Raw genomic sequence first — 72,089 nt, forward strand, 5'->3', positions numbered from 1 at the left:
AAAGTCCTGGTTTGAGTCTCAGCAACACGTTGACTCACAACCACCTGTGACATCAGTTTGAGAGATCAGATGTGCTCTTCAAGACTCCTGGCAACACTCATTGCACATAAACCTCATATAAGCATACACACACGTACACATGTGCACGCACGCACATGTGCACACACACAAACACACACACACATGGACACAACTAAATGTAAAAATGTAAATAGTATGTACTTTTACTAATACAGTAATGATGAGTGTTTGTAAAAATAACATGTGAAGGGTTGGGTATCTTTTCACATGTAGAGACATTTACGTGACAGAGTTTGATAGTAAATGATGACAATAGGTCAAGGATTCTTTTTTATATAAATGAAGGACATGGAAACAAGGCTTACTTAGGCTAATGCTTTAATGGTGTTACTAGCAATATCAGAGTTTCTTTTTCTTGATGTTTTAGTTAAATGAATAAAATAATATTGTAAAACTCTTGAATGAAGCTCTTGAACATTTTTTCAAGTATTGAGAGAAAACCATGACAGGCTAGTAGCAACCGTTAGGAGCTGCCAACACAACGGAATGAAGAGGAAAAAGGAAGCCATTCCTGTCACAGTGGAGGTCACCAGGCAGTCATGTAGGCAGTCTATGTAAGGCTAAAGATAACGTGTGGAAAAGGCCAGACAACACAAAAATGCATTCATAATCTTTGGTTGGTAGCAGAAAGATAGAAAGAGGAAGAGAAGGAAGAGGAGGATGAGGAAGAAGAGGAGGAAGAAGACAAAAATTACATTTGTAAAATAGGATTGTGGTGGTTTGAGTGAAAACGCCCCCCATACACTCACAGAGATTGGCACGATTAAGTAGTGTGACTTTGCTGGAGCACATAGGACATGTTGGAGGATGTATGTGACTGAGGGTGGGCCTCGAGGTTTCAAATGCTCAACCCAGGCTCAGGGTTCCTCTCTCTTCATTCTCCCTTCCAATCCAGATGTAGATTTCTCAGTTAACTCTGCAGTACCATGTCTGCCTGTATGCCACCATGTCTCCTGTCATAATAATAATGGTTGTATTTCACCTCTGAAAAACAACCCAGCCCCAATTCAGCATTCTCCATTTTAAGAGTTGCAGTGGTTATGGTTCCTCTTCACAGCAATCAAACACTAAGATGTAAACTGGTGCCATGGCCTGTGGTGTTGCCAAGATCGGGCGGACCATGCTTTCATCTGGAGGAATACAGAAGACTTTCAGACTTTGAACTAAAGTGCAGATGGACAATTCAAGCAGGGTTTATTGAGTTATAGTAGTAGGATCATGGAAGACAGTGATGCTTGGGGTTATTTAAACTGTGAGGGCTCAGTTAGAGAAGATTCAGGGGAGAATATTATTAGTATGGTGCCTAGAAAAATATTCTTGTGATATTTTGGCTAAGAGCATTGCTGCTTTCTACAATTATGTTAAGATCAATCTGAGGCTAGATTGAACATAATATGCATTAAAAGTTTTGACAGAGGACACTTAAAGCAGCCTAGCATTGACTATGTCATGTGGTTCTTTTTGGTCTGACTTATGCAGTTTTATAATGAAAAGGAACAATCTGAACTAGGAAATATACAAAATGTGCAGTGTGAAAAAGAGAGCACCAGGACATTTAAAGCAACTAAATCCTGTACTCAAGGACATTTTAAAAAATTTAAAGAAGGACCTGATGCTAGATGAAATACAAGGAATGGTTGGCATCAAGGTAAGACAAGACCCAGCCAAGCTTCCAACTCATGAAAAGGCCTGATACATACCTTAATACTAGCAGTAGGGAGGCAGAGACAAGTAGACTTCAGAGTTCAAGGCCACCATGTTTTTTCAGAGCAATTTCTAAGCCGTTCAACCTTAGGCACTGAAGAAAACCATTGAAAACAGAAAGCTGGTGAAAAATGTATTTGAAAAATAAGAATGTTTTAATAAGGGGGTTATTTTCCAGCCCAACAAGTAACAAAACAAAGCAGCCTTGGCCTTGTGGTCATGTCAGAGTCAAGGTTACAAGAAAGAGGTTGTGAAATTTCCCTCCATGTTGAACTGAATTCTCAGAGGTCAGACATGTTAGGGGTGTCCCTGCATAGAGGTCAAGAGAGGCCATTGCATGAATCTGTGAAGGTGAAGCCTGGATTGCCTTGGAGACCCCAAGATGTTAGAGATGCCAGAGCCCTGGGATATCTGCTGAGGAAAGCTGCTAACACAGGGCCAAATGACCCCAAGAATAATAGTGTGGTGCCTCAACAAGTGTGAAAGGTGTTGGAGATCTGAAGAGTGTTTTGACATCATACATGAAGATGCAGAGTTTGGAGTCTGTTCAGTTAGTTTTTAGTCTCCCTTGTCCCAGTATTTCCTCATTACATCCTCTTTATACCCTTTGGGAATGGTAATGCATATATCCCCTGCCATTATTTTTGAAAGTATGTGACTTGCGTCTTCATTGTGATTTTACAGGGGATTACAGTGAGATTGCATGAGACTCAGTGCTGTCAAACGAAGCTGTTCCTGTGATAGACAATGGGGACATTCTAAGTAAGACTAAATGATTTTTGCATGATGATGATGGACTATTGATGCAATGGAGTAGAATGTAGTAGTTTGAGTGAAAATGGCCCTAAAGTGGCACAGGGAGTGACACTTTTAGGAGGTGTGGCCTTGTTGGTGTAAGTGTGGCCCTGTTGGAGGAATTGTGTCACTGGGAATGGGCCTTAACTTTCCAAATGCTCAAGCCAGGTCCAAAGTCTCTTCCTCCTCAGGAGCTTGCCAACTCAGTTGTAGAACTCTTAGCTATCTCTTCAACATTATGTCTACCTGTATTCCACCATGCTTCCCAATATGATGATAATAGACTATAACACTGAACTATAAGCAAGCTCCAATTAAATATTTTTCTTTAGAAGACTTGTTGAGTTCTGGCTGCCTGCCCAGAGGTCATTTAAGTGGCAGGGACCCTATGTAAGACCACACCTAATGCCCACAATTTCCCTTTAAAGTAGGCCTAACAACACCAAAAGGCCCCCAATGCTCTGGGTTTTATATTTAGGTCCATGACTCTGGAAGCTTTCCCAGAGGCCATGTGGGCACTAGGGACCCAAGGTAAGACATGGTCCCCTGCATACTAGCTCCCCTTAAAGTATACCCAAAATCCATAAACTACACTCCATCTCCTGGGCAACCATATTAGACACTACAATGTTGCTAGAAGATCTTTACATTCCCAGAGGTCATGCCAGTTCTAGGGATCAAGAGGTGATGGTGGTTCCCCAAATCCAAATCCAAGAGGTTGTCCAGGTCAAAAAATCTTAGAAAAGAGACCACACTGGACCTGAAGTCTGACTGATCACCAGAACTGCAGGCAACCCAGGACAGAAGATCAGAACAGCAGCAACATTCAAGGAAAACAATACTCCTGTGGTTGAATTAGGGCTGAGGAGGAGGGCAAATCTGTATGAGGATCAGCAGTCTCAATTAACTTGGACCCCTGAACTCTCTCAAACACTGGACCACAAAACAGGCAGCATACATCAGTTGATATGAGGCTCCCAACATATGTACAGCAGAGGACTGCTGGATCTGTGTTCAGTCAGAGATGATGCACTTAACCCTCACGAGACTGGAGGCCCATGGAAGTTTAGAGGTCAGGTGGGGTGGGGTGGGAGTTGGAAAATCCTGTGGACAGAGGGGGTAGGGAGGAGGTGAGATGTGGAATAGTCGGGAGGGTTGATGGGGGGGGAATAAAATATGGAATGTAAATTTTTTTTAAAAAAAATTAAAAAGAAAGAAAAGACCAAACCTCAGAATAATAGCAATAGAAAAAATATTTCCAGGTCAAAGGATCAGGAAATAACTTCAATAAAATTATAGAGGAAAATTTCCCTAAACTAAAGAGATATCTATAAATGTACATATAGCTTACAAAACACCACATAGATTGAGCCAGAAAAGATCTTCCACCAAAAGATAATCAAATATATATGTATATGTATTTATGTATTTTATATTTAATATATTTAATATATTTAATATTTAATATTTATGTATATTTATATGTATTTATGTATATTATTTAAAAACTATATATAGGAAAAATATTTAAAGCAGAAAGGGAAAGAGGGAAAGTAACATATGAAGGCAAATGTGTTTAAATTTCACCAGAATTCTCAACAGATGCTCTAAAACCCAGAGAGACCTAGAACGCTGACTTACAGACTTTAAGACACCAGATATGTCATTCCAGACTATGATATCCAGCAAACCTCTCAATCAACAGAGATGGAGAAAATAAGATATTCTGTGAGAAAAGACACTAAATAACATCTACAAATCCAGCCCAAAGAAGATACTAGAAGGAAAAATCCATTCTGAGCAGGTTAACAACACCAAAGAAAACACAGCAAATAAAAAGTTGCACAGGAGAAAAACCAAAGGAAGGTACTCACACACACACACACACACACACACACAACATGTCTCCAGTACCTAAGAGGTCATCTTGCATACAGCTCCACAAGTGAGCCCAGTTCTCTGCTAAGTGGAAGCAAGGCCCAGATCTGAGTGCCTCATTATCATGCTGGTCTTGAGATGGTCTCAAGACCCAGATTTACTGTACGCTTGTACTAGGGCAAACCTAGTATTTAGGCCACGAAAGGCCACTCTAGGACAGACCCAAAACCTAGGCTGCAAGTAAATGCTACACACACTCAGATGCTTGGTATCTTAAACACTGAATGCGTACTGGACCTAAGATCAACTCAAGTTCCTTTGGTCAGCCAAAACTCATGGGGTAGAGGCCATATATTTATTGCACAAAGACTGGTCAAGTAGCCTCTAGAATCAAATAGTGACTGCTTTGTAATATTAGTAACCAGGAGGACACGCAATGACCTCTTAAGTGTCCAGTGTCGAGAGGACCCAGCCCATTTTTATTACAAGGCAGGGCTAGTGCGCAAGCAGCCACATACTGTTCCTCAAGGCAAAAGCAGTGACCAGGGATGGGACTGCAGAGTGACACCGTAACAGGACAGCACCTAGGGGAGGCAAAGAAAGGGCATGTTCCAGGAGGGAGCAATAGCCCCGGCCACCATATTGTACTTCCATGTCAGATAAAATATCCACAGCCTATCCCCTAAGTGGCTTCATAGAAGACACAATTCCATGGAGCTCGGTATTAGGCTGTGTACAAAGCAGATCAGTATCTATGGGGCACTATCATACTTTTTACTATTTTAAGCATTTGTACCTAGCAGATGCACACACTGATCCACCCCAAGACGGGTCTAGTATCCTAGGTGCCAAGTATATAATGAACAGGTGTCAGGCTTCTATCAAGAATGTCACCAATGAATCAATGATATCACATGACAATAGTAGTATTCCGGGAGCTCAAACTTCTTCCCTTTAGGGAAGGTTCAGTACCACTGGGCTATTGTCATGTATAGCAGGAACAGAGGTTCTCTAGAGCTTATTTTGGGAATAGGACACCCACTTGTTTCAGCAGCCCCTCCCATGACCCTATGGGGGACTATTTGTTCAAATAAAGTTTCAGCTTATTGTAGTACCACATATTCCCCTACGACAGGGGCCCACAATCCTCTGCCAGCAGCTTTTGAATTTTCTGCCTAGACCTATGGCTAGGACATAACATACAATTACTAGTCCATCCCATGGACATACTCCCTAGATGAACATACTATATCCACTGAAGAACCTTTTAACAGTCGTGTCATGAATGAACTTTCCATCCTACCACGCCCAGGTTGCACACCCTTAACTGGAGTACATAGAGGGGCCTCTGAATAAAAGTGCCTTGCTTGTTGAGATCACTCTGCAGGATGTGCTTGACAGGGCCCCCGCCTATTGTTCCAGAGGAAGAAACATATACTGGCTGTGCGACAGACACTGCCAGAAAGTTACTCCACATCAAAAACGGCTTCTGAGAACATCTTCAAGCCATCAACTCTTTAAGGGACTGAAGGCAATGTAAAAACAAGGACAGAAAAATTCTAGTCACAGTAAATATTTGTGAAGGTCTCAATACCTGGGTTTATGATAAGGGCTTGAAACCATGAAATTCTTGCTCAAGACACAAGTCAAGGAAGAAGAATGCCTAAAAATGCAATAGATACAAACCTGTCACCACAACACAAAGGACCTAGAAAAAAATGTGAGTTGATTAGCCTGCGCTTCACATTAGCAACCTGCTTCAGAGAAAGAAAGGGCCAAGAAATCCTGACATTTATGTCAAGATAGGTAAAATGAGAGTGTAATATTCTGAGAAAAGGAAGCTACAAAATGAGGAAAATATTGGATAGAGGGACCCAACAACTGATGCTAAAATGATGTTGGCTTAAGAATGGGAATGAGCCAGTGTGTAGCAGGAAGAATTCAGAGATGTACTTCAAGCCATGAATGTGGTAGATTGTCATCAATTACCCAGTGTCTGTTCACCAAGCCCAGTAGAATGGTGACTGGTGGCATTGGGCAGCTGAAATTTCTTTTGAAAAGAAAATAATCATCCTTCTTTTGCAGATACAGAGGTTTATTCAAGGTTGCCATGTGTGTGTGTGTGGGGGGGGGGGCTCTTCTTGGTAACACTTCTGTTGCTGGCACAGCATGGTACCAAGCTCTCTGTCCGCATCCTGGGTCTTCACCCAGACACACAATACTTAAAATCAACAACCATACAGATTCCACACTCTGGGTCCTTTGAAAATTGATCAGTTCTGCACACATGTGTTAATGTAGCTGCTGTGGGTAATGCCAACCCAAAGAGCACCCAGTTATCTCTCTTTGCCCCCATGCACACAAGAATGGAGGTGATGGAAGGATGGAACTTGAGAAGTGCATTGACCTGGCCACTTGGCTCTTGCCAGGACAGAAAGGAACTGTTCCCAGTGAGGAAATTCCACAAGATGTCTCAGATAGTGTTCCCTTACAACCGTGGTAAGGCTAAGGTGCCAGATGTTCCTGGAATCAGAACACATCTTTCTTTTCTTGTTCTTAGCCCACCCACTTGTGGGACTGGCTTTGCCCTACCTCTGTATCAATGAACAGGTGCCTCTTCTATCAAGAAGACCTGAATAAAAAAGAATTTGCTAAGAATTACAAAAAGTCCAATTGTGCATCCCTTGTAAATAACTACCCAATCCCAATGACCTGAGTCAGGAAGATGCCATGTGCCCCTCTTCCACAAAGGTTGTCTGTGATGAAAAGGGCGTCAATTCCCAGGTCCCTACAGGTGAGACTGGCTGCAAACCTTGTTCTGTGTTGAGTGATGTCACTGGTGTTTTCTACAGTTTCCAGAGCATCAGGCTTTGGAATGCTCACTGATTGGCTCTAGAAGCATCTGGCCTTTCCCTGCCTGCAATGAACATGAGAATGAAGCAGCAGCACACACAGAAGAAGCAGGAGCAGCAGAAGCAGCAGGAGCAGCAGGAGCAGGAGCAGCAGCAATAGCAGTAGCAGCAGCAGTATGGCAGAAGTAGCAAGGACATGATCATGCCAGGAGACAGTTCTAAGGGAAAACTGATCAATATACACCAAATAGTTTGTAATACATAGTGGTGTCAGGGGACAGAGGGGTTGAATTCCTCTTTAACACATTTGAAGTTCTCTTTGTCTTTATACTTGGTGGGAATGGGGCAAGTCACCATGGGCCACCCAAAGGAAAACTTACACTGTCCTGTCAGGGGGACTCATCTGTTTTACCATCAACATTGCCACCCCCACCCCCACCCCCACCCCACTGCAATGCTTCTTACCAGCACCTTCTCTGGAGTCAAATGGCAAGCACTTCAGATCTCACCTTGGATCTCCTCAAAAGATGGTGCATAGGTAAGCCTCACCTTGCACATGGCTGTGTACCCTGGGCCAAAGTGGGGAACAATGCCCATGCTCACTTCCCATGACTCCCAGAAAGGATGAGAATAGGGAGTTACTTTGTCAGAAGGGAGTGGAGACAAGAGAAAATTGATTTGGGGAAAGGTTACAGAAGGCAGAGTCACTCAAACTATGCAATTACCTTGTTTGTAACGTGGGCTCTCTCCACTTCAAGGAAACAGCATTAGTACAGACTGTGCCTCTTTGTGTGTCTCTGTGTGTGTGTGTGTGTGTGTTGTGTGGGTGTGTTGTGTGTCCAACCAGATGTAAAGAATACTCATCAAATGGCTCAAATTTGAGTGCAACATACACAATCAGAGACTAGAGCTGGTAGTTTTGTGAGGGCTTCAGGATCTCTCTCAGTGTGACTATGCAGTAATCAGGATGCTCTGCTCTGCATCAGAGCTGTGGGTCTGAACCATCTCTGCCCACTCTGCATTCACTTCTAGACACTCATGGCTTCGCAGTTCTGTTACCTCCTCTTACAATATCAGACATATCTGTTGGATACATGCAACAGGTCAGGTCTTCTGGGTTCCTTCCTCTGCCTCTAGGACCACTCTCTCCTCAGCTCACAAGTACACCTGGAGACAGGCTGCTGAGCTGACATTCTCACTGTGCATGAAGATTCTCTGAAGTCTGGTGTTTCTTCTCAGTATCCTTGGTAACCACTAGCACTCCATGGATGTTTCTTCCAGGGGCTTCTGAGTGCTGTGAAGATTAACTCACTGGGCCACAGCTATCCTGGGACTGCTGCCCAGTGTGGAACTCCCTACATGGGACAGGAGGAAAATCATTCAGACCTTCTCAGAATCTTCCTTCAGACTTCAGGGGAAAATAACATTTTGCCTCTAATTTAAGCCTGCACTATAGAAAGATCTTCTCTCTGCCATACAGCCACCTGAAATTCCTGTCTGGCTCTGTCCTCCCTGCTCCTGTCTGCATCCTCAGCAGACTCCTCTCCACTCTCTGGTATCATCCTCCAGGGACCACAGGGCCTCTGATAACCCTTGAAACAGACAGAAGAAATCTTAGAAATCTGCAGGACTTATGCTTGGCTGTGCTGGCCCTGTGATGGCATGGGACCTCAGGCTGATTCCTCCCAAGTGCTCCATTGATCCCTTCACACATTTCCAGCATCCTTGCCTAGCATTAGGCCAATATCCTCTGCTGTCTACATGTTGCTCAAGTTTTGAGGAAGGGTGTAGTCTTAGGAGGAGGAAGAACAGGATGGGACTTTTCTCTCTGGCATGATAAACCCAATGTCACCAACACCCTTAGTGTGCATGCTGGAATATGTTAAGGGAAGGAGAAACTAGAGAGTGCATCCTTTCCAATCACACCCCACCTACTTGTTTCAGCCTGTGTCTCTGAAGCACTCTTCATTGGCTGCCATGACCTTGTTATTTTTCACTGGGAGGCAGCAACACAAGTTCCTTAAGGCTTTGGAAATCCTCTTCTTCAGGCCCCTCCAGGCCCGATTTCTCAGTGGGGCTCTGGGCATACCCTGGGACCTCCTTCGGAGCTGCTCCTGATGGACTGTTTCCCTTGAGGATGAGCTAGTGTCTTGTAAGGATTCGATGCCTATATTCTCTTCCTGGTTCTCCTCACTGGGGGAAGGGCTGCTGGTTCTGGACTCCCAGGAGGACATGCTGCTACTTGTGTCTGTAGCACTAGAGCTCTCTTGGGCCATATCTTGCGTGTTTTCAAAGGTTGAGGATTGTGTGGATATGAAAAGTGACCATGGGGCTCCTGATGATGAGGTTAGCGTTGTTGTTGTTGCCTTTCTTTTTCTTGATGATGATTTTGTGGAATTGATGCTTCTCTCCTTCTCTCTGAATGTACTCTTTCCAACATGAGGCATAAGCCCCTGGAGTGGGGAGGTGTTCTCCAGAAAGCTACTCTCAAGGGAAGAAAGGCTGGGAGGTACACTATGCCTCCTCCTACAGCCTTTCCTCCCACATCTGGGCAGCTCAGAGAGAGTGGGCAAAGTGAAGGTGGAAAGAGTACGGGCACTGGTTCCCTTCCTTACAGGCCAAAGAGGGTTGGGGGCTTTTGTAGGGTCCAGAGTACTGCCCTGCCCTCCATCGTGATAAAATTGGGGCTACCTGGCATACTTCTTTTTTTATAATCAAATAAGTCGCCATATCATGATTGTACTTCCGTTCCCTCAAAGCCTCCCTGAGCTCTTTAATGTTGTACCCCATAAGAAACATGTCAAAAGTGAGGTTGGATTCTGGTTCTCTAGGGATTTCCTCTGAAGATCTCAATGGATCTTGATCATGGCACAGCCACGGGTGTACCAATATTTCTTTAATGGATGGCCTCATTATGAGGTCTATAGTCATTAATCTCTTTAATAGGTCTCGAAGCTCTGGAGACAGGTGATACGGGATCCAACAGCTCCGGGCTAGGATCAGATGCTTTTTCTTGGAGTGCACTGTCTCTCGGAAGGGAAGGTGGCCAATAACTATATAGTATAATACTACACCGAGACTCCAGATGTCAGTTGGGAGGCCATCATATTGTTTGTGATCAAACACTTCAGAAGCACAATATTGTGGTGTGCCACAAAATCCTTTGAACTTTTCCCCAGAGGCCAGTCTTTTGCCTAAGCCAAAGTCAGTCAGTTTCACATGCCCCTCCCAATCCAATAGGATGTTCTCAGCCTTGATGTCTCAGTGGACAATATTCTGACTGTGGATATAGTTGACGGCCAAAGAGAGTTCTGTAAATATCCTACGAGCCTCTTCCTCGTCTAGACGCCCACACTTGTTGATGTGTTTCAGCAGGGATCCCCGGGCTGCATATCCCATCACCAGGTACGTTTTGTGCCTTGTCTCGAATATCTGGAACAACTGTTTTATGTGACTATGGTTCAGGGATTTCACAAGATCTATCTCAGAGATGACCAGGAAGTCTATATTTGTGCCCCTTTTCAATATCTTGATGGCTACCATGGTCTGGGTCATAAGGTGGAGAGCCACTTTGACTTCTGCAAAAGACCCTTTATCTAGGGTGCCCAGGATATAGTAATGCTGTGCCAGGGGGTTCCAATCATGACAACTGGCCTGGAGTTCCCCCGACATCACACTTCCCTTCTCTTGGTCGGAGTCACCAGGAGCTACAGCAAGCAAAGATGGCAGGGAAAACAGATCAGAATTCCTTCTAAGATAGGTTACTACTAGAGATTCTGAGATTAAGAGACACAGACACTTCCATAGATGAGTCTGGCTCTGCCTAAGGACACAGGGAAACCAGACAAAGCAAAGACAAACACAGAGGATGGAAAGAAGGAAGAAGGCTCAGAGCAGAAAGAGAGCAAGGGTGATGGAAGACAATATTTTCACTAGGAGAACAAGGATCCCCATTTCAAAGGAGCAGAACATTGACAAGCTTACCCAAGACATCCATCATGAAGGGAAAGCACTGAGCTAAAGGCCACACTTGAACATCCAGATAGCTTTACCCAGAAATGCGTGGGATGCAACTTGCCCCACTAGATACAGTATCTACACGGGATGGGGGCAAAAGTCACACAGCACCTATGAATAAGAATGAAAATTTGTCAGTATTTTTCTGGAATGGATGTTGAGGTCACTCTGTTATACAGAACATCTTAGTCCAACAGAGACAAATACCACAATTTTTTCCTTATATGCAGGATACTGGTGGTTTGAAGTTGAATTAAGAGAAAGGGGAACTCTGAGGGGACTGGAGGACAAGAGGCAGGATGAGCTAGAGAGTAACAGACAGTGACAAAGTCAAAAGAGAAGTTAGGAAAACAAATATGGATGTTGGCCAGGGAGGGACGCTACTCAGGTTTCTTCCCACATTTCATCCCAGCACTCAGGAGGCAGGCAAATCTTTGAGTTTGAAGCTACCATGGTCTACACAGAAAGTTACAGGTTGGCCAAGGCCATACAAAGAAACCCAGTCTCCCAGGAACAATAAAACAAACTGAAGAAGGAAAGAGAAAGGAAGAAAGGAAGGAGAAAGGAGGGGGAAGGAAGGAAAACACATGGATGTTAATCCAGAAAGCAAAATGAAAATAATTAAACAAACAAGCAAACAACAAGAAGGCAAAGCTGTAAACAAAGCTCCCAAATGAATGAAATCACATAAACAGAAACCCAAACCTCTGAGTTTACGGAAACAGCAGGAAAGAACTCAGTCTGTGGACATGTAGCTGATGTTCAATGTCGAAATCCAAACAATCACCGATGTCCAAATCTGATCCAACTACCGAGTCCTGCAGTTCACCACCAAACAGCTCTCTGCACAGGAGGACACAAAATAGCCCAGACAGTGCACTATATGATCAGCTCTTGGTCATTCCTCACAATGGCTCTCTGTGTCATCAGAGCATTAGTGACCAATCAGAGCTGGTACAACCCACAGGGATTTTTTCTCACTCATTAGTACCTAGGTGCTCTGTCTGTTACTGTTCATTTCACTGAGAGCAAGCACTGGACAAGAGACACCTTAAGGGAGGGAGAGCTTTATTTAGATTCATGGCATGAGGGGTTTGGAGGGAATGTTGGGGTTCCCCCTCTAGGGTTTTAGTCTCATGTCAAAAGGAATGTTTTCGATGGGGTAGGGAAAAGAGAATCTCTCTCTCTCTCTCTCTCTCTCTCTCTCTCTCTCTCTCTCTCTCTCTCTCTCTCTCTCTCTCTCGTGTGTGTGTGTGTGTGTGTGTGTGTATGTGCACACATTTGAAATTTGAGTGTGTGTTTCCAACCAGATGTATAAAAGTACAACAAACTTTACTTCGGAGATTTGGGGGTGAGGAAGCATCCAGGAGAGGGGCTCTCTGCTCCAAGACCAAGCAATCAAAGCTTGTCCTGGATTCTTAGAGGGCACAGATTTCTAAGGGTAGATATTTCCCTTAGAAATAGGTGAAGATTGCTAGAATGTCATGTCCTGATCTTCTGGAGCTCAGAGTTTGGTGGGGTTTTTTGCTTAGTGATTACTCAGTTTTGTTTTTTGGTGTTTGTATTTATTTGTTTCACCCTGTTTCTTCCACATATGCTCCATTGGCCAGGCTGGGAAGTCCTTTCAGGCCACAGGTTGCTTTTGCTTAGATTCTAGGGCTCAGTCATGGAGCTCTTCAGGAAGGGTGGAAAGGACACTGCCCCATGGCAGCCCCTGTGGTGGCACCTCATGTTGATGGCAGGAAGAGGGTGGAGAGTAAGCTCACCACAGTGGTGGCTCCTGCTGATGTACCTCACGGTGGTCACAGGCTGAGGCAGAAAAGGACGTGCAGTGGACTTGGCAGCTTCTCAGCTGTAACCTCACAGGAATGGGGACAGGGAACGATAACAACTCAGGCACTACAATCTGAGAAGAATGTAATAATGCTTACAACTAACAACAAATAAATCCCTAAGAAATGTACAAACTCCTGGAAATAAAAAAAGAAAGCATTACTGAATAATTATGTTAATGAAGAAAAAGATTTTCAAAATGTGAAAGCATAAAATTCCAACATTACATAATCAGTGTCACATACTTAAAGTAGTCCTATGAGGTAAATAGATATCTATAAGTGCTAACATTAATAAAAGAAATCAGTAAAACAAATGTTTTAATTTAATGAAACCTGAAAATTTGAGGAAAAATAAATTCAAACTTAGTTGTTCTGTAAGACTCTGGTGAGCCTTAGCTTACCGGGATCTCCTGAATGAACAACTCAGAGTCAGGAATCGATGTAAAAAACAAGAGGAATTTGTCATTCTAACATGTTGGGTCACCCTGCACATGGAGAGAGAACGACCTAGTGCAACCCACCCAGCAGGCCTTTATACAGTCCTCAGGGAAGCCGCCATTAGGCACAATGTGATTGGAGGAGGGGGGAAGAGGAGGAAGAGGAGGAGGAAGGGGAGGAGGAGGAAGGGGAGGAGGAAGGGAAGGAGGAAATGGAGGAGGAAGGGGAGGAGGAAAGGGAGGAGGAGGAGGAAGAGGAGGAGGAAGAGGAAGGGGGAGGAGGAGGAGGGGGAAAGAAAAAAATGAAAAAGAGGAAATTAAAAAAGAAGATACAATACTAAAAAATATTCCACAACACACTTGCAAACAGTGCAGTGGCAGCAGCGGGGAAGATGGCTGAGGCTGTTCCGCAGCGTGCATGGACCATGGAGCAGGGAGCAGCTGTCCAAGAAGGAAGGACATCATCAAGTTTCTGCAGGATCCCAGTTCAGATTCGTTTCTCACAGAGCATAAATTACTCGGAAACATTAAAAAAATGTAACTAAGACTGCTAATGAGGACCATTTGGTTAGTGCTTATAACCATCTTTTTGAAAGTGTCTCAAGATTGCTGAAACCGGAAGTAAAGCGTCTGAACAGGTGAGAAACGTGAAGCTTGGTGACGATAAACCCAAAGAATCCAAGTCTGAGGAGACTCTCGAGGATCCACCAAAATATACAAAATCTTTTCTAAAAAAAAAAAAAAAAAAAAAAAAAAGGAGATAAAAACCAACATTCCTAAAAAGCGAGATGTTGTTCACTGCTGGTAAATGGGGACACTCCCAGATGGAACTGTTTTTGATCCTAATATTCAAACAAGGTCAAAGAAGAAAAATGCCAAGCCTTTTAAGTTTTAAGGTTGGAGTAGGCAAGGTTAACAGAAGATGGGATGGAGCAGCCTTGACTATGAATAAAGAAGAAAAGGCTCGACTGGAGATTGAACCAGAATGGGCCTACAGAAAGAAAGGACAGCCCGATGCCAGAATTCCACCAAACTGCAAGCTCACTTTTGAAGTGGAACTAGTAGATATTGACTGAAACCGGTACTTCAGATCGGACGTCAGCAAGGATAAAAACCTAATGTGGCCAATTGGAGCTTGTTACTATCGTGAGGGAAGAGTCAACAGGAAAATTTAAAGAGTTAAAGTTTGTTTACTTGATCTCAACTTTTGAGAAATTTAATTCCCTGTAACTCCCCTTAAGTCTCAGAAATATTCCTACAGTCATGTAAAGTATTCAAAAGAGCTGCTTTGCCTTTTGCCTCATAAACTAAAAGGCTCAATAAAAATGCCATGGATTGTAAAAAAAAAACACCATACTTGCAAACAGAATACAAACATGCATCACAAAGATGGCCCACCATGTTGACTTGAACCACCTGAATATAAGGATAGTTAAATATATGCAAGTCTGTAATGTAATAAGCCACATTAGTAAATTTAATTATCCAATCTAGATCATCTAGATGCAGAAAATTTATTTGATAAATACGTTATGCCCTCATGATAAAAGTCTTAAGAGAATGTAAACCACAGGGACAATACTTCACCACAGTGAAAAGATATATGTGAGTAACCCTCAGCCAACATTATCTGATATGGATTAAAGATTAAATCAATCAACACCTCTGAATTCAGTAATGGGACAGAGACACCTGGGGCTCCCAAACATTGTCAATAGCACTTGCTATCTTCACTGTTCTCAAAGTGCAGCTGAGGTAATAAGCAAGGGAAGGAAATTAGAGGCACACAATCAGGAAGGAAGATATCCAGCTATCCCACTGTACAGTGGACAAGATGCTAGATATTAGAGATCCCAGGAATCTGTACAAAAACCTTCTAGAAATGACAAATTCAGCAATGTGGCAGCATAGAGATTCAATATGCATAAATCAATAGCTTTTCTATACATCAAACATTAAAAAATGAGAAAGATCATGAGCATACTCCACTCCACCAGACTCAAAGAAAATAAAGTGCCTGGAAATGAACGATGAAGAGGTGATGGGAATCTACAATGGAAGTTTTCAACCTCTGAAGAAAGACATAAAGACAATGTATTATTCCTGGATTGGTAAAGTGAATATTACATCAAATGAATGAGTATTATACCAAAACTTTTTTTTCCTTTTTTTTAATTCACTATATGTTTTATTTACATTTCAAAGATTTCCCCTTTTATAGCCCCCCCACTCCCCGAAAGTCCTCTAAGCCCCCGTCTCTCCCCCTGTCCTCCCACCCACCCCTTCCCACTTCCCCGTTCTGGTTTTGCTGAATACTGCTTCACTGAGTCTTTCCAGAACAAGGGGCCACTCCTCCTTTCTTCTTGTACCTCATTTGATGTATGGATTATGTTTGGGGTATTCCAGTTTTCTAGATTAATATCCACTTATTAGTGAGTGCATACCATGATTCACCTTTTGAGTCTGGGTTACCTCACTTAGTATGATGTTCTCAAGCTCCATCCATTTGCCTAAGAATTTCATGAATTCATTGTTTCTAATGGCTGAAAAGAAGTCCATTGTGTAGATATACCACATTTTCTGCATCCACTCTTCTGTTGAGGGACACTTGGGTTCTTTCCAACATCTGGCAATTATAAATAGGGCTGCTATGAACAAAGGGAAATGACCGCCTTCACAATAGCCTCAAACAGTATAAAGTATCTTGGGGTGACTCTTACCAAACATGTGAAAGATCTGTATGACACGAACTTCAAGATTCTGAAGAAGGAAATGGAAGAAGACCTCAAAAATGGGAAAACCTCCCATGCCCATGGATCAGTAGAATCAATATAGTTGGATCAATGGAACAGGATTGAAGATCCAGAAATGAACCCACACACCTATGGCCACTTGATCCTCGACAAAGAGGCCGAAAACATCCAATGGAAAAAAGATAGCCTTTTCAACAATGGTGCTGGTTCAACTGGAGGTCAGCATGCAGAAGAATGCGATTTGATTCACCCTTGTCTCCTTGTACTAAGCTCAAATCCAAATGGATCAAGGACCTCCACATAAAGCCAGACACTCTGAAGCTAATAGAAAAGAAACTGGGGAAGACCCTTGAGGACATCGGTACAGGGAGAAAGTTTCTGAACAGAACACCAATAGCGTATGCTCTAAGAGCAAGAATTGACAAATGGGACCTCATAAGGTTACAGAGTTTCTGTAAGGCAAAGGACACCATCAAGAGGACAGATCAGCAACCAACAAATTGGGAAAAGATCTTCACCAATCCTACATCAGATAGAGGGCTAATATCCAATATATATAAAGAACTCAAGAAGTTAGACTCCAGAAAACCGAACAACCCTATTAAAAAATGGGGTACAGAGGTAAACAAAGAATTCTCACCTGAAGAACTTCGGATGGCGGAGAAGCATCTTAAAAAATGCTCAACTTCATTAGTCATTAGGGAAATGCAAATCAAAACAACCCTCAGATTTCATCTTACACCAGTCAGAATGGCTAAGATTAAAAATTCAGGAGACAGCAGGTGTTGGAGAGGGTGTGGAGAAAGAGGAACACTCCTCCACTGCTGGTGGGGTTGCAAATTGGTACAACCACTCTGTAAATCAGTCTGGCAGTTCCTCTGAAAACTGGGCACCTCACTTCCAGAAGATCCTGCTATACCACTCCTGGGCATATACACAGGGGATTCCCCACCATGTAATAAGGATACATGCTCTACTATGTTCATAGCAGCCCTATGTATAATTGCCAGATGCTGGAAAGAACCCAGGTATCCCTCAACAGAATAGTGGATGCAAAAAATGTGGTATATCTACACAATGGAGTACTATTCAGCCATTAGAAACAATGAATTCATGAAATTCTTAGGCAAATGGATGGAGCTGAATAACATCATACTAAGTGAGGTAACCCAGACTCAAATGGTGAATCATGGTATGCACTCACTAATAAGTGGATAGTAACCTAGAAACCTGGAATACCCAAAACATAATCTACACATCAAATGAGGTACAAGAAGAATGGAAGAGTGGCCCTTGTTCTGGAAAGACTCAGTCAAGCAGTATTCAGCAAAACCAGAACAGGGAAGTGGGAAGGGGTGGGTGGGAGGACAGGGGGAGAGAAGGGGGCTTACAGGACTTTCTGGGAGTGGGGGGCTAGGAAAGGGGAAATCATTTGAAATGTAAATAAAAATATATCGAATAAAAAAAGATATTATAAAAAATAATGTAGAGAACTGGAATTCAAGGCACATATCTAAACAAAATAAATGTAACATATTGCAAACCAACAGCCAATATCAAATTAATGGAGAGAATCTTGAAGCAATCCCAACATAATCAGGAAAGTGACAATGATGCCAACTCTTCCCATATCTATTTAATATAGTAATTGAAGGTCTAGCCTGAGAACTACAACAACAAAAGGAAAACAAAGGGATACAAATTGGCAAGAATTCAAGCTATCACTATTTGCAGATGATATGATAGTATATGTAAGCATCCCCAAAAATTCTACCTGAGAACTACTACAACTCATAACCAACTTTACCAAAGTGTCCAGATACAAAATTAACTCCAAAAATCAGTATCCTTCCTTTAGAAAATGATCAATGTGCCGAGAAAGATATAATCAAAATAATGCCCATCACAATAGTCACAAATTATATAAAATATCTTAGTGTAACTCTAACCAAACGAGTGAAAGATCTGTATGTCCAGAACTTCTAGTCTTTCATGAAGGAAATCTAAAAAGACCTCAGAAAATGGAGTCATCCCCCATGCTCATGGACTGATAGTTTAAACATAGTAAAAATGGCCAGCCTACCAAAAGTATTGTAAAGGTTCATTTCAATCCACATCAAAATTCAAACAAAATTCATCAAAGACATGGAAATAGCAATTCTAAATTTCATATGGAAAAACAAACCTGCCAAGATAGCAAAAACAATTCTTAACAATAAAAGAATGTGTGGGGCAATCACTACCCATGATCTAAAACTATACTACAGATCAATAGTGATAAAAGCTGCATAGTATTGGTGTATCACAGAGAGGTTGATGAATGAAATAGAATGGAAAACTAAGAAATATAACCACATGCTTAGGCACACTATTGAAAGGTCACAGAGTTATAGGGATTGTAAACCACAGATTTAAGATGGTCAAGCCAATTTTAATTCATGTTAGGAGCAAACCATTACCTTTGTGAGATTTGGGCAAGTGGTCTGCTAACTTAGTCTGAAAAATGTGGGTTACATGCCCACATTTTGAATAGATTTTAAAAGTAAAGAATTCTAGGTGCTAAAAATTGTGCATAATTTTTAGAGCACATTGTTTGTTTGCAAAGACTCAGGATTTAATCCACTGTTATGGTGTCAAAAATAATTTTAGATTTTGAGATACACAAAATTTTCAAAATGTGGTGGGAAGAGTTTAAAGAACACTTTTCATAATTTTGGATAAGAAGATAGAGAATAATGGTTAGAGTGATGTCACAATTAACTTATGGTTCTAGAAGAACAAGAATTTTATTGGTCAATATAATCATGTTACACATTGTACATAATGTGAAGTAGTGTCAGGGATTCGCCCACAAGATGCTGACCTCATACTCAGAGAACTAATTGCTTATTTAGCAGGACGGACATCAAGATGGGTCACATTTAGCTATGCCATGGTTTCTGCTGATTGCTGTTTCAGGACATCAGTTGAAATAAGAACAGTACTGAAATATTTGAAAATGTGAAAATTTGTGAGGAATGTTGTGGTATGAAGTTTTATGTGGCAGTCAAACTGTGTGAAATTCATGATATCTGAAACTGTTAGAAATCAATGCCACCAGAAAGACTTTGCATAGACACCACTGGGAGAAATGAAAAGGTCCTTAAAGGAAAAAACAACACTGGTTGAAGTAATTAATATGATTTAGAAATAAGAATTTAGAGAAAAAGCCCCAGGACCATCACATGATTTGGTGAATAGAGTGTCATTACTGCAAAATGTGAGAGATTTCAATAGGAAAAATTAATAATTTAAGTCAGTGGAAACAATAAGAGCTCATGCAATCATATCTCAATGTTATGATTGTTTTCAAAGGGGTTTTCTAAAGTTATATTACAAATGTTTACTTATTTTGGGGACTGGAAATTCACTAGTCCAACTTCAGAAAATTGATTCCTTACTTCATCATGGAGTTCCAGGGAATTAAGCTCAGAATATAATATCTGGTGAGAAGAAGCCATACCCACAAATCCACCACAGGAAAAATATGTGACCTAATATGTGATGGTCAGAACGGTAGAGATCCAGTAAAATTCAGTTTAGATGAAGAATCATGTGAACTATTTTAAGTAAATATTTGCCCCTGTGGTGTCTTTCATCCCTGTTACGAGGAAGTGTGTTTAATTCTGGCCTAAACAAAACAATGTAACACTTAGGGACAAAGATTACAATTAGAATGCTTGCACTGGAAGCCAGGATAGAGAACATTTCCATAGCTACCCTGACCTTCCCAGTGGTGCTGTGGTAGACAGGGAGGAATGTGACCCATACACTGCAGAACACAAGCATGCTGAAAGCCATGGACTTGGATTCATTAAATGTGTCAGGAAGGTTCCTGGACAAGAAAGCCATGAGGTAACTACCCAAGGCCATGACTCCCAGGTAGGCCAGAGCACAGTGGAAGGCAACAGCTGAGCCCTTGTTGCAAAGAATGATGATGTGTCCCTGTTCAAAGTGAATATCCATGTCAATAAATGGAGGGGATGTTCCCAGCCATATGCCAGAGAGAAGTACTTGTATCAGAGTGCAAGCTGGAATGACACACTTAGGGACCTGTGATATCTGCAACCATCTGATCTTTCTTCCTGGAGCTGTAATCTTGAAGGCCATAACTACAGTGATGGTTTTGGCCAACACAGTGGATAGAGTCACAGTGAACAGAAGTCCAAACACGTTCTGTTGCAGGATACATGTGGCTGTGTTTGGAATACCAAGGAAGAGCAATGGACAGAGGAAACAGAGGGTCAGAGTGATGAGCAGGTTGTAGCTGAGAGATCTGTTATTGGCCTTGACTACTGGAGTGTCTCTGTGGTTTACAAAGACTCCAATAGTAAGAGCTGTGAGAGTAGAAAATCCAAGGGACACGGGTGTGAGTCCCTTCCCCAAGGGATCATCATAGGCCAGAAAGGTGACAGTTTTCTCCAGGCAGTGTGTCTTCTCTGCATTTGTATAATGAGTTTCTGGACACTGCACACACTGATCCATACCTGGTGGAAATGAAGTTAATCATGAATGCATGGTCAAGTTTCCCTTTATCCTAATACATTTTATGCTTCAAACTCATTGGATTGTTATTACAACCATGTTCCCTTTTCACTTTTGGTATAGAGATATGAGTATTCTAAAGTGAATAATCACACAGGTTAAGGTTTATACTTCTTTCCAAAAACCCCATGAAGAGTATCCTTTTCTGGAGAAAAGGGTATTTTTCACATTATACATTATAAATATATCACTGAGGAAACCATGCAGGAACTGAAGGGAGGATAAGGAGGTAAGAACTGAAGGTGAGTCCACTGGGGTGTGGTGCTGCCTGCCCTGCCTCTACTATTTTCCCTGACCTGCTTTGTTATGTAGCTTGTGATCCCCTCCTCAGAGCTGCACGAACCCAGTGAGGCAGCGCTGCCCACAGCAACCACTAAACATGCGGATGTACAAAACTCTTTGCTACTGTCCAGCCCTTCAAAGGATTTTCAATTGTGGTTTTTCTTTTATTACATAAATCTTGATTGTGTCAAATTGACAATGAAAACACCCATAAAATCTCATACTTAGAGCCTATTTATTTTAGTTGTATATTGAAGTATTCTTATTTTTTGCTTTTTACCTCACTTTTATTTATATTTTGTAATACAGTTGAAGCATATATTTTCAAACTAGAAAATACCAAATTACGTTGCATAACTAATTCAATTTTTATGCCAGTTCTCAAAAAATATTTCTAAATTTCCAATAGAAGATGCGAATTGAAATTTGAAATAGACATTTTTTCATTGAATTTCTTACGTAAAATGATTTTTTAGTCTGGGATATATGACACAAATTCATTTTTTTATTTTTTATTCGATATAATTTATTTACATTTCAAATGATTTCCCCTTTTCTAGCCCCCACTCACCAAAAATCCTGTAAGCCCCCTTCTCTTCCCCTGTCCTCCCACCCACCCCTTCCCACTTCCCCGTTCTGGTTTTGCTGAATACTGTTTCACTGAGTCTTTCCAGAACCAGGGGCCACTCCTCCTTTCTTCTTGTACCTCATTTGATGTGTGGATTATGTTTTGGGTATTCCAGTTTTCCAGGTCAATAACCACTTATTAGTGAGTGCATACCATGATTTACCTCTCTTTTATTTATATTTTGTAATACAGTTGAAGCATATATTTTCAAACTAGAAAATGCCAAATTACATGGCATTAACTAATTCAATTTTTATGCCAGTTCTCAAAAATATTTCTAAATTTCCAATAGAAGATGTGAATTCAATTTTGAAATAGACATTTTTCATTGAATTTCTTATGTACAAGGATTTTTTAGTCTGGGATGTATGACACAAATTCATTTTTATTTATAAATTTCTTTCAGTTTGAAAATGTTTTCTTCTCATGTGATCTTGGTTGGAAACTACTAAATATGTCTTCAAAGCATTCCTTATCTTTCCCCAGGCCCTTTCATTTTTGATGGAAGGAAGTTCTCACAGGTATTATAGTGAATATATGGATGTTTGAGAAAAGTTAGTAGGCCTTTTCTCTTTTAACTACTACTGGGTTCTGTGATGAAATTAAGGGTAGAGTAGGGGATGTAAGTTCCTTTTCATATTGAGATAATTTCGTGGCTATTAGTTTACTGTTTTGGGAAACTTTTTGAAAGATTTTCAGGAAAACAGCTACTTAATAGTTAAATTTATGTTTTCTTTGTTCCTACAGAATAGATTTTAAGAACTAAATCTTTGTGAATAAAACTCAGAGGAGAAAAATAAATGCTCCTAATATTATTTAATCACATATTTCTTGTCACAAATAACTTTCCGTATTTTTGTAAAGGCTTCATTTCAAAAACTATTTTAGTTTCACTTTTCCTTAAAAGATACACAAAGACTACATTTACTTCTTTTTACACTCAGTTCTGCATTTGTGTATCTTTCTTATGCTTTCTTAAACTCTCCTGTCAAATAGTTAACATTTTCTCAATGTGACTATTCATGCTAATGTAACACTTTTACATAAATCTGTTCTGCTCTGTTGTTACATTTTTTTTGTTGCTGTGTTATGCTAGCTTTTAATATTGTATCTTATAAACAATATTCATTAATTTATGGCAACTGATATATAAGACAAAATTTATTTTGTATAAGGCTTATTGTTTGTCTTGAAATATATGTTTATTATATTTCCCTGCATTCAAATTCCTTTGATCAGGAATTTCTTTAACTTTTGAGTGTTCAACATATATGTAGCTGTATTTTTAATCAATACAATCTGATACTGTGATGTAGGTCTAAACCTTTATTCTATTCTATCCCTCCAAGTGTACATATCTCTAAAGTGTCTGAACTTCAGTCTGTAATAAAGGAAGCATTTTGGGGAGACAGTTGAAGTGGTCCTTCTACAACCACATTAAATTCTTAAGTGGAATTTATATGTCTTCAATCTGCATACAGGAACTATAACCGAATTAACAGGCAATTAGGTAGTCTATATGTAGCAGAGAAATACCTTATATAAAATATTTTACAGTCAAATAATGGAAATTAATAGATGAGGAAATATAATTATCTGGAAATCTGCACCAGACTTCTATTCTCCCACTACCTCTCTACCCAGATTCATCAAGCCTGTTGATCCAGAACCAAAACATTTAGATTTATTTCCTTCTCTAATCATCCCTGCACAACGAACTTTGTTAGGCATGGCTCTGAGGAGATCGTCCCTGCCAGATATAAAATTTTCTGCCAAGTCTCTTGCCATCTTTTTAAGACCTGCTATTCCAGAACCATATAGCCCAAAAATATACACCAGGGGCCTGTCACACCAAGATCACGGTGGTTAGCCATCATCCCAATATATATCACAACAGGAACATGCAGTGACTAAAACATCTAGATGGCTGTAGCAGTTCTCTAGTGGAGTTTTTTGGGTCACTTAGGTAGACTATCATGTCATCTGCAAATAATGATAGTTTAACTTCTTCCTTTCCAATTTGTATCCCTTTGACCTCCTTATGTTGTCGAATTATTTATTGTTTTATTTATTGTTTTATTATTTAAAAAAAAAACATCTAGATGGCTAAAGGCATGAAACAAACTCAAACACAAAATTCAATAATATTATGACACCAACAGGGCAAACTTACTCGACAACAGCAAGCCCTGCAAATCTTAACACAACTGAACCACGGTGCCCTTAAATCCAGTCTTATGAAGATGAAAGAGGCCGTTAAAGAGGAAAGAATAAAATGCTTAAAAAAGAAAAGGAAAACACAATCAGACAAATATAGGACTTTACAGAGGAAACAAATAAATCTCTTAAAGTAATAGCAGAAACTACAGTTAAGCAGGGAAGTAAGTAAAGCTGTTCAGGAAATGAAAGTGGAAATAGAAGCCAGAATGAAAATCCAAACTGAGGGTAAACAGCAGATGGAAACCCTAAAGAAGCTTACAGAACAACAAATGCAAGTATCACCAATAAGATAAAAGGATGTAGGAGAGAATCTCAGGCATACAAAAATAGAAACTGGCACATCAGTAAAAGAAAATGTTAACGCTAAAATATCCCAGAAACAAAACAGCCAAGAAATCTGGAATACAAAGAAAACAAGTAACCTTAGAATGATCAGAATAGTAGAAGGTAAAGAGTCCTAGATCCCAGGGTGAGAAAGTATTTTCAACAAAATTATATTAGAATAAATCACAATGTAAAGAGAGAAATACCTATAAACATAAAAGATGTTTGTGAAACACAAAATAGAGTGGGCCAGAAAAGTCCTCTCTCAACAAAATAATGAAAATGCAGAATGTAGAGGACTAAGAAAGACTAAGCACTGAGGGAAAAGACCAGGTATCATTCCATGGCAGACCTGTTAGAATTGTGCCTTTTCAATAGATTCTCTAAAAACTGAAGGGCCTGGACAGATATCTTAAAACCTATGAAAAAATCACACATGCCAACCTAGAGTCCTATAGCCAGCAAAACTGTCAATCACAATAGATGGAGTAAACAACCAAAATTCAAGACAAGTCTGGATTTAAACAATATCTATCCAAAAATCCATTCCTACAACAAAGTGCTAGAAGGAAAACTCCAACAGAAAGATGATAGCTAATTTGAAGAAAACACAAGAAATAGGTAATTCCATACAAGGAAAATCAATTTAAACATACACAAACCCATATACACACAACACCAACATCAAATAATAGGGATAAACAAACACTGACCATTAATATTTCTCACCATCTATGGATTCAATTTCTCAATAAATGACACAGAATAACAGAACAAGTACAAAAACAGGAACTATCTGTACGGTCTGGTTTTGTGTGTCAACCTGAAACAGGTTGGACTTACCACAGAGACAGGTGCTTCATTTGAGAAAATGGCTCCATGAGATCCAGCTGTGGGGCATTTTCTCAATTAGTGATTACTGGGAAGGGCCCCTTGTCAGTGTTGCCATCCGTGGGCTGGTAGTCTTGCTTTCCATAAGAAATCAGGCCGAGAAAGCCAGGGATGCTAGCCCAAAAGTAACATCCCTCCATGGCCTCTGCATCAGCTCCTGCTTCCTGACCTGCTTGAGTTCCAGTCCTAACTTCCTTTAGTGATGAACAGCAGTGTGGATGTGTAAGCTGAATAAACCCTTTCCTCCCCAACTTCCTTCGTGGTCATGATGTTTGTGCAGGAATAGAAACCCTGAATAAGATGCTTTCATTTTGCTGTATAAAACAAACATCTCAGCAATACCAATAGACATTACCATAGAGTAAGTTCTGAAAAAAATTTCCAGGACAAAAAGCCCTAGAAGTAAGCTGAAATAATCATTCTTATACTTATTAAAATAAACTTCCAACTAAAATTAATAAAAGCAGATGGGAATGGATAATTCATACTCAGCAAAGGAAAAATCTACTAAGATGGTATTTCAATTCTCAACATGCATGCCTGCAGTTCAAAGGCATGAACATTTGTAAATGAAACATTGATAAAGCTTGAATCACATGTCAAACTCTGAACATTACTAGTGCTTAATTTCAACACCCTGTTTTCACCAATTGACATGTTATTAATCAGAAACTAAACAGAGAAATAACAAAACTTACAGACATTATGAATCAAATGAACTTAAAAGGCATCTAGAGAATATTTCACACAAACACAAAAGAATATACAGTCTTCTCAGCACCTAATGGATTCGTCCCCCCAATATTTACCAGATAATCAGTCACAAAGCATCCTTCATGGATACAAGAAAATTGAAACATCATCTTTTCTGTTATGAGAGAACCTTGGAGGAAATTTGGACTTCAACAACAGAAATACCATGAAACTTGAACACTCATGAAAACTGAAGAACTCATTACTCAGTGATCTCTGGATTAGGGGAGAAATAAAGAAATTTTTAGATTTCAATAAAAACAAAGCACAGCAAACCCAAATTTTTGGGAAACAGTAAAAATAGTGCTAAGAGCAAGGATCATTGCACTGAGTGTCTTTATAAAGAATTTAATTTGAAAATTCTCAAAAGAGTAATTTAAACATAAATGTGAGAGCTCTAGAAAAAGGAAACACCAGGAAGAGGAGGCAAGAAGAGGAAATAATCAAATCAGGGCTGAAATCAATCAGTTAGAGCAAAAGGAATAAAATTAATCAATGAAGACAAGAACTAGTTCATCGAGAAAATCAATAAGATAGACTAAACCTCACCATATTAACTACATAGCAATCGTATCAAAATAAATAAAACCCACACTTGAGAATTCTTTGTTTAGCTCTGTACCCCATTGTTAATAGGTTTCTTTTGTTCTCTGGAATCTAACTTCTTAAATTCTTTGTGAATATTGGATATTAGCCCTCTACCGGATACCCGGTTTGTAAAGATCTTTTCTCAATTTGTTGGTTGCCACTGTGTTTGTTCTATTGACAGTGTCCTTTCTCTTACAGAAACTTTGTAATTTTATGAAGTCCCATTTGCCAATTCTTTATCTTAGAGCATAAGTCATTGGAGCTCTGTTCAGTAAATGTTCCCCTGTGCCCATGTGGTCGAGACTCTTCCCCACTTACTCTTCTATTAGTTTCAGTGGATCTGGTTTTATGTGGAGGTCCTTGTTCCTATTGAACTTGAGCTTTGTACAAGGAGATAATAATGGATCAATTTGCATTCTTCTGCATGCTGACCACCAGTTAAAGCATAACCATTTGCTGAAACGGCTATCTTTTTCTCACTGGATGGTTTTAGCTACTTTGTCAAACATCAAGTGACCATAGGTGTGTTGTTTCATTTCTGGGTCTTCAATTCCATTGCAGTGATCTACCATTCACTTTTTAAACACTGTTGCTCTGTAGTACAGTTTGATGTCCAGGATGCTGGATTCCCACAGAAGTTCTTTTATTTTTGAGAATAGTTTTTACTATCCTGGGTTTTTTGTTATGCCAGATGAATTTGAGAATTGTTCTTTCTAACTCTGAAAAATTGAGTTGGAATTTGGATGTGGACAGTATTTAATCTGTATATTGCTTTTGACAAGATGGTCATTTTTACTATATTAATCCTGCCAATCCACAAGCATGGGAGATCTTTCCATCTTCTGAGGTCTTCTTCAATTTCTTTCTTCAGTGACTTGAAGAGCTTGTCATACAGATCTTTGACTTGTTTGGTTAGAGTCACACCAAGATACTTTATATTGTTGGTGATTACTGTGAAGGATGTTATTTTTGTAATTTCTTTCTCTTACTGAGAAACACCTAAAGAAATGTTCAACATCCTTAGTCATCAGGGAAATGCAAATCAAAACAACCCTGAATTTCTGCCTCACCCCAGTCAGAATGGCTAAGATCAAAAACTCAAGTGACAGCAGGTGCTGGCAAGGATGTGGAGAAAGAGGAACACCCCTCCCCTCCACTGCTGGTGGGACTGCAAGATGGTACAACCACTCTGAAGTCAGTTTGGTGTTTCCTCAGAAATTTGGACATAGTATTACTTGATGACCCAGCTCTACCACTGCTGGGCATATACCCAGACAATTCTCCAACATGTAATAAGGACACATGCTACACTATGTTCATAGCAGCCAGAAGCTGGGAAGAACCTACATGTTCCTCAACACTGGGATGGATACAGAAAATGTGGTACATTTACACAATAGAATACACTATTCAGCTATTAAAAACAATGAATTTATTAATTTTGAAAGTCTTAGGGAAATGAATGGAAGCAGAAGATATCATCCCAAGTGAGATAACCCAATCACAAAAGAACACACATGGTATGTGCTCACTGATAAGTGGATATTAGCCTAGAAGCTCAGAATACCTAAGATACAATTCCCAGACCAAACAAAGCTCAAGAAGAAGGAACACCAAAGTATGAATACTTTGGTCCTTCTTAGAAGGGGGCACAAAATGCCCATGGGAGGAGATAAAGAGACCAAGTGTGAGCAGAGCCTGAATGAAAGACCATCCAGAGAGAGATGCCCTACAGAGATATCAATCCCATATATATCCACCAAACACAATCACTATTGTGGATGCCAACAAGCACTTGCTGACAGTAGCCCGAAATAGCTGTCTCTTGAGAGGCTCTGCCAGTAGCAGACAAGTGTAGAGGTGGATGATCTCAGAAAACCACTGAACTGATCATAAGTTCCCCAATGGAGGACCTAGAGAAAGGACCCAAGGAGCTGAAGGAACTTGTAGTACCATAGAAGCAACAACAATATGAACTAACCAGAAGACCCCCATAGCTCCCAGGGACTAAACCACCAACCAAAGAGTACACATGGAGGAACCCATGGTTCCCGCTTCGTATGTAGCAGAAGATGGCCTTGTTGGACATCAAAGGGAGGAGAGTCCCTTGGTCCTGAGAAGATTCGATGCCTCAGTATAGGGGAATGCCAGGACAAGGAAGCATGAGTAGGTAGGTTGGTGAGCTGGGGGAGGGGCGATGGAATAGGGCGTTTTCAGAGGGGAAACGAGGAAAGGGGATAACATTTGAAATGTAAGTAAAGAAAATATCTGATCAAACATAAATAAATATATATAAATAAATAAAATCAGAAATGAAAAGGGAGGCAAAAAAAAACAGACAAGAAAAAAAGTGTTAGCTTACTTCAAAGCTTATACTCCACAAAACTGGAAAAGCATAATGAACTGGCTGAATTTGTAAACAAATTCCACACTTACTAAAGTTAAATCAAGATCAGGTATATAAATATCTCTAAAACCCTAAAAAAAAAAAAAAAAAAAAAAAAAAAAAAAAAAAAGGAAGCAGTCATGAAATGTCTCTTGATTAAAAATACCCTAGAAAATTGGAATACCCTAACATAATCCACACATCAAATGATGTGCATGAAGAATGTAGAAGTGGCCCCTAGTTCTGGAAAGACTCATTGTAGCAATATAGGGCAAAACCAGAACAGGGAAGTGGGAAGGGGTGTATGTGAGAACAGGGGGAGGGAAGAGAGCTTATGGGACTTTTGGGTAGTGGGGGAACAGAAAAGGGGAAATCATTTGAAATGTAAATAAAAAATATATCAAATAAAAACAAATACCGAGGGCCAGGGGGTTTTATTTCAGAATTCTCCCAGACTTTTAAAGGAGAGCTAAAACCAATGTTTCATGGATTACTCCACCAAATAGAAGCAGGAGCACTGCCAAACTCATTTTATGAGTCCACGGTCAAACTGATACAAAAATTTCACAGACTCAACAAACAAAGATAATTTCAGACCTATTTCACTTATGCATATTGATGCAGAAATACTAAAAAAAAATCTATAAAAATCAAAACTCACAAACCAATTCCAAGAACACATCAAAAATGTTATAAACCATTACTCAGTAGGATTCATCCCTGAGATCCAAAGATGGTTCAATACATGAAAATCCTTCTGCCTGATTCACCATATAAAAAAACTGAAGAAAAAAATCATATTGGTCATCTCATAAAATGCTGAAAGAAACATTATGAAAATGTGATACCAATTCATTCACAAAAAGGAACCTCCTAGCTTGACAGAGCACTGGAAATCCCAAAAAGCAGCAGAAAGAGTCAGATGCAGATATTTGTACCCAACCAATAGACAGAAGCAGCTGACCCTTGTTGTTGAACTATTGAAGGTTGAAAGAAGCTGAGGAGAAGAGCGATCCTGTAGGAGGACCAGCAGTCTCAATTAATCTGGACTTATGTGATCCTTCGATCACTGGACCACCAAACAGGCAGCATATACCAGCTCCCAGCACACATACAGTAGAGGACTGATGGGTCAGTGTTATGAGATGATGCACCTAACCATCAAGAGACTGGAGACCTCAGTGAGTTTAGAGGTCAGGCAGGGTGGGGGTCTGGACCTCCATGTGGAGACAGAAGGTGTGAAGGAAGTATGAGATGTTGAACAGTTGGTGAGTAGATGGGGGTGAATAAAATATGGAGTGTAAAAAATTAATTAAAATAAAGAAAATGTGACATCAATTCATTTTTAAAGTATTTGAAAAATCAGGGATATATGTCAAAGATCTAAATTTTACACAAACAACATATAGAAAGCCAGTAGCTAATATCAAATTAAATGGACAGAAACTTAGCTAATTTCACTAAGATCAGGGACAAGACAATATTGCCCACTCTCACTAATCTATTCAATACAGAGGTTGAAGTTGTAGCTGGAACAGTCAGAGAACTAAAACAGATCAAGTGGCTACAAATTGGAAAGAAAGAAGTCAAAGTATTGCTTTTTACAGATGATATGATAATAAACATAAATAATTCCAAAAATTTCTACCAGAGAACACGTACAACTGATGAACACTCGGGGAGTAAGGGACCAGAAAAGGGGAAATCATTTGAAATGTAAATAAAAAATATATCGAATAAAATTTAAAAATTAATAAAAAAGAAAAAAGAAATAATAATTAAAGAAATATTAAAATCACAAAAAAGTAGCTGAATACAAAATTAACATTAAAAATGCTATATTCCTTCTTTACACAAATGATAAATGAGCTGAGAAAGAAATTAGGGAAACAGATTACTTTTCAATATTTATAAATAATATAAATATCTTCATGTAATTCTAGCCATGCAACTGAAAACCTATAAGAAATTATCTTGAAATCACTGAAGAAAACATTGAGAAAGCTATCAGAATATTGAAAAATCTCTCATGCCCTTGAAATCAAAATTAACATAATGTAAATGATTACCAAACCAAAAGTAATCTACGTATTCAATCCGATTCCCATCAAAATTACAATTCTTTACAGACCTTGAAATAGTAATCTTAACTTTATATGGAAAAACAAAATACCAGCATCACTAAGGGAATCCTGAAATATAATAGAACTTTTGGAGGTTCTATTATAACCCCATCCTTGACCTTAAGTAATAGTAATAAAATCTGCATGATACTAGTCTAGGAACAAACAGATTGATCAATGGAATCAATCCTCAAAGCCACATGCCTACAGACTCTTAAATTTCTGACAAAAACCCAAAATCATACAATGGGGAAAAAGGAAAGCATCTAAATAATAGTGGTGAGCTAATGGGATGTCTGATGTAGAGGAATGAAAATAGATGTATATCTATCACCCTGCACAAAACTTCAAGTGAAGTGGATCAAAGACGTTAGCATAAAGACTCCAGAGAACCAGGTAATGCTATTAAAAATGGAATACAGAGCTAATAAAAGACTTTCCAAATAAGGAATCTCAAGTGGCTTAGAAGCTCCTAGTGAATTGTTCAACATTCTTAGTCATCAGAGAAATGTAAATCAAAATGACCTTCAGATTCCACCACACACCCTTTAGAATAACTAAAATCAAACTCTCAGGTGACAGCAAATGCTGGTAAGGATGTGGAGAAAGAGGCAAACACTTCTATTGCTGGTGGGAATGGAAGCTGGTACAACCACTCTTGAAATCAGTCTGATAGTTTCTCAGAAAATTGTAAATAGTACTACCTGAGGATCCAGTTACACCCCTCCTGGGCATATATCCAAAAGATGCTCCAATATGATCATATCAGCCTTTTTTTATAATAGCCAGAACTTGAAACAACCCAGATACCCTTCAATGAAAAAATGGATATGATATTTATCATACAAATACACAATAGAGTGCTATTTAGCTATTAGAAATGGCAACTTTAAGTTTTGCATTCAAATGGATGGAAGTAGAAAATACCATCAGAGACTGAGGGAGAGATAAACCAGAGACTGCCCCACCTAGGGATACATCTCATATACAGTTACAAAACCTGGACACTATTGTGGATGCCAACAAGTGCTTGCTGATAGGAGCCTGATATAGTTGTCACCTGGAAGGCTCTGCCAGTGATTGACAAATATAGAGGTGGATGTTCTCAGCCAACCATTGAACTGAGCACAATGGACGAGCTAGAGAAAAGACCCAAGGAGCTGAAGGGGTTGCAGCGCCATAGGAAGAACAACAATATGAACCACCCAGCTCCCCCAGAGCTCCCAGGGACTAAACCATCAACCATAGAGTACACATGGAGGGTCCCATGTCTCTAGATACATATGAAGTAGAGGATGGCCTTGTTGGACATCAAAGGGAGGAGAGGCCCTTGGTCCTGAGAAAGTTAGATGCCCCAGTATAGGGGAACCCCAAGAGGGAAGTGAGAGTCCGTGGAATGGTGAGCAGGGGGAGGGGGATGAGTTAGCGGATTTTCAGGGGGAAATCAGGAATGAGGACGACATTTGAAATGTAAATAAAGAATATAACTAATAATAATAAAAGTGCTTGCTCAGAGGAGCCAGATACAGGTGTCTACTGACAGAGTCTGAGAAATACAGATGGGGATGCTCACAGCCAATCATTGGACTGAGCACAAGAATCCCAATGGAGGAGTTAGATGAAGGCCTGCAGGAGCTGACGGGGTTGCAACTCCATAGGAAGAACAGTATCAACCAAACAGAACACATGGAGAGAACCATGGGCACAGCTGCATATGCACCAGAAGATTATCTTATCTGGCATCAGTGGGAAGGGAGCCCTTTAGTCCTGTGGAGGGTGGATGACCCAGTGGTGGAGAATGCTAGGGCTCTGAAGTAGGAAGGTGTTGTGTGGGTGGGGGTGGCATCATCATAGAAGCAGGAGGGATGTGATTGGGTGTTTGCTGAGGGCAAAATAGGAAGGGAGATAATATTTGAAATGTAAACAAATAAAACAAACAACAAAAAAATTAAAGAAAGAGCATAGACTTAAAGATTTAGTTACGAATCTGAAGTAATGTAATTGCCACGTAGTTCTCTTGTCTAATTTTTTTCCATTACTTAGTTTTGTCACTGCGCCATAGAGAAGATGTAAAACCCTCTGATCGACTTGTCCTTCACCTGTCTCATTGGAAATCTCATTGTCTGGGCAAGGACTGCAGTCAAAGCAACAGGTAGGCCTTCTCTCCAGGACAACTTTCCTGAATCCAGGGCTGCAGCTCTCACTGCAGATAGACTGAGGAATCTGAAAAATATTTAAGACAAGATACAAAGTGCTTAGCTCTTAATCAATGCCCAAGTATATATTTTATAATAGAAGGTATATTAATTAAAATTTATATTTAGGGCTGGAGAGATGGCTCAGTGGTTAAGAGCACCAACTGCTCTTCAGGAGGTCCTGAGATCAAATCCCAGCAACCACATGGTGGCTTACAACCATCTGTAATGTGATCTGTTGTGTCTGAAAACAGCTACAGTGTACTTACATATGATAAATAAATAAATAAATAAATAAATAAATAAATAAATAAATAAATCTTTTTAAAAAATTATATTTAAAATTGTACAAACTTGCTGTTTTACCCCACTTGGCTATTGAATGAAAAGTGGAAATGAAGTTTGGTCAGCAACAGCCGTCGATTTCCTCCTCCTGAATGTGGACAGAATCTGCCCAGTTTCCTCAAATCACTGCTGTCCTGATTCCCTGCCATGATGAACTTCACCCTCCAACTGTGATGTTCTGAAGAGAATCCTACTTTCCTCGCATTGGTTTTGTTGCCATTTTTCCAAGATGAGACTTAAAAATTAAAGTACATCCTCTCAGTTTGTTGTGTGTCTGCAAAAGGCTTAAAAGCAAAGGCCCCCTGAAAACTGACTGTGACTGCCTTTCTAGTTGTCTTAGTTCCGGTTTCTGTTGTGATCAAACAGCATACCAAAAGCAAACTGAGGACAGACATGTTTCTCATCAATGGAAATAAGGACATGAGTTAAAGCAGGAAACTAGAAAATTACTAGAAATGGAGAACGTGCAGTATTTCTGTTTACTATCCTGCTAATCCTGGGTTTCTCACCCATGATTCTTAAACAACTAAGGACCACCTGACACCACTCCATTTTATGTGTCATTGTGAGGTAATTTTTTTCACTAATTGTTGTATTCAGTTTACATACAGGATATTTCCTCTCCTGGTCCACACCCTAACAGTCCTCCCCCTGCCCTGCTCTGCTCTGCTGAGAAGGTGTGGGCCCCCTGGATTTACTGCCACTCTGCCACATCATGTCTCTACAGGATTAGCTTCATACTCTCCCACTCTGGCCAAGGAAGGCAGCTAAGTTGTGGAGTGAGTCCCACAGATAGCTTAAGGACAGCCCCAACTTGAGCTTTTTGGAACAAACATGGAGTTTGAGCTGTACATCTACTACATATTTTGAGGGTGTTGAGACTATGTCTATCTCATGTATGGCCTTTGATTGGTGGATTATTTTGTAAGAGCCCCCAAGTGTTGAGGTTACTAGACTCTTGGTCTTCCTGTGCAGTTCCTAAACTATTCTGGGCCTCAATCCTTCCATAAGAGAACCTTAGCTCTGTCCAGTGTTAGGCTGTGGATCTCTTCATCTGTGTCTGTCTACTGTTGGGTGAAGCATCTTGGAGGACACTTGTGCTAGGTCTTTTTCTGCAAGCATAAAAAATATCATTAACTGTTTCAGGGACTGAGTATTGCCCCAGGATGGATCTCAAATTGGGCCAATTATTGGTTGGCCATTCTATCAATCTCTCTTCCATCCTTGCATTTCTTTTAAATAGGACAGATTTGGGGTCAAAATTTTAGTGTCTGTGTTGTTGTCCTTATCCCCCCAAGGCAGGACCAGCATGGCTATAGGAGTTGTTTGTCCTCTTCATGTTACACATCTCCACTGCTATTTTTCTCAGCTATGGTCACATGAATTTTCAACTGGTACCCTTCCTAAAGCCATGTTTCTGACACTTCCTTGTGACTCCCCCATACCCTCCACTGCTGGCAGCTACAGATTGCCTTTCATTCTTCTAACTCTCCCAACACCTGATACTGAGACCACCATTCCCTACCACCTTCCCTCTCACACCCAGTTCCTCCCTCACTCTACCCATTATGACTGATTCAAACCACTTCTAAGTGAGATTCAAGTATGCTCGCTTCAGTGTCTTGCTTTGTTTAGCTTCATTGGGTCTGTGAATTAAATCAGCGCTATCATGTACTTTATGACTAATGTCCTCTCAAGAGTGAGCAAATACAGTGCATGCCTTTTGGGTCTGGGTTACCTCATTGGGGAGAATATTTTCTAGTTCTATCCATTATCCTTGAAAATTTATAATGGCCGAGTGTTTTAATAGTTGAATAGTAGACCACTATGTGAATGAACCACATTTTCTGAATCTATTGTTCCATTGAGGCCTATCTGGGTTGTTTCCAGTTTCTGGCTATTATGGATAAGGATGCTATAAAGATAGGAGAGCAAGTGTCTTTCTGATATGGTAGAGCAGTTTTGGTTATATGCCCAGGAGCAGTATGTATACGTCTTCACGTAGTACTATTTCCAGTTTTCTGAGAAAATGCCAGATTGATTTCCTGTGTGATTGTAGAAGTTTGCAGTCCCACCAGAAACAGAGGAGTGCTGCCCTTTCTCTATATCCTTACTACCATATGCTATCTCTTGAGCTTTTCTTTTTATCTTAGCCATTTTGATTGGTGTAAGATGATTTCTCAGGGTCATTTTCACTTCCATTTCCCTGATGACTATGTTTGTTGAACATTTCTTTAACTGCTTCTAAGACATTCAAGGCTTCCCTTTGGGAATTCTCTATTTAGTTCTTTACCACATTTTAAAAATTTTGTTATTAGCTTTTCAAATTAAGGAATCTAATTTCTTGAATTACTTATTATTTAGAATATTAGGCTTCTACTGAAGGTAATGTTAATGAAGATCTTTTCACAGTCTATCAGCTGCCATTTTTGTCCGATTGATAATGTCTTTTGCCTTATGGAAGTGTTTCAGGTTCAGCTATCAATGGTTTCATGATGCGTCCAGGAAATTGTCTTCTCTGCCAATGGGTTCAAAGCTATTTCCCACTTTCTCTTCTATTAGACTTTGTGTATCTTGGTATTATGTTGATGTTTTTGATGCACTTGGTCTTGGGTGTCTTCAGAGTGATAAATATTGTTCTATTTGCATTCTTCTACAAGTATATATTCAGTAGGAGAGACATCATTTGTTGAAGATGCTTTCTTTTATCCATTGTAAGTTTTGGCTTCTGTAAAAATCAAGTCTCCGTAAATGTAGTACAGGGAACTGATTTCATTCCACCGATCAACTACTTTCATTTTATAGGAAACCATAAAGGTTTTATACCATTGCTCAGTATTACATTTTGAGGGCAAGGATGGTGATTTCTCCAGAAGTTCTTTTATTGTTCAGGTTCATTTAGCTATCCTTGGTTTTTCTTTTTCCATATGAAGTTGAGAATTGCTCTTTGAAGGTCTGTAAATAATTGTGTGAGAATTTTCATAGGAATTACACTGTATCTATAAATTCCTTTATGAAATTTGTAAAATTTAGGTAACACTCTAAATTTCCAATGTTCACTAGGTTAATCAAATTCATCCATGAGGATGAAAGAGGTTTCCATCTTCTGACATCTTCTTCAATTTATTTCTCCAAGGACTTGAATTTGTTTTCATACATGTCTTTGATTTCCTTGGTTAGAGTTACACCAAAATAGTTTACATTATTTGTGGTTATTATTGGTAAGGGGTTTTTTTCACTAATTTTTTTCTAATCCCATTTTTTAATAAATTAGGGAAATATCTCCCATATTAATGGTGCCTTATACTACCATGTTTTATGATAATACTCGACAGGTTTTCCTTGATGAAGGAAGTTCAGAAATACTATGTATACTAAGATTCCTCTTCTCAGGGAAGTTCAATTTATGTTATTTTGAAAAAAATTTACCTTGGACTCTAGAAGTTAATGTAAACAGCCTGATATCTCTTTTGTTACAATGATGTCAGAAAGTAGTAATTGATAACCTTTCTTTAAAGGTCAAAATGATTAGATAATTTAAAAATGTTTAAAACACTTCCACAAGAATGAGCAATCAGTAAAACTCTTAATAATAATAGTTATGAGTGTATTGATGGGGTAAGTATTAACAACCAAGATTTACTACATCAAGAAGCATATAAGATTTACTTAGAAACACACCTCTGTAAATCCTATGGGCCAGTTAATCATGTATTCAGATATCATCAGCTGTTCCCCCTTGGAAGTACTAGGAACAAATGTACCCACTTTCACCAATAGTGAAAGACCTGATGGAAAGTTCCAAACGTTGTTAATATCATACTCTGGATCAGCCTTCCTTTTCCAGTCCAGAACCACAGGGTCACCAACAGAGTTTTTGACTTGAATATTCTTCAGAAAAGGGTGAAGCTAAAAGATATGAGAAATCTTATGATGAATTTCAAGTTATGGATTTATAATTTAATTATGAATAAGGAGTTATTTCCTGACAATAATGTATGATGTTAACACTGTTTTAATTAATTATCTATGGGATTGAACACAACAAAAGAAAGCTTAGGAGAAAATAAATATAATTTTTTTCTTAAATGTCAGTTTGCATAGAATATGCCAGGCCAAGAAGAGCCTGAAATATCTAGATCAAAGATAATACAGCAAGCAAGTCACAACTTTTTATCCCTTTTCAAAAGATTGAAACTACATCATTTCTATCACTATTATCTAATAGAATAAAATATAATTCCAAGAATCTATCAAATGCTACAAAAGAGCCTATTACTTTGCCATGGTTTAAAGAAACGATCTTATTACTCTTCCAAGTACTACCAAATGTTCAAGGACTATGGAGCGAATGGATCTCAACTTCTTTGAAAAACTAGGTATATCCTTATATTTCCTGACATTTTCATAGCCTCAATGCTTAAGATGAGGTTATTTGAGTTTGGTGAATAATCAGGAGTGGGCTGATTTATAATACATACTTATTCTAATGGCATACAGGAATTTTGTATATATTTTGTGAAAACCTGGATTTTTTTCTTTTTTCTTTTTTCTCTTTGTTCTGTTTTATTTGCAAGAATGAGAACATGCATTTCAAACAATCAAATGTTTTATAAACTTAGCAACATAGAATACAATGGCAGTTTTCAAACTAGAAAGCATAGCCTAACATGAATTGGTAGCCATGATTTACATGTATGTTGACTTCTCTGAAACCCAGAGGTACACAGTTGTCCAGTATGCTTCACTGACTTAAAGAGTGCTTATTGTTCCTATGAATACAAAGCCACACAAAATTTCCCTAGATCCACTGGCCTAATGCCCCAAAGTCGCCTGAGACATGCCTCTCAAGACAGCTTAACCAGGGTAACTCCAGGAGACCCAGCAGCTTCGCACTTGGATTTGGATTGCAGATGCAGTCACATTAACAACTATGACTACCCATCACAATTAACTGTATGTCATGCTGTGAAACAACAAATTATTCTTATTTATCTAAAGTGGGGTATCCTTTAAACAACATTTTCATTGCCTTTACCCTCTAATCACCTTTTCTTGGCAATTCCCATTCTACTTTCTAAATCTACTCTAGAATTTGGATCTACATTTCCTTTTTTATAGGTTTTGTATGCTTTTCAATGTAATTATTCAGTTCCATCCTGATTGCAGTTCGCTTTTTAGACTCATCCATCTCAACACCCAACCCCCATCAACTTTCTCTGAGATGGTGGAGCATCCCCTGGGTATTCCCAACTCTAAGACATGAAGATTCTTCAGGGATCTGCACATTAATGAAAATCTTGGTTTTTCTACTGAGAAATTATCAAGACAAATATCTCTGCTATTTCTTTTTTTTGTTTGCTTGGGGGTTTTTAGTTCTATTTCAAGACAGGGTTTCTCTGTGTAGTCCTAGCTGTCCTGGAACTCACTCTGTACAACAGGCTGGCCTCGAACTCAGAAATCTGCCTATTTCTGCCTCCCAAGTGCTGGGATTACAGGCATGTGCCACCATGCCCAGCTATCTCGGCTATTTCTACAAAAAGAAGAATTAGTCTGTTGAACAGAATCTTCTACAGGATCTTCCATTCATTATATACATAGATATTGAACTATATTGATATCTAAGCACTGAAATAAGCACTATGTCTTATAGGTTATTGAATGGAAAAATAATATAGCATTACTAGTTTGAGAGCTTTTAAAGCATCTGTGTCATGTTGGTGAATTTAAACTACAAAGAAAGGCACATTACTTGCCAGGGGGATAACAGAGTCCTATCACTATTTGCCTGTGGTTGAATTGTATTTGATCGAGATTCTTCTCATGGAGACTGTGGGCCACTGAATACACAGCATGTACACATTGTAACTCTCTTCAGTCATGACCATGTCAAAAAGACTCCTTGGCAACAATCCCAAAGAGGCATTGGGCAGACAGTTTTCAATGATTTTAGGTGCAGAAGGCAATCTTGAGCAATTGAAAAAAATCATCCACAAGTTAAGAAGAAAAGTATCTTCTGGGTACTTAACAGGATTGTATTCCCGCATAAATTTTGTGAAACCAACAATCTCCCCGTGATAGGGTGAAAAAGTGAGAGCCCCATGGGATAAATGTAACAGTGTATATGGACGAATACTTGGGCTAATCCATTTTTTACTCATAACCCAGATTTTATTGATTGTGTACTTTCTATGGATATTTACTATTACAGTTAATAGTAAATTAATGGGTCCATAAATTACAATCACATCTGCTGATGACTCTAATGTACGCATCTGATCAGAGGTTAGCGAATGATATATTGATTCTCCCACATATGATACTGTTTCCAAAATAGCTATGCAGGCTTTGTTCTTTTCCATCTCCATTCTAAAATCTGATGCAAACTGAGAACCTTTGTGGTCATCTGTGATGAGCAGTCCCACCCAGGTCCAGCTGAAATGAAGCATCAAAGAGGCAATACCACAGAACAGAGCTGTGTCTTTGGGGGCTACCTGGTACAGAGATGTAAACTGATTTGTGCCAACCTTTGCGTGATCAAAAGGCCCAACAGTAAGCTGAAAGGAAATCAGTATTTTAAAAAGGAGAACAATAAATGCCATTTAAATAGTCTTAGTCTTAAAAACCCGATTTAAGTTATAAAGTTGATACTGTGCTCAATAGTTCTTAATGTCACATCTCATCTCCTGAGTGTTTCCAGAGAAATTATTGAAAACTATTAAAGTTTTAAATTGCCTTGTGTACTGTTCACCCTCCTTACTCTACATCAAAGTAAAAAAAAAAATAACAGACTGTGTCTGTACTTGTCTTTGTATTTGCTCTTTAATGCCAATTAATCAAAATCTCTCCTTTTCATTTTGCAAACAGCTAATTCTGAGAAAAGAAAGCTGGCTTCCCACCACTCACATCATGTGCACTCACCTGAGGAAATTTGTAAAGACCCAACAATGTCCCAATGATTCCAGATGATTTCCATGATATTCCAGTAAGTGTAGCAGCAGATTTCCACTTTTTTCTACAATTGTAATTAGGGATAAATATGCTCAAACCTGTGAGCCAATAGAATGCACTCTTCAGAATGTTCCTTTCATCATCTGGCAGATTATATATCTCATGTCCCAGAGACGTGTTTGGTAAAACATAAGGGTTCAAGTTGATTTCATTGATGGCAAATAACATTGCCAAAACAAGTTGGTAGTTTTGTATATCCATCCTGCATAGAAGTATCACAGCATTCATATTGGGAACTCATAACTATTATACCTATAACTTTAGAGCAATGGCTTTTATATTCTGAAAGCTTCTGTTTGCTTATAACACACAGTCCTTTAACAAATTCTTCATTTCAAATGATATACTGAAGAGCAAAACTTGTTAATTATATATCCAAGAGAGTTTGCTTTCTCTGACTTCCAGATGTGGAAATATAACATAATTCCATCGAAGAATAAAATATATTTCTTCACAAATTATCCACTCTTCTTATCTTCCAGTATGCAAAACTATGTAAAACAGTTTATTTTTCACGAAGTCACCAGATTCATGTGATATACTATTATGAAAGAGCTCACTTTGTGAATTCACTCTATCTGTGGCAAGATTTGGCTTTTGAACAAACTGTTCATTTTTGATTTACCCTGGAAAATAGATGGATGCAACGTTCTCTGTGTGGGCCAGAGATTAAATACCTTTTGCAAGATGGAATCGCTAGAAAGGGAATCATATTGTGTAAACCCTCAGAGCCACTAGGTACCTCATTTGCATGGAAAACTATGTTTTGTGGTATGTGATCACATGTCATATGTCCTTATGTGGAAAATATGGCAAATATCCAATTCAGGAATGTAGTAGTGAGTTAGGAGATGCCTACAATCTCTAGTGGGTGCCTGGGTACCAGGGTACCAGGGTCTAAGACATATTCAAGCTTATTAGGTTTCTGGCTTTGTCTACTTTCTCTAATATCCCAGACTCATTTCCTTAAGAAAACTGGGTGGTGGTGGCACACGCCTGTAATCCCAGCACTCTGGGAGGCAGAAAAAGGCAGATTTCTGGGTTCGAGGCCAGCCTGGTCTACAGGGTGAGTTCCAGGACAGCCAGGGAACTCTGTCTCAGGGAACAGAAAAAGCCTGTCACAAAAAAAAAACAAATCCAAAAAACCAAAAAAAAAAAAAAAAGAAGAAAGAAAGAAAGAAAGAAAGAAAGAAAGAAAGAAAGAAAGAAAGAAACAAAGAAACAAAGAAAGAAAGAAAGAAAACTAGGAAGAGGATCAAGATTGGTGGCAAGTTTCTATGCTGGGGCACATTGTGTGATGTTTTGTCACTATTATTGGATTGCTGAATTCTAATCCTTCAGGGAGTAAAGTGCTAGCTTAGTTGTCAGTTCTTGGTTTTGCTATTTCTACAGACCATGACTGGCCTGATATTTTGTGAACATACATCATTCCCCACTTGCCTTTAGGACGTAAGATATATCTGACTACCAATATCTGGGAAGAAAGTGAATAGCAAAACTTCCAGGAGATATAGGGATACTTCAAAGCAGAAATCAAAGGTGTGAGTCTTGCTAGCAGGACACTGTGGTTTCTGGATGGACCTGAAGATGAGCAGAGAAGTAGAGTGGACCACATCCAGGACATAGTGGCAGGTATTTCAGTGGAGAGTTTCAAAGTTTTCTGGTAATCTGCCCACCTAAAACTCCTATGCCTTAAAATATTGAAAAGCATCTGTCACTATCTATACCACTGGTGGGTGCATGAGTCTACTACATACAACCTTATTAAACATGCAGAAGCAGGCCTATCTGTAAATTCCAAATGAGTCTGTCTATATCTTGCTTCCAGACAACCCTGGATATACATTAATCCTATCTCAAAGAAAATGAAAAAGTAGAAAAATTCCACTGTGAAGTCACAAATATTGTTAAAAAGTATCTAAGTTATCGTTTCTTGACGTTTTGGCTGAGTTAGATGCTCTCCACTAAATGATTCTAAAATACAGGAAAAAGAAAGGAGTCAACATAGTAGGACTTCACTGCTAAAGAGGACAGTCAGGTCTGAAGGTCAGAATAACATATGAACACCTAGCCTCAAGTGATTCGGTGATTTCTGCTTTTCCTCACTGAGGAGCACTCATGGAAGCCCACGTAAGCTCTGAAGCTGCAACGTGGACAGGATATTTTCCCTGCCCAAAAACAACATCTAGTTTCACTTCTGGTTTCCATCCCAGAGCTGAACCTGTGTACCAGCTCTCTATACCAAAATACTGCCAATAGAGAGTTAATCTCCAAGTAGTGATAACAAACCTATGAGCACAGATAATACTAACAATCTGCTCTGAGGGACGTGACCAGAGCCCTAAGATCACGGGAACCAATGAGAAGTCTGAGATAGGATCCCTTGGGTTTCTGTCTGTGCCCAGAGTTGACCCTGGGCCACAGAGAGAATTCCTCCCAGAGAGAACTGATATTGAAGGAGTGCTGACACGCACACTTGCAGAAGGGACAAGCCACAATCAGGGACAGGAATACCAGCTAACACCAGAGATAACTAGATGGAAAGAGCAAAGGGCAAGAACATAAACAACAGAAACCAAGGCTACTTGTCATCAGCAGAACCCAGATCTCCCACCACAGCAAGTCCTGGATACGCCAACAATCTACTTTTTATATGCCAGAAAATCAAGGCTCTCATTTAAAATCAAATCTCATGACAATGATAGAGGACTGTAAGGGCATAAATAACTCCCTTAAAGAAATACAGGAGAATACAGGAAAACAGGTAGAAAGTGTTAAAGAGGAAACACAAAAACACCTTAAAGAATTACAGGAAAACACAACCAAATAGGTTAAGGAACTGAACAAAACCATCCATGATTAAAAATGGAAATAGAAACAACAAAGGAAACAAAGGGAGACAACACTGAAGATAGAAAAACTAGGAAAGAGATCAGGACTCATAGATGCAAGCACCACTAACAGAATACAAAAGATAGAATAGATAATCTAAGATGAAGAAGACACCATAGAAAATATTGACACAACAATCAAAGAAACCACAAAATGAAAAAAGTCCCTAACTCAAAACATCCTGGGAATCCAAGACACAATGAGAAGACTAAACCTAAGGATAATAGGTATAGAATAGAACAAAGATTCCCGACAGAGCAGGCGAGTAAATATCTTCAATAAAATTATAGAAGAAAACTTCCATAACCTAAAGAAAGAGATGCCCATAAGCCTACAGAACTCCAAACAGACTGAACCAAAACAGAAATTCCTCCCATTACATAATAATCAAAACACAAAATGCACAAAAAATAAAGAATATTAAAAGCAGTAAGTTTAAAAGGTCAGGTATCATATAAAGGCAGACCTATCAGGATTACACAAGACTTCTCAACAGAAACTATGAGAGCTAGAAGATCCTCAGCAGATATCATACAAACCCTAAGAGAAGACAAATGCCAGCCCAGGCTACTATCTTTCTACAAATCCAGCCCTACAAAGGATAACAGATGGAAAATTCCAAGAGGAGGAGGGAAACTACACCCTAGAAACAGAAGAAAGTAATCTTCTTTCAAGGAACCCCAAAGAAGATACCCAAAAGAAAAGAACATAATTTCATCTCTAACAACAAAAGTAACAGGAAACAACAATCACTATTTCCTAACATCTCTTAATATCAATAGACTCAATTCCCCAGTAAAAAGATATAGACTAACAGACTGGATATGTGAACAGGATACAGCATTTTGCTGCATACAGGAAGCGTACCTCACATACAAAAACAGAAACTACCTCACGGTAAAGGGCTGGAAAACAATTTTCAAAGCAAATGGTCTCAGGAAAGAAGCTGGAGTAGCGATTCCAATATTGAATAAAATCTACTTCATATTCATCAGATGAAAAATCTGCCAAGGAGAGCTCTCAATTCTGAACATCTGTGCTACAAATGCAAGGGCACCCACATTCATAATAGAAATTTTATTAATGCTCAAAGCACACAGTGAAGCTCACAATAATAGTGGGGTACTTTAATACTTCAATCTAACCAATGGACAGATCGTGGATACAGAAACTAAACAGAGAGACACAGTGAAACTAACAGAAGTTATGAAACAAATGGATTTAACTTATAACTACAGATGATTTAACCCTAAAGCAAAATAATATACCTTCTTCTGACCATGATACCTTATCAAAAATCTACCATATAATTTGGACACAAAATAAAGATCAACAGATCCAAGAATTTGGAGTTAATCCCATGTATTCTACCAGACCACCACAGAATGAGGCTGATCTTCGATAACTACAAAAACAGGAAGCCCATGTACTCATGGAAGTTGAACATCTATCTCCTCAATGGTAACTTAGTCAGGGAAGAAATAAAGAAGGAAATGAAAGACTTTTAGAATTCAATGAAAATGAAATACACAACATACCCAAACTTATGGGGCACAGTGTAAGCAGTGCTAAGAGGAAATCTCATAGCTCTGAGTGCCTCCAAAAAGTAACTGGAGGGAGCATACACTAGCAGTTTAACAGCACACCTGAAAGCTCTCTTACAGAAATAAGCAAATACGCCAAAAAGGAGTAGACAGCTGGAAATAATCAAACTCGAGGATGAAATCAACCAAGTAGAAACTAAAAGAACTATATAAAGAATCAGCAAAAGCAGTTGCTGTTTCTTTATCAACAAGATAGTGGAAATACTTAGCCAAAATAATTAGACAACACAGAGACAGTATCCAAATTAACAATGTCATAGATGAAAAGGGAGACATAGCAACAGAGATGGAGGAAATTTAAAGAAATTATCAGGTCCTAATACCATAGCCTATACTCAACAAAACTGGAAGTCCCTTTCTCAGAGGAACCATAGCACCCTCAATTAAGTCCTCCTTCTTCTTGAGCTTCCTGTTCTTGGTGAATTGTAAATTGTTTATTTTGAGCTTTTGGACTAGCATCTGCTTATTAGTGAGTGCATACCATGTGCATTCATTTGTGACTAGGTTACCTCACTCTGGATGACACTTTCCAGTTCCATCCATTTGCCTAAAAATTTCATGAATCCATTGTTTTTAATAGCTGCATAGTATTCCATTGTGTATATATACCACAGTTTCTGTATCCATAATACTCTCAGGAGCAATAAGGGAGGTAAAGTGTGGAGCAGAGTCTGAAGTAAAGGCCACCCAGTGACTGCCCTACATGGAGAATCATCCTATAAACAGTCACCAAACCCTGATACTATGACAAGAAGCTTGTACCAAAAGGAGCATGCCATGGCTGTCTCCAGAGGGGCCCTGCCAGAGCCTTATAAATAGAGGCAGAAACTAGCAACCAACTATTGGACTGGGCTTATGGTCCTCAACGGAGGATATGGAGGGTGGTCCGGAGGACTGAGGGGTATATAGACATACTTCATATGGGAAGAACAATGACTTCGGACACCCAGACACCCCAAGACTCCCAGGGACTGAACTATCAACAAATGGGTACACATGGTTCTAGCCAAAAATGTGTCAGAGGAAGGCCTTGTTAGGCATCAGTGACAGGAGTTGTCTTTGGTCATGTAAAGGCTCAATAGAGTCCGCAACAAAGGGAAACGAACAGGGGAAATGTTGGGGGGAAGTTGGGACTGTGTCAGGTAGAGGTGCATATACATGGAGGCAGGGGGTGGGAGGAGGTGTAGGGAATCTTTTGGGAGAGGGCCTTCGGGAGGGGGTAAATTGGGAAAGGTTTTACCATTGGCAATGTAAATGAAGAAGATACTCAATAAAAAAAAAAAGAAAGAAAGAGATGCAGTCATTAAAACTTTGCCAACCAAAAAAAATTAAAAAAAAAAAATAAAAAAAAAAAAATTCACAGGGCCAGAAGATTTGAGGGTAGATTTCTATCAGAATTAAAGATGTCCTAATACCAATAATCTCAAACTCTTTCACAAAATACAAACAGAAGGAACACTACTCAATACATTTTACAAAGCCTCATTTATGCTTTGTAAAACCTCATTTATGCTAAACCACACAAAGACCCAACAAAGAAAGAGAACTTCAGAACAGTTAGCAATTTCCCTTATGAATATTGCTGTAAAAATATTCAACAGAATTCTAGCAAAATGAATCCAAGAACACATCAAAATGATTATTCACCATGATAAATTGTGCTTCATCTCAGGGTTGCAGAGATGGTTCAACACATGGAAATCCATCAACTTAATCCATTATATAAACAATGTCAAACAAACAAACACCCACATGATCTTCTCATTGGATCCTGAAAAACTTTTGACAAAATAAAACACCCCCTCATGCTAAAAGTATAGGAGAGATCCAGAATTCAATTCCATACCTAAACATAATTAAAGAACTATAAAGCACACCAACAGAGTTAGAGAACAGGAGCAACCGGAGAGGGATAGAGGAGCAGGAGGGCAAAAGGGAGGGGCATGATCAGGTAATGGAAGAGACAGGGGAGAAGACAGAAAATAAAACAGAAACAAGTAGCAGTGGAGATGGGGAAATGGGGGTAGCCAGAAGACAGTCCCAGACTCCAGAAAAGTGAGAGGATCCCAGGATGCAATGGGGATGGCTTTAGTAGTAATATCCAAGAAAGAGATCCAAAACCTCTACAGACAACCTCCAGTAGATCATCATCACCCCCAGTTGAATCATGATGCCACCCATGTAATTCAAAACTTTAAACCCAGAAATATTCCTGTCCAAACGAAAGAGAGAGACAAAAATGGAAGAGAGACTGAAGGAAAAGCCATCTAGAGGCCACCTCTACTAGGAATTCATCCTACCTGTAGAACCAAACCCCCACAATATTGTTGATGTCAAGGGCTTGCTGGAAGGAGCCTGGTATGACTATTCTCTGAGAGGTTATGCCAGCAACTGATTATTACTAATGCAGAAACTAACAGGCAACTACTGGACTGAACACAGGGACCCCAATAGAAGAGAAGGAGAAGAACTGTAGGAGCTGAAGGGATTGCAACTCCATGTGAAGAGCAACATCAAGTAACTGGACCATCCAGGCTTCCCAGGGACTAAACAAGCAACCAAAGATTGTACATGAAACAAGACATGATTCCAGATACATATGGAGAAGAGGATGTCCTTCTCTGACATCAAGGGAGGGGAAGGAGGCATGATCTGTGTAAAGGGATGCTAGATGGGTGAGGCAGAAGGGGGTGAGTGAGTGGAGGAGCACCCTCTTAGAGGTAAAGAGTAGGGTGTTGAGGGGCAGTGTGATGGGGGTCTTTATTGAAGTGTAACTGGGAAGGGAATTCTCATTTTGAATATAAACAAAAAATGATAAATAATGTATTTGTATAAGAAAACAGAAGACAGCATAGATAAAATAGATACATCTTTCAAATAAAATGTGAAATTTAAAAAAATTCCAGACCCAAAACATCCAGAAAAATCTTGGACAATATAAAAAACAAAGTTTAGACACATAGAAATAGGAGAAGTAGAGAATCCCCATGTCAGAAATCCAGGATATTTTAACAAAGCCTTAGAATAAAAATGTCATATCCTATAGAAAGAATTGCCTATAATCATGCAAGAAACTTACAAAATACCAAAAAGACAAGCTAAGTAAACATTCCTGCTACATAATAATCAAAACACTAAGTACACAAAAAAAAGAAAGAAAAGAAGAAATACAAAAAAAGATTAAAACTAAAGAGAGAAAATGGAAAGTAATATATAAAGGCATACCAAATAGAATTAAATCAGAATTCTTAAGAGAGACTCTAAAATCCATGTGGGCCCAGGCAGATTTCATATAGACTCCAAGAGACCACAGATATCCATGGATAGTATTTTACCAGTGAAACCTTCACTAACAATAGATGAAGAAAACGAGATAGTCCATGAGAAAGATAAAGTACAGAATGTACTTGTAGAAAAAATCAAACTAAAGGAGGTCAAATGTAGCCCTGAAAATTCAGGCAATAAATAATTTCATACCAGCATTACAAAAGAAGCAAAGCAAACATACACTCCACCACTACCACCAACATCAATACCTAAAATAAACTAACAATGGTTAATAATCATTAATCATTGTCTCTCATTAACAATGTAAATAATTCCCTGAAAAACAACACAACCAAATAAAATGACTACAAAATCAAGATGTTACTTTACTGCATAATACAAAAACTCCTCAACATCAAAGATAAAAAAATTATCTCAGAATAAAGGCCTGGAAGGAGTTTCCCCACCAATATCCATGAAGATCAGTAAGGTAATATCTAACAAGATAGACTTCCAGCTAAAATTGCCAAACGGAGATGGGGAAGTGGACTTCATACTTACCAAGGAAACATCTACCAATAGTATAATTGAATTCTCAACAACTATGCCTCAAATTCAAGGGCACCAATATTTGAAAAGAAACATTACTAAAGCTCAAATCCCATCGTCCTTCACACCCTTGTAGCGCAAGATTTCAATATTCCACTCTCACCAATAGTCTGGACATACCAGACAAAAAACTAAACATAGAAATTGTAGATGTAATAGACAATAAGAACCACATGGACATAGCAGATAATTAAAAGTATTTCACCCAAACACAAAAGAAAATACTTTCGTCTGAGCACCTCCTCTAACACTCTTAGAAAATGACCACATAATTATTCACAAAGTATGTTTAAACTCATAAAAACATTGAAATAAACCTTTATATTTGATCTGGCAAATACTAATTAACAGGCTATCAACAATGACATCATTTGTAAGCTATCATGAATGACAGAACAACAAATAACATAGTAACTCATGGAAACTGAAGGTGTCTCCTCAGAATGACTACTGGATCAAGGTATAAAGAAAGAAAGAAATTAAAAACTTCGTTGCCATTCAATGAAAATGAATACATATTATAATCAAAGTTGTGGGACTCAATGGCGTTGTGATAAGAGGAAATGTTAAAGCAGTATGTACTTTCATAAAGAAATTGGAGAGATCTTCTACATTCAACTTAACAGCACACCAGAATATTCTACAATAAAAAGAAGCAAACACATGCAAGATAAGTGCATGGTAGGAAATAGTCAAACACATGGCTGAAATTATTAAAACTGAAACAGAAAGAACAAAACAATCAGTTATACAAGAGTTGATTCTCTAAAACAAAACAAGATGAAAAATGTTTATCCAAACTGCCTAAAAGACACAAAAGCTGTACCTAAATTAACAAATTCAGTAAGAAAAAGAGGCAAACAACCAAAGATAACAAAGAAATTCAAATAATCATTAGTTCCTCCTTTAAAGACCCTTCTTCCACATAATTGGTAAAAGAAAGGGACAGTTTTCTTCATAAATACTACTTACCACAGTTAAATGAAAATCAGATAAGCAGTGCAAATTGACCTGTAGCCCCAAAGGATATAGAAGAAGTCATTAAAATCATTCATTTAAAGCAAAGCAACAACAAAAACAAAAACTGAAGGTCAGATGGTTTTAGAAGAGAATTCAACAAGACTCTCAAAGAAAGACTAATGCTAATCTTCCTAGAAATATATTCAAAAGGAACATTGCCCAATTCATTTTATGATGCCACTGACACTCTATTAACCAAACACCACAGAGTATAAGAAAGCCTGTTGTAGAAAACTTTCTACTGAAAGTAGGTGAAACTACTCAATAAAGGAGTTGCAAAGAACTGAAAGGGCATTGACAACATCATCTACCATGATCAACCGTGTCTCATCTCTGAGATGAGGAAATGGTTAAATATATACAAATCTTTCAGTGTAATCCACAGTATGAAAAACCTGAAAACAAAGTGCATGATCATGTCATTAAATGCTGAAACAGCATTTGAAAACATGGAGAAACCTTTAAAGATAAATAGTTTTCTACTGATCTGTGGTATAAGGGACATACACTTAAGAAAGCCAGTTTACACCAAGCCTAAATCCAAGAAAGCAATTCTTCAAACATCAGGAACAAGACAAAGCTGTCCACTATCTCCAGAACTATTTAATATAGTACTTGAAGTTGTAGACTGAACAATAAAACAGAAAAGGAGTTTATGGGAATTCAAATTGAAAAGGAAGCTATCAAAATATCACTATTCACAGATGATATGATCATATAAATAAGTGAGTCCAAAGTTGCATATAATAAACTAATTAAAAATTATCAATAACCATCCTACATGGAATCAATAAAGAGACCAAGGACGAAATTGCTAGTGAACCGCCCTTTACAACAGCCACAAATTATATAAAAAATCTTGTGGTAACAAACACCAAGCAAGTTTAAAAAACATGTATAATAAAAATGTTGAGTCATTGAAAATAAATTGAAGATGTCAGAAGACAGAAAGATCTCAAGAGCTGATGTAATAGTAGGATCAACATAATGAAAATGTCATTCAAAAGAAATCTCCTGTTTCAACTTAATCATTATCAAAATTACAACAGAATACTGTTCAAAACTTAAAAGAATATGTAACTTCATACATAGAAATAAAATCTCACTATAGATAAAACAATTATGTACAATAAAGAAAATCCCAAGGTATTACTTTCCCTGATTTCAAACTGTCCTACAGAGCAATAGTAATAAAACCATCATTGTTTTAGCTTATAACAAACAGGTTTATTAATAGAACTAAACGAAAAACACTTATTGGAATCCATACACCTATGGACACTTGATCTCAGATAAAAATCCAAAAATTATACAATTTTAAATAAGAAAGTATTTTCCACGAATTGTTGTGGTCTCACTAGATGCCAATGATTATAGAATGCAATTAGATGCACATCTAGCTTTTGGCACAAACCTAAATTCCAAATAGATCAAAGATATTAACATTAGACCAGAAGTACTGAATCTAATCCTAGAGAAATTAGGGCAAACCATTGCACGCATTGAAGAGGAAAGACTTTCTGAACAGAACACCAATCATGCAGTTACTGTACATTATCACAGCTAATAAAATGATAATAAAAAAGGTTTGGTAAGGCCAAGGAAAGATCAGTTGTTCAAAACAGCAGTCTTCAGAATGCAGAAAGATTTTCACCAATTCCACTTCTTGCAGATAGCTATTATCAAAAATATTTAGAGTACTCAAGAGATTAGAAAACAACAAATCAAATATTTCAATTAAAATGCAGTACAGATCTCAACAGAATTTTCAACAGAAAAATCTTAAGTGTCTGGGAAACATTTAAATAAATGTTCAAAATTCAACAGAAAAATGTAAATCTAAATGATTCCGTGATTTCATCTTACACATGTCTGCTTGGCTAAGATCAGAAACAAAAGTGATAGTTGACGCTGGTGAAGACCTTAAGGAAAGGGTGTGCTTGCTCCTCCATTCATGGCAAACTTTTACAGAGACCTTGTCCATCAGCAACTCAATAGCCAGCCATACCACTGCTGAGCTTACATCAAAATATTCTACTGTTGTGCCCAAGGACATTTGCTCAACCATGTTCTTTGCAACTTACTGAATAACAGCCAGAAACCAGAAGCAATCTAGATATCCCTCAGTCAAAGAATAGACAAAAATGTGTTAAGTTTACATACTGCCATAGTACACAACTCTTTAATAGGGCATCATGGAATTTGGAACTAGAAAAATTTATCCAGAGCAAGCTTACCCAGACCCAGGAAGATGAACATGGCATGCTCTCACTGACAAGTGGATTAGCTCTGAGGTAGAGATTTTGAGACAGTGAGTAAGAAATAGGGCTTAAGGGACAATGCAAGAATATTCACAATGTAACAAATATTAGTGTCATGTGTGTATAAAAAACTTGCTCTTTGCCAGGCGGTGGTTGTACACACATGTAATCTCAGCACTCTGGGAGGCAGACGCAGGCAGATTTCTGAGTTCGACGCCAGCCTGGTCTACTGAGTGAGTTCCAGGACAGCCAGGGCTATACAGAGAAGCCCTGTTTCCAAAAAACCAAAAAAAAAAAAAAAAAAAAAAGAACTTGTTCTTTTCTTTATTACCATGTACTTTCACTTTCACAGCACTATTGTCATGTTATTTTGTTAATTTAAATCACCTTACACCAAAAATACTACAGTTTAATGATTAGGATGTTTTGAGTGGTTTGATATCCACCAAATATCCTTGTAACTGACGGCATCACTAGCAATATTCTTGCTGAAAAAAGTTATAGTTTTATAAACACCAGTATATAAAATGGATCAAACATGCAGACTTGATTTTATTGGGAAACACTTCAGCTTGGGGTTTTCATGCTTGCCTGCTGTTTATGATTCCAAATAATTTTTTGATTAAAAAATTCCTTCCACTAAACTATTGCAAAATGGATTAATAATAAAAAATCAGAAAATGGGTTCAATTACACACACGTAAATTGAAACTCCAGTGTTAAGGTTCATAATTCTAGCCACTCTAAAGCACATGATCATTGTGTTCATTGTGACCCTGACACTTGCACTTGTGCACATAGAAACGGAAAAGGAACAATATCAGAAAGATCCTTTTTCAAAATGACTGTGCACCGCATCACTCTATTACAAAAGATTTAATCAGAAGCATGAATGAAATTTAATAGATCTTACTCTATATTTACTTTACATGAATATTTTATATTCAGATACATTTTCTTGTAGAAAACTAGATATTTTTAAATTACATTAAATAAGGCAAATATAAATATATTTAATATATTTATAATTTAATATATAAATATATTTATCATACATGAAAAAAGAAATCACCTCCCAAATTCTGTTGTCTTACTTCATATCCTCTTAAATCATCTGACAAGTCATTTTCCACTTGCTAGTATTTGATGAGCTGTTCTACTGCAAATGTGCTTTTGCAGTGAGATTGCTCCCACTACACTGTCTGGACAGACATGGGGCATAGTACAAAGTGGTACCTGACGTGGTGCAACTGCACAACAGTGTAAAAGATTTATCAAGTGCATCCATGGTTCTTGCAAAGTTAAAAAAGATATATACCTGGGGCATTTAGAGAGCCACATCAAATATTTCAGCTAGTTGTGATCTTTTGGATTACTCTGATCATCTTTAATATTAAAATTTATTTCAAAATATGAAAAGATGTCTTCTTCACCTAATGATGTTTTATTTCTGAATCATTTCCCTTCTACACTGTCTTGACCTAACAATTTATCACCATACCAATTTCTTAGCAAAGTGTTAGCAATGTTTCTACTTAGACTAAATCCACTTAGACATTCAGCAATTTTCTAGCATCTAACCAGAAGCAGGACATTCATTGCACAGTTTTCCTTCCCCAGGTTGAATTCAGAGTTGAGTGTGTACTTTGTTTCTCTATTTCAGTTCTTTAGTTTATATATACCCTGATAGAAATTTCAGCATGCTACAATATACACTTTATTTCCTTGAAAAAGTATTGTCCATTGCTATTTATGTCTGGGATTACCAAGGAAGTTGAAGCAAACTTTGTCTAGATCTGCTGTTCCTGCAGATTTTAGACTGTCTAGGAAAGAGCCTTCAGTGACATAATCTCAGAATATTCCTGTATGACTAAATTCATGAAATCAAGTATTGCATAGTGGAAATTTATAAATTAAATAGGTTGTAATGGATAAAAATCTGAAATCATATGCATTAAAAAATATTAGCTTTCAATACTCTGCAAAATGTTAAGGATAGAAAATAAGTGAAGAGAGATAAATTTCTAATTTTGCCATCACTGCATTCAAATCTGTGACAGCTGACACAAGCAACACTGATCACTCTAGAACCTGAGGAGGTATTACAATGTCACAGATTTCAAAGGTATTACCTGCTCTAATACAATCACAAATGAAACTCCGCGATTCTCTGAAGTGTTGTGTCAGGCTACTGCCAACATCCCTTGTAGTACAGGACTGGCATGATATGTGCTCACAGTCTGAGGAATTACAGACAGCATGGTGAAAGGTGATCAAACTGCAATGACCAAATATGAAACACATAACTCTGTAATGACATATTTCTTTTCTCACTTGAGAGGACATAAGGAGTCACCAAGAAAAGAAAATTAAACAGAGGAACTTGGAAGGGAGTATATGAAGGAAACCTCAAGAGGAGAAATTTTTGGAATAAGGTTCAAATCCACACTTAAAGTAGGACAAATGAATATTTAAAAATGAGTTGATACAAATCACTTACCATAAATCATTAGATGTGCCCAAAGGTAATGTTTTCCATTCTATTTTTTAAATTTGTAGCAGAGTCACCTAAGAGAGGAAAAAATGCACCAATGACCACAGACCCATCGTGGTGCAGTACATGTTCTGATTCTGTTAGGCCAGAAGGGGCTGCAATGATCCAGATAGGTGTTCGCATCTGTAAAATCCAGAAGATAAAAAACCAAGAGATGAGCATATTAAGAGATGTTTCTGCCAAGATCTAAGTCGTGGGATGGTACAACCTATGGGGTGTTATTTATATATATATATATATATATATATATATATATATATATATATATATATATATATATATATATATATATATATTCAGTGCTCATATGTGTTTGCATGTACGTGCCTGTGTGTGTGAGTGTGTTTGCACTGTTGTTGTTGACATGATGACAGAATATTTCACTCTAAACAGCCAGAGATATGTGCAAGGATCCTTCCATTCACCCTTTGAGAGTTCTATGCCACTTTATCCTTGAGGCTATCCATATGAGTCACCTCACTCAATGACAAACAGATTACAGCATCAAAGGACATACTTTCATTTCCACTAGGAATCACAATAATTACTCCAAGACTGAAACACCCCAGTGTTGCTTTCTGCCTCTGTGTTTATGGCCTAAAATGTTTACGAAAAAAGAATTTATTCGAGAGCCCTTCAAGATAATGCCCACATATCACATCAAAGGAAATCACTGTTGGAAAAATATAAATACACATTAAAGACCCATACCAGAACAGATGAACTTAATTAAAGGTGCACCATGCTCCACAAAACTTAATAGTATTGTTCTTAAGTTCACTTTTTACTCTCCTATGGTTCTTAGGATTCTGAGACAATTCTATCTTTCATACACGCATGTCTACATACCAATACTTGGCCAGTTTACTCCTGCATACCTTTGTGTCACATTTGTGTCACATTCTTGTGTAACCTACTACCAAGGTGAAGTTATTACTTCAGATGCATAACTTAATTTCAAGGTAGAAATCGGGTTAATAATTTGATCTTAATCCATTCTGGAACACTGAGCATTTATATATATATATATAATTCATTGCCCTCTTAACCACACATTCCCTTTTTTTTTGACATGAGGGTATTAGAGAAATGCCCCCCGTTTCTCCAAATAACATACCATATGCTGAGGGGGTCTCTATGTTTCTTTCGTGGAGTTACTCAACAAATGTATCATAAGCAGGGACTATTTTCAAACAATAAAACAATTTTAAGGCAGAATAAATACATTGTTCTGTAGTGTAGACGTGCTTGCATTTTCCTGTTAGTTTGATTTCCATGAAGGTTGTACAACATAATAACTAAAAGAATGTATGTGCAATGACTTTCTTCAATGAATTTTGATAAATTATGTTGTCTCCTTCACCTGTAATACAAGAAAGGAACACAGGTAATATAGTAATGGAAGTTTTGTTAATATGAGCATATTACTGTGTTTTCTCTCCACATTTTCTTTAATTCTGACTGTGACATAAGAACATACCTGTTGAATTTTAGTGTCAACTCCATTGTCATCATGAGTGCACCAATACCATATGTGTAGTGAATAGTTACAATGTATCTGTTCTAAAGAGGCAATGCGCTAAGCAGAAACTATTAGTTATTTGTCTCATTTTTCAGGAATACACATGGTTACTACATAAATCATACATTTTTATTTGTTCCATTATAAGACTCTATGGCTAATTTAAATAATACTTTATTTGTAAGTATGTGTGTGTGCATGTGTGCTCATGCATGCATAACATCAGGAATGTCTTAGGGACAGAGGATCATGATCCTCTGATCTATCGTTTAAGATGTCTTCGAGTTTACTTAAGTATATCCTAGAGGCTCTTCCTCAGGCTCCCTGCAACAACAGCAGCATGAACACTTAAATGCCCAAATAACCCCATTGCTAGACCCAACGTTTTATTTGTATTTGTTTAATAGGAGAGGGGGAGTGGAAAATGGGGCAGGATCAGGTATAGGGAGAGACAAGAGAGAAGCCCAGAGGGTCAGAAGAAGGAATAGAGATGTGCAGTTGCTGGGGGTTGCAGAGATCAAGGTGTTTCTCTAGAAAATCCTATAGACCTGGGAGGTGAAAGGCTCATAGGTGTCAATATGGGTGATCTTAGCTAACAAGGACCAACAGTGGGGCAATGAAACCTGAGGAGACCACTTCCTGTAGTTAGAGAGGGCATTCACAGGAAGAATTGGGTCACCAATCAGCATTCAAAAAATTGACCCTGAATTGTTCCTGTCTTAAGGAAATGCAGGAACAAACCTGGAGCAACGACTGAAGGAAAGGGCATTCAGGAACCAGCCGAATCTGGGATCAGTCCCATGCGCACGTATCCAACCCTGACACTATTACTGATTCTATGTTGTACTTGCAGATTGAAACCTAGCATGGCTGTCCTCTGAGAGACTCTACAAGCAGCTGACTGAGGCAGATGCAGATACTTAGAGACTACCAAAGAACTGAGATCAGGGCCTCCTATGGAAGTGTTAGGGGAAGGATTGAAGAAGCTGCAGGGGATTGATTGCATCCCAATATGAAGGCCAACAGTGTCAAAAATCCCTGGGAGCTTCCAGTGACTAAGCCACCAACCAAGGAGAACATCAACCGGTCCATCTCCCTTAGTGCTTAAATGTCAGAGGACTTCCTTGTCTGGGGTCAGTGGGAGTGATGTGCCAAGGTCTGCAGTGACTTGACCCCAAGGAAGGGTGATGGCCAGTGTGAGGTGGTGGTTGTGGGTAAGGTGTGTGGGGAATACTCTCTTAGAATAAAACAGGAGGGGATGTGGCTTGAAGACTCTGGGAGGGGGAACTTGGGATAGGGTCAAAATTTGGAATGTAAATATATTAAATAATTCCTTAACAATGAAAACAATGTAAAACGGTTAAATCCCCACGTGTAGGTGAATGATACAGGTAAGGAAAAACTTCTGTAAAGAAAGCAAATCACAATTCACGGAGATGAAGCCATATTTAATATCTAACCCATAGAGGTCAGGAAAAAAGAGATACATACCAGTAAATTTATGAACTGGTACATATAACTTCATTGGGCAAAATTAAAGAATCATGTCTTCTAAATTGTTTATGAATTCTTTAGTCATTGATATCTGGTAATTTTTTCTGAAATTCTTTTGTTGTTGATGTAATCAAACTACAATAATGTCATTTTGGCTGAAAATATTAATAGAATTCTATAATACATATAGTAACCCACAACATGGCTAAGACATTGAATGACCTGTTGCCGATGCAGTGTGCGGATGGCTAATATGGATAACAATACATTGTTATTAAAACTTCTATTTATAGAAATTTTGTTTTGCCCTTCTAAAATGTTTTATTTTTTAAGGTTGGAATTTTTTATTCAATTGGTTTATTTACATTTCTAATGTTAGCCCCTTTCCTCATACCCATCTAAAAACACCCTATTCCATCACCCTTCTACGTGATTACCATCCCCAGACTTTCCTGACCTGGCATTCTCCTACACTGGGGCATCAATCCTTCACAGGGCCAATGGCCTCTCCTCTCATTGATGCCTGAAACTATCATCATCTGCTACATATGTAGCTGGAGCCATGGGTTCCTCCACGTGTAATATTTGGTTGGTAGTTTAGTCCCTGGGAGCTCTGGGGTTACTGGTTGGTACATATTATTGCTCCTCCTATGGGGCTTCAAACCTCTTCAGCTCCCTGTGTCCTTTCTCCATTTCTTCCATTAGGAACCCTAGTCCATTAGGTGACGGTGAGCTAGGAGTATTTTGATCCCATTCTAATAAGGACCAAAGTATCCACACTTTGGTTTTCATTCTTCTTGAGCTTCATGTGGTCTGTGAATGGTATCTTGGGTGTTCCAAACTTTTGGGATAATATCCACTTATCAGCAAGTGCACATCATATGTGTTCTATTGTGATTGGATTACCTCACACAGGATGATATTTTCTAGTTCCATCCATTTGCCTATGAATTTCATGAACTCTTTGTTATTAATAGCTGAGTAGTACTCCATTGTATATATATACCACAATTTCTGTATCCATTTCTCTGTTGAGGGGCATCTGAGTTCTTTCCAGCTTTTGGCTATTATAAATAAGTGTTCTATGAACATAGTGGAGCATGTGTCCTTATTACATGTTGGAGCATCTTCTGTGTATGTGCACAGTAGTAGTATAGCTGGGTCCTCAGTACTATGTACAATTTTCTGAAGAACTGCCAAACTGATTTCCAGAGTTGTGCCTAAACAAGATCTTTATAATGACAACAGTGGTTGATATCACAAAGTATAAGAGTTAATCTCACAAGATCCAGCCCAAGGTAAATAGATACAGGCATGCAAGGACTGCTAAAAAGATGAATCAGTATTCACTAAGGAGGAAGCCTCTACATATGATCTTACACCAAGTGTCAGGAATAAAACTTGTACATATTAGCAACCTTATCAACTGGTACACAAAGCGCATGAGCTACATAGAGATAAATTACATGAATTCTTTGACTTGTTTCTTCTCAATGGCTAATGAAGTATTTGCGAATTGATATCTGTTAGTTTCTATCTGGAAATTTGTTTTATGTTCATGTAGTCAAATTAGGATAACATCATTTTGGTGGACACAGGTATGAATACAATTCAATAACATATATTGTAACAAAAACCATGGCTAATACATTGAGTGAAATGCTTTAGTTGCCGTGTGAGGAGGGATAATATGGCTGACTCTACAGTGTTTTTAAAACTTACATTTATTGAAAATTGCTTTTTTCATTTAAATAGTACTTTTATAGTTTGTGATCCTTATGCAGTAAATGTATTTTTCTGCCTTCTCCTTCCCTTGCTTTCTTCCCAAATTTCTAATATACAATCCTCGCTTTCTTTTACTTTTACAGGCTACTTTTCATGAATTTTTGTTAAACTCGTATGGATATAGGTATATAAAATATATTGCAAATAGAAACAGTTTAGTCTAAGTAATGTATTCACATTGTTTGCATGTGCATTTCATGGCTCAATCTTTTTTATTAGACAAATAATTGGTGTGGCATTTCTAGTGGGTGGATTACTTCTTAGTTGAGTTTGGAGCCAAAATTTTCAAAAAGGAAACATTTCATTTTGGTGGGTTGATGTACCCTTGTCTTTCCCTGTCTACTTTGGTATTTCTTTCTTCTTGTTGTTTTTTTTTTAATTTTTATTGGTTATTTTATTTATTTAAATCTCATATGCTATCTGCCTTCACAGTTTAAACTAAAAAAAAAACCCTATTCCACCCTCCCTCCCCCTGCTTCTATGACAATTCTCCCACACACACCCACTCATTCCTGCCTCTCTGCCCTACCATTCTCCTACACTGGGGCATCAAACCTTCATAGGACCAAGTTCCTCCCTTCCCATTGTGGCCAGATAATCCCATCCTCTGCTACCAATACAGATGGAGCCATGGTCCCTCCATGTGTATTCTTTGGTTGGTGGTTTAATTCCTCAGAGCTCTGGGGGGGTCTGGTTTGTTGATATTGTTGTACTTCCAATGGGGTTGCAAACCTCATCATCTTATTCATCCTTCCCCTAACTCCTCCACTGGGGTCCCCATGTTCAGTCTGATGGTTGGCTGCAAGCATCCATGCCTGTATCACTAAGGGTCTGGCAGAGCCTCTCAGGAGATAGCCATATCATGCTCCCATCAGCAAGTACTTGTTGGCATCAACAATAGTGAATGGGTTTGTTGGCTGCATATGGGATGGATTCCCTGGTGGGGCAGTCTATGGATGGCCTCTCCTTCATTCTCTGTTGTTGACCGCCAGCGGCCACATATGAACCGGGTTACCTGGAAGAGAATTCTGAGGGTGATGGGAAGGGGGCGAAAAGAGAGATTGAGTCAAGGCGACAGTGCCGGTCAAGACTAACTTTAATATTTCTATGTCAAGATATATAGTCTTAGGGGAATAACCCAACCCCTCCCAGAAGCTGGTCACATCAAAGGGCAGGCCGAGAACTCTTTGGCTCCAAATCTCAGCGGGTCGCCTGCTTCCAGTCTGGCGGGGTCTCTGCTGGGTCCCAGGTGAAACCGCCTTGAGGCAGTGTTGGTAGTCAAGGTGAAGGCGCCTTATTGTTCCAAGGAACAAAAGCCGGAGGTAACCCATCGGAAGAGTGGGGGTTGCCAGCCAGCTTAATGTTGTGGGAGAAGGGATAATTCCCCCTTAATTATTAATTTTTAACAACTCAGTGGATATAAGTATATTCATCCAATGGATGATGGGCTTTTGACCAGTGAGGGAAAACAGAGGTCCAACCCCCTTAAACATTAACGACATCTTTTTCAGGGGAGGGGAAATAGACTGCCTTAATAATTTAAGGACAGTCTCTCAATGTCAACCCCCATGCAGCTGGACATGCTTTTCAGGGAAATTCGGAGACAGGATTTTTTCCTTTTCCCTTGCAGTGCCTCGCCTCGCACCTCAAACTGATGCCCATGTTTGTTATATAAACAAACATGCATAGTTCCGAATACTATGCAGCCTCCTTTTTGAGGATCCACTGGTAAAGTAAATGTTCTGCGGATATGAGCTGGCTGGCTATAATAACCACCCATCCTCAACCTGGTGGCCATTGCTGGAGGAGCTTATCTTCTGAGTGTTATCTGCTTGAAATATAAAAGGAGATTAAGAGAAAAAACCTGTTCGGTCAGTATCGGAAGGCCCAAGATGTTTAACTTGATTGAAAATTAATGTCTACAGGCAAGAGGCCTGGCTTGCAACTTAATTGCAAGAACACAACGGAACCTTTCTTCCCAAGTAAGTGGGAAGCGGCTTAGGGAAAGCCTTTTGAATTAATTATACTTACCAGCAGCTTTCAGGGTATGTTTACCTGTCGTACCAATCTCTCTGGCAGCCAGCGTGCTCCATCTTCTCCCTGAGAAAAATGCAGACGAACCCTCTCCCCAGATTAAAATGGGGTCTGGACCATTCCATGTATTAGTTAAAGGGTCCCGCCACTTAACCATGGCATAGGAATTGGAAGTAGCTGGGTGCCAGTGTCATTCTGCTGCAGACTGACCTTTAGCATCCGTTTGGAGAAAATTTAAAACAAATAAGACAAAGGCAAGATGTGATTTGGGAGACCTGGGGGGCGGGGGTATAGGTTCCCCTTCTTTGTTTTAAGAAGCCAGTTTTTAAGGGTGCGGTGAGCACGCTCTACGATTCCTTGACCCATTGGGTTATAAGGAATTCCAGTTTTAAGTTTTATATTAAATTCCTTGCAAAATGAGGTAAAGTTCTTACCAGAATAGGCTGGTCCATTGTCTGTCTTAATGACTTTGGGTAATCCCATAGTATTAAAAGCTTGTAAACAATGATCAATTACATTTTTAGAGGCTTCTCCCGAATGCAGGGAGGCAAAAATGAATCCCGAGCACGTATCAATGCAAACATGTATAAACTTTAATTTCCCAAATTCTGCATAGTGAGTTACATCTATTTGCCAAATTTGATTGGGCATAAGGCCACGTGGATTAACCCCTAAGTGGGGCACTGGTGCTAAAGTGAGACAATTAGGGCATTGTTTTACAATCATTCTTGCTTGCTCCTTTGTGATCTTATGACGGAGTCTTAATGTATGGCTAGAAAGATGAAATTTATCATGATCACATCTAGCCAATTCTATAGGTGTTAAAACTAAAGCTTCTCCTACGAGAGCTTTGTCAATGCACTCATTACCCTGAGTCAAAGGTCCAGGAAGACATGAGTGAGCTCGTATATGGCCAATATAAAAGGGATTTTTCCTAGCAAGAATGATACTTTGCAATTGTGAAAACAAGGATCCAGCTGGCGTATTAAAATTAAATGTGCCACAGGTTTCTAATTGTGGTATAGAAAATGAAACATAAGCACTGTCAGTAAAGAGATTAAAAATACAATCTATAGATTGAAAGACACACAACACCGCTGTCAGCTCTGATAACTGAGCAGAAAGCCCAGGGGTCTCTACAACCACCTGTTGATTATTAATACGATATCTGACTCTTCCTTTGGAAGAGCCGTCTGAAAATTAAGAGAGCATTATGCAACGGCTGTAAAGATGTCATTTTAGGAAATACAACCTCATGCATATTTAAAAACTTTATCAATTTGTCTTGAGGATAATGGTTATCTATAGTCCCTTCAAAGCCTATTTGAGCAAGCAACCAATCTGTGCTATGCTGTTTTAACCAAGCATCCTGATTTACACTATAGGGCTGAATAATAACATCTGGTTCTTTGCCAAAATACGTTAGCGCCTGCTTTCTTCCAAGCACAATTACTTGGGCTACTGCCTCATAATATGGCAAGATATTACGCCTTGAAGACACCCTCAAATGAATCCACATCAGAGGAGCCTTTTGCCATAATAAACCTGTAGGTGAGTGAGTCATATTAAAAATGAGCAGACGCAAAGGTAAAGAATAATCTATATAGGTAACAAATTGATTTTCAATAGCTTTCTCCACTGTCTGTAAAGCCAAAAGTCCTTCTGAAGTCAATAACTTAGGGGATGTAGGATCAGAATTCCCCTTTAGAATATCAAATAAAGGTTGTAATTCTCCTGTAGTAAGCTTTAAATATGGCTGAAGCCAGTTAATGTCACCCAATAACTTCTGAAAATCATTTAAAGTTTTTAAATTGTCCCTACGGATAATTATCTTCTGGGAAAAAAATTGCTTGCTCTGTAAGTTTAAAACCCAGATAATTATACGGATCCTGGGTCTGCACCTTCTCTGGTGCTATTTGCAATCCTTTAGCAGCTAAAGCCTGTTGTAAATCTTTAAAACATAAAAGCAAGGTCTGAGGATTTTTTTCCTGCAATTAGAAAATCATCTGTGATGAAAGGTCTCTGCCCCACACTTAGGACAGATTTCTGGTGAACAACCTGATTGCCCGTTTATAGTACCCCTGTTATCAGGGCAATCACTTTTAAAATGACCCAGACTGCCACATTTAAAACACCTTTTATTTCCATGTCTCTGCGAAAATATTCCCTGGATGGTGGTTCCCTGCAACGCTGCAGCCATTGCTAGACCCTGATTATACGAGGGGCCAATTTCAGAACAGAGACGAATATAACCAGCCAAGTCTGTCTTCCCCCTATGAGGTTTGATCGCCTCCCAGCAGGCCGCATTAGCATTTTCGTAGGCTAGCTGAGTAACCAACGGATTTTCTGCCTGAGAATTTCCAAAAATTCTATTAGCTGTTTTTAGCAATCTATGCACAAAATCCTGAAAAAGCTCATCAGGATCCTGTTTGACACCTGTTAAGTTTCCACTAAGATCTCCCTTTGATGGTAAAAGATTCCAAGCACGGCGGGCAGCCATCGCAATCTGTACATACACTGTGATGGGAAACCCAATCTGGTTAGTATTTCCTTCATATACACCTTCTCCCAGTAACATATAAGCATTCCATTCTGGATGGCCTGCCTGAGTATTCGCGGAGGCAGTTCTTTTGCTAGCCTCACGCCATTCAGAACTCCAAAGCAAGAAATCTCCTCCCGACAAGGTAGCCTTACACAGGATTCTCCAATCCTGTGGAGTTAAATTTGACTCTATCACAGTATCCAATAACGCTTGTGTAAAAGGAGCTGTAGGGCCATACTGGGCTACAGCTAGCTTTAATTCTTTTATTACTTTAAATTCCAAAGTCTGGTATTGTCTAATCACATTTTCCTGGTCTTCTATCTTAAGGACCGGAAAAGCTAAGATTTCTGACATATCCTGCCCTTCTCCACGAGCCTGGTTTATCACTCTTTCTAGTGGTGATTGGAGGGTCTCAGAATTATTGTTCTCTCTAGTATTTGACATCCTTTTTACCTCCTGTAATTCATTAGTCAATTTCTGCAATTTAATTTCAAACTCCAACTTTTGTAACTGCATATCTCTCTGGATCTCATCTCCTGCCATCAAGGTCATAGGCGGAGCAGATGGCACGATAGGGGCCCATTCTTCCCCATGAGATTCAGTTGCTCTCTTTTTGGGATGAGCTGCCTTTTTTACAATTAGCCCATCAGCACTATCTCTGCGTTTTTTTTAAACTTAGGGTGGGGAGGGTCCTCCTTTGCAGAGGTCCTCTCCAGCAGGCTTTCTTCTTGAGATTCCTCAAGTTCTTGAATAATATCTAATTCCTCCAAGCCTCCTTCATATATGATATCCTTTATAAGTGTCCAGAGGGAGAGGGTAATATTATCTGCCTTGGCTGCCTTTAGTGAATTACCAATTCTATCCCAAGTTCTCTCGTTAACGTTCGTTTTTCTTGGAACCAAGGACAGCAAGAATATATCTGGTCCAAGAAATCCTCCAATCTTCCTTCTTCAAACACTATCCCTTTCGCCTGAAGCAACTCTTGAATGTTGCGGGCGCAAATTTCACGCGAACTTTCCTGTCCCATTTTTCCCTATCACTCCACCCCAAGCAGCCCTGTGCCTGGTCAGCACAATTTTGCTTGCTAAACCATATCCCTCTGCACTCACAACAATAGTTTCAAAGAATAAAAATTTACACTAGCGCTAGCATTTGACTTCTATATTGCTTACCGTGCAGATACCATCTTCTTTCTACTTTTTCTGCGAAGCTTCGCCAGATAGGGTCACCTCAGGAAATTTTCCCGTATCAGGTCTGTCCGAGTTCAGGCGCCAATATGTTGGCCGCCAGTGGCCACATACGAACCGGGTTTCCTGGAAGAGAATTCTGAGGGTGATGGGAAGGGGGCGAAAGAGAGACTGAGTCAAGGCGACAGTGCCAGTCAAGACTAACTTTAATATTTCTATGTCAAGATATATAGTCTTAGGGGAATAACCCAACCCCTCCTAGAAGCTGGTCACATCAAAGGGCAGGCCGAGAACTCTTTGGCTCCAAATCTCAGCGGGTCACCTGCTTCCAGTCTGGCGGGGTCTCTGCTGGGTCCCAGGTGAAACCACCTTGAGGCAGTGTTGGTAGTCAAGGTGAAGGCGCCTTATTGTTCCAAGGAACAACGGCCGGAGGTAACCCATCGGAAGAGTGGGGGTTGCAGAAAGCTTAATGTTGTGGGGGAAGGGACAATTCCCCCTTAATTATTAATTTTTAAACAACTCAGTGGATATAAGTATATTCATCCAATGGATGATGGGCTTTTGACCAGTGAGGGAAAACAGACTCTGTACCATTCTTTGTCCCTGTATTTCCTTTAGACAGGAGTAATTGTACATTAAAATTTTAAGAAGGGTGAGTGACCCCATCCTTCAACCAGGGGCTTTGCCTAACCTCTGGATATGGTCTCTATAGTTTCTCTATCCCCATTTTGTTAGATATTTCAGCTAAAGTCATCCCCATTGGGTCCTGGGAGCCTCTTGCTTTCCTTGCTCTAGGACTTCCTGTTGGCTACCCCCAGTTCCCATCCGCCATTGCTACAGACCTCTGTTCAATTTCCTGACCCTCTGTACACATCCCAGGTCTCCTCCCACTCAAGATCCTGCTCCTTCTTTTTTTCTCTCCCTCCTCTCTTCCTTCAAAGTCCCTCCCACCATCTACCTATTGTGATTATTTTGTTCTCTTTTCTAAATAGAAGTGAACCATCTGGAGATTGATATTCCTTCTTCGTGACCTTCCTGTTATCTGTAAGGCAAAGGACACTGTCAATAGGACAAAGCAACAACCTTCAGAATGGGACAAGATCTTTACCAACCCTACATCTGATAAAAGGATAATATGGGCTGGTGCTGCCTGTCATTTCTGCTGGGGCAGACTCTTCCCACGTCTGCCATAGTGAAAACACCATTTTCTGATACATTCTAGAGAATCAGCTGCACTCAGAGCATTTGAGAACCAGAAGCACTCAGGGACTTTGGGTCTGCTATAGTGAAGACAACGGCTCCTGATACATCATAAAGAACCCACTGCACTCAGAGCATTTGGTCCCTCTGCAGGAGTGTGGGAGGGCCTGGGAGCATGGTGATGATCCTGGACCACAGACCTACATCCACAAACACCACCACAGGAGAGCTGGTCTCCCAGGAGTGCCTACATACCAGTGTGCACAGAGACAACGGGAATCCCAGGAGTACAGATACACAGGCTTGCAGGACAGAGAAGCCACAGTCAGAGACAGCAAGATCAGCTAACACCAGAAATAATCAGATGGCAAAAGGCAAACAGGAGAATAATACCAACAGAAACCAAGGCAACATGGCACCATCCAAACCTATTTCTCCCACAACAGCTGATCCTGGATACCCCTAACACAACCAAAAAGCAAGATCTAGATTTAAAATCACATCTCATGAAGCTGACAGAGGACTTCAAGAAGGACATAAATAATTCCCTTAAAGAAATACAGGAGAACATGAGTCAACAAGAAGCCCTTAAAAAAAAGAAACACAAGAATCCCTTAATGAAATACAGGCAAACATGGGTCAACAGGTAGAAGCCCTTAAAGAGGAATCACAAAAAACCCTTAAAGAATTATAGGAAAACCCAAACATTCGAAGGAACTGAACAAAACCATCCAGAGTCTAAAAATGGAAGTAGAAAAAACAACAAAAAAATCACAAATGGAGACAACTCTGGAGATAGAAAACCTTGTAAAGAAATCAGGATTCATAAATGCAAACATCAGCAACAGAATACAGGAGAAAGAAGAATCACAGGGGCTGAAGATACCATAGAAAGCATGGACTCAACAATCAGAGAAAATGCAAAATAGAAAAAGTTTGTAACCCAAAACATCCAGGAAATCTAGGACACAATGAGAAGATTATATACGTAAGGATTATAGGTATAGAAGAGAGCAAAGATTTACAACTTAAAGGGCCAGTAAATATATTCAACAAAATTATAGAAGAAAACTTCCCTAACAAAAAGAGAGAGATGCCCATGAACATACAAGAAGCCTACAGAACTCCAAATAGACTGGACCAAAACAGAAACCCCTCCCATCACAAAATTTAAACACCAAATGCAATAATCAAAGAAAGAATATTAAAAGCAGTAAGGGAAAAAAGGTCAAGAAACATATAAAAGCAGACCTATCAGAATTACACCAGACTTCTCACCAGAAACTATGAAAACTAGAAGATACTGGGCAGATGTCATACAAATCCTAAGAGAACATGAATGTCAATCCAGGCTACTATACCCAGCAAAACTCTCAATTACCATAGACAAAGAAAACAAGAAATTCCATGACAAAACCAAATTTACCCAATATCTTTCCATAAACCAAGCTCTACAAAGGATAATGAGTAGTAAATACCAACACAAAGAGGGAAACTACACCCTAGAAAAAGCAAGAAAGTAATCTTCTTTCAACAAACCCAAAAGAAGATAGCCACACCATCAGAATTTCACTTTTAACAATGAAAATAACAGAAAGTAGTAATCACTTTTCCTTAATATCTCTTAACATCAATGGTCTCAATTCCCCAATAAAAAGCCATAGACTAACAGACTGGATATGTAAACAAGACCCAACAATTGGCTTCATACAAGAAACCCACCTCACGGGCTTCTGGACGGCCAGAGGGGAGAAAGACGGTGTGATCCGGGTCGTGAATCCAGCGGGCCCCCAGCAGGAGCCTTCAGGTGCCTGCTTTGGGAATCTGGAACAGCCTGGGCCACAGCACTCAGTCTCCAGGAAGTTCGGGAAAACTGGTGATGCACCGAGAGGCAGTCTGGGGAGCTCACAGCACAGCCCGTTCCAATGGCAGGGAGCTTAGGTTCCAGTCCTGAGGCCTCTGGCAGGAGCACTCAGATCTCTCCGCTTCCAGATCCAGGTCAGCCTGAGCAGGCAACACAACATCTCCAGGTCCTGCAAGAGGCAAGAGGGGCTTCCGGGTGGCCTGCGGGGAGAAGTTGGTGTGCTCCGGTGAATCCAGTGGGCCCTAGCGGGAGCCTTCAGGTGTATGCTTCAGGATCTGAGCAGCCTGGGCAACAGCACCCCTGTCTCCAGGAAGTGCAGGAGGTAAGCTGTGCACCACAGGCCACCTGGGAAGGGGCAGCTTGCACTGGTGAGTCCAGCATTGACAAGACCAACTAACACCAATGAGAACTAGATGGCAAAAGGCAAACGCAGGAACGTCACTAACAGAAATCAAGGCAATATGGCAACATCTGAACCCAATTCTCCTTTACCAGCATGTCCTGGATACCCCATCACACCAGTTAAAACAAGATTTGGATTTAAAATCACTGGTCATGATGCTGGTACAGGAACACATAAAGGGACATACTTAAAGAAATTCAGGAAAAAAATGGATCAAAAGTTAGAAGCCCTTGCAAGGGAAAAACCAAAATCATTGAACGAAATCCAGAAGAATGCAAAAGCCAGTAAAGAGGAAACACAAAAAAACACTTAAAGAAATACAGGAGAACTTTGATCAACTGGCTGAGGTCAGGAAAGAGGAAACACAAAAATCTCTTAAAGAATTACAGGAAAGCACAAACAAGCAAGGGAAGGAGCTAAGCAAAACAATCCAGGATCTAAAATCAGAAGTAGAAACAACTAAGAAAACTCAAAAGGAGGACAAATTTGCAGATAGAAAACCTTGAGAAGAAATCAGGGAAGATAGATGCAAAATATCAAGAACAGGAATACAAGAGATAGAAGAAAGAATCTCAGATTCTGAAGATACCATAGAAACCATGGACTCAACAGTTAAAGAAAATGCAAAATGGAAAAAGCTTGTAACCCAAAATATCCAGGAAATCCAGGACACAATGAGAAGACCAAACCTAAGGATTAGAGGTATAGAAGAGAGTGAAGATTTACAACTTAAAGGGCCAGCAAATATCTTCAATAAAATTAAGGGAAGAAAACTTCCCTAACCTAAAGAGAGAGATGCCCATGAATATACAAGAAGCCTACAGAACTCCAAACAGACTGGAGCAGAACAGAAATACTTCCCGTCACATACTTATCAAAACCCCAAATGTACTAAACAAAGAAAGGATATTAAAGGCATGTAAGAGAAAAAGGCCATTAACATATAAAGGAAGACCTATCAGAAATCACAGCAGACTTTTCACCTGAGAATATGAAGGCTAGAAGATCCTGGGCAGATCTCATTGCAGACTCTAACGAGAACACAAAAGTCAGCCAAAACTACTATATCCAGCAAAACTCTCAATCACCGTAGATGGAGAAACTAAGATATTCCATGACAAAACCAAGTTTACTCAATATCTATCTAAAACCCAGCCCTACAAAGGAAAATAGGATGAAAACACCAATACAAGGAGGGAAATTTCACTCTGGAAAAAGCAAGATAGTAACCTTTCATCAAACCCAAAAGAAATTAAGCAATCAAATTTAAAAAATAACGTCAAAAATGACAGGAAGTAACAATCACTATTCCTTAATATCTCTTAACATCAATGGATACAATACCCCAATAAAAAGACATAGACTAACTGACTGGATACGTAAACAGGACCCTACATTTTGCTGCTTACCGGAAACACAACTAAGGGTCAAAGACAAGCACTACCTTAGAGTAAAAGGCTGAAAGACAATTTTACAAGCAAATGGTCTCAGGAAAACAAGCTGGAGTAGCCATTTTAATATCAGATAAAATTGACTTTCAACCCAAAGTCATCAAAAGAGACTCTGAGGGACACGTCTTGCTGGTCAAAGGAAAAATAGAACAAGAAAGAATTCCTCAATCCTGAACATCTATGCTCCAAATGCAAGGGCACCCTCTTTCATAAAGAAACTTTATTAAAGCTCAAAGCACACATTGCACCTAACACAATAATTGTGGGTGACTTCAACACTGCACTTTCCTCAATGGATCCGGATCAGGAAAACAGAAACTAAACAGGGACAAAATGAAACTAATTGATGCTTTGGACCAATTAGATTTAACGGATATATATATAGAACATTCTATCCTAAAGCAAAAGAATATACCTTTTTCTCAGAACCTCATGGTACCTTCTCCAAAATCGACCATATAATTGGTCACAAAACAGAACTCAACAAATATAAGAAGATCGAACTAATCCCATGCCTCCTATTAGATCACTATGGAGGTAAAAGTGGTCTTCAATAGCAACAAAAACAACAGAAAACCCACATACACATGGAAACTGAACAATATTCTACTCAATGATACCTTGGTCAAGGAAGAAATAAAGAAAGATATTAAAGACTTTTTAAAACACAATGAAAATGAAGACACAACATACCCAAATCTATGGGACAGAATGAAAGAAGTGCTAAGAGGAAAACTCATAGCCCTGAGTGCCTCTAAAAAAAATGGAGAGAGCATTCCAGCTTAATGACACACCTGAAAGCCCTGGAACAAAAAGAAGCTATTTCACCCAGGAGGAGTAGAAGGCAGGAAATCATCAAACTCAGGGCCGAAATCAATCAAGTAGAAACAAAGAGAACCATACAAAGAATCAACAAAGGAGCTGATTCTTTGAGAAAATTAACAAGATAGATACACCCTTAGCCAGACTGACCAAAGGGCATAGAGAAAGTATCCAAATTAACAAACTTAGAAATGAAAAGGGAGATATAACAACGGAAACTGAGGAAATCCAAAAAAATCATCAGATCCTACTACAAGAGCCTGTACTCAACACAACTGGAGAATCTGGAGGAAATGGACAATTTCCTTGACAGATACCAAATACCAAAATTAAATCAGGACCAAATAGATCATCTAAACAGTCCCATAACGCCTAAAGAAATAGAAGGAGTCATAGAAAGTCTTCCAACCAAAAAAAGCACAGGACCAGATGGTTTCAGTGCAGAATTCTATCAGACCTTCAAAGAAGAGTTAACACCAATAATCTTCAAACTATTCCACAAAGTAGAAACAGAACAAACACTACCCAATTCCTTCTATGAAGCCACAATTACGCTGATACCAAAACCACACAAAGTTCCAACAAAGAAAGAGAACTTCAGACAAATTTCCCTTATGAACATTGATGCAAAAATACTCAATAAAATTCTTGCCAATCGAATCCAAGAACACATCAAAACGATCATCCACCATGATCAAGTAGGCTTTATCCCAGGAATGCAGGGTTGGTTCAATATACGGAAATCCATCAATGCAATCCACTACATAAACAAACTCAAAGAAAAAAACCACATGTTCATTTCATTGGATGCTGAAAAAGCATTTGACAAAATTCAGCATCCTTTCATGCTTAATGTCTTGGAGAGAACAGGAATTCAAGGCCCATACCTAAACATA

At 39.0% G+C, this 72,089-nt stretch overlaps 2 pseudogenes; one reads left to right on the forward strand and one right to left on the reverse strand.

Moving 5' to 3' along the window:
• Window positions 1-13,991: 13,991 nt before the first annotated feature.
• LOC127671180 (peptidyl-prolyl cis-trans isomerase FKBP3-like) lies at window positions 13,992-14,675 on the forward strand (annotated as a pseudogene).
• A 5,250-nt stretch (window positions 14,676-19,925) lies between these two features.
• On the reverse strand, window positions 19,926-40,871 carry LOC127670642 (vomeronasal type-2 receptor 116-like; annotated as a pseudogene).
• Between the last annotated feature and the right edge of the window lie 31,218 nt (window positions 40,872-72,089).

The sequence above is a fragment of the Apodemus sylvaticus genome, chromosome 20 (genome assembly GCF_947179515.1).
Source record: "Apodemus sylvaticus chromosome 20, mApoSyl1.1, whole genome shotgun sequence".
Classification (NCBI taxonomy): domain Eukaryota; kingdom Metazoa; phylum Chordata; class Mammalia; order Rodentia; family Muridae; genus Apodemus; species Apodemus sylvaticus.